The sequence below is a fragment of the Pelophylax lessonae genome (genome assembly GCF_965119305.1).
Source record: "Pelophylax lessonae genome assembly, chromosome: 4".
Classification (NCBI taxonomy): domain Eukaryota; kingdom Metazoa; phylum Chordata; class Amphibia; order Anura; family Ranidae; genus Pelophylax; species Pelophylax lessonae.
The window spans coordinates 300905305-300977393 of NC_138771.1; positions in this window are offsets into that span (position 1 = coordinate 300905305).

Sequence of the window (72089 nt, forward strand, 5' to 3'; positions counted from 1 at the left end):
TTTAGTAGATTGAGCAGCCACCAGCATCTGCACCTGAGCAGCAAGGCCAGCCACAATAGTGGCTAAATCCCCCCATGGGGGGGAAACAGCGGTCCCCTGGCTTTCCACCAAGGCGGTAGGAAATTTGCCCTCCTGAGAATCCATTGCCCCTATTACAAATGCCGGATAATAAAGGGTTAACTGCCCCTTTAACAAGCGCGGCGAGCGCAGCCCACCGCACCACACACAAGCACAATGAGACCCCCACAGGGACAATAAAACTGACACAGGCAATGGATAAGAAGGATATAACCTGAGGAGACCCTCGCTGCTGCTGCTGCCTCGATCGGTGTTCCTGGAGAAGAGGAAGTGATGCTGCCAGGGCGCTCTATGAAAGCCTATGGGAGGCTACAAGAAAATGGCCGCCATGCATGTAAAACATGCGGCCGGAGCGAGTGTAGGCAAAATGGCGCCGTTTGGCGCCGAAACCGCCGCTCCACAGTACAGTAATGCACACATGCCATCCATGTATAAAAAAACATGTCAGATCGCCGCAGCGATCGCTGTATAGTGCCCAAACATGCCCCACAGCACACAGCTTCTCACACTGACAAGGCTGACACACACAGTGTCACACAGCTCCCCCCCCCCCCTTGCAGCCCACAGCATGCAGCCGAGTGATAGGGAGACAAACAGTGTGAACAGAGGCAGGTTACACAGTCCCAGACTGACACCCCCCCAGACAGACAGGTCCCCACATAGATACACTTACCTCACAATGGTGTGGGGGACCCGCACAGGCGAACAAGCCGCTGCACATGAGGCAGGGAGAGTCGCATACAAGACGCACAGAATGGGGGTTAAGAAACCGCACAGCGTCCAGTGAGGTAGCCACCTCACCAATCATCCCTGCACCGAACAGGGATGGGTCGTTGACCGTGCCAGGAGCGTTACCTGGCTGAACGCTCGATGGCAGGCTGGGAAGCCACTGACCCACGACCTGCGACCAGGGGGATCAGCCCGAGACCCAGCCCGCATGATCCTCTTCATCAGAAGAACTAACTAATGCTGACAAAAAGAACAGCTAAGTAAAGGTAGAGAGAAAACTCAAACAAAAAAATCAAAAAAGAAGAAAGAGTCTGGGGCACAAAGCCCCAGCACAGAGAGAGCCAGCCACTCCTGACAAGCTAGACATTGAAACTGAGATATGGTTGCAGGAAGTAGGAGGGTATTGACTGAGGGGACCACCCCTTGAGGGTGGGATATGTTAAAAGCTTTAATGTTAACATATTCTGTTGCCTAGCTACTCCTTCGGAGCAAAGTCTAATACCCCATATGTGACGAATATGAAGAGGCGGTAACTGTCGGAGGACATAAGAGAAATATTGTTTTTTTTTTTTCAAAATTCTCGCTCCTTTTTTGTTTATAGCGCAAAAAAAAAAAAAAAAAAATCGCACAGGTGATCAAATACCAGGACCGCGCAATTGTCCATTAAAGTAACGCAGTGCCGAATCACAAAATAGGGCCTGGTCATTAAGGGGGCAATTCCTTCCGGTCTTTAAGTGGTTAAAAAAAAAAAACACTAAAGTTATCCCAATATTTTGTATGATGGGAAAGATGAAGTCACACTGAGTAAATAGATACCTAACATGTCACACTTTACAATTCTGTCTGCCTGTGGAATGGCGGAAAACTACGGTGCTTAAAATTCTCCATAGGCGACACTTAAATTCCCTGACAGGTTACCAGTGTGGAGTTACACAGGAGGTACTGGGAAATGGGGGCACATGGGGGCGGGGGAGGGGATCAGAAGCAGGCAGAACAGGGAGGGGGATCAGTGCTGGAGAAGTAATTACCGGAACGATGCCCTATGTCTGTCTCTCTTTTCCCGCAGCAGCTGAAAGTTGGCAGGAGGGGGAGAAACTGGCTTTCAGCTGCTGCAGAGAGCTGCACAGGGTTTCCTTCTGTCATTTCCCCGGCCCGACCGCACCGATTCCCCGTGCTATTGGGGTCACCCCGGTCAGATTATTTTCTGCCATCTGTGTCCCAGATTTCCCTTCACTTCCTGTCCCCATAGCCAAAACAGGAAGAGGAAATCCCTGCAAATAAGAGGATTCCTTAGGGACCCCCCAGGTGAACAGAACTAGTGTCCCCATTGGACGATTTCTCCTCTATGACTTTTCTGGGGACACTTTGGATGATAATGGTAAACAGGATAAATAGAGAGGATGAATCCCCCTCACGGGGACACAGACAGCCATAAAAACCTGACAGGGGCTCCAATCCCTCTCTACTCCGTCCAAAGATAAAAAAGCCGGTTCACACAACATGCGGTCCAGTGCGCTTCTTTTTCTGCATCAAAAACGCATGTAAAGTAGATTCTATGGTTTTCAATGGCATGGATCTCACCAGCGCATTCCAGTTCCAGAAAATAAAGTAGAACATGCGGCATTTTGTCTGCACTAAACTGGAAAGCAGTAAAACGCATCAAAAACGCACCGGAATACACAATGTCCTTATTTAAGGTGAAGAAAAAAAATGCACCAAAATGCATCAAAAACGCGCATGCAAAAAAGCATCCGGAACGCATCCAGACTGCATTTCTATGGTGTGAACCGGCCCTGAGTTATCATTTTATTCTTCAGGCCCCGGTCACACCCGGCTGTCTGCGATCCGGGGAAGAATCACCGCAATTCTGCCGCCATTCCAAACACGCTCTGCAAAGCTGACAATCCTTTGTCAAACATGGGAGCGGTTCTGCCGCCATTGTTGTGTGATAAATCGTGCGAAGCGCGTTACTGAGAAAGGGGCGGGGCTTCTTCTGGGTGTCAAACCTTGCATGATGCGGTTTTGCAGAATGTTTTGGGATGGCGGGAAGAACTGCGGCGATTCTGCCTGCGATTGCAAACGCTCGGATGTGACCTCACTGATTGTATGACACGGATCACAATCTGAGCAATCGGGGGATGGGGGGGTGGGGTCATTATTGTATATACAGGAGGGGGGGTTGGCAGATGAGAGAACACTAGGGGGGGTAATAGGGGGTCCAGATACGTCTGTAGCCCCCCACTTTCTCCAGACATCACCTCTCTATCTATCAGGCCTTTCTATGCCCCCCCCCCCGTCTCTCCATAAAGCCCCCGACCTCCATCACCCTTCTCCTTCCCTCTCCTCCTCACCTGCTCAGCTCTGCTCCCCCCGGCCGCCATTTTCTCCCCCCTCACAATCTTTCATCCGACCTCCTCACATCCACATGTCTGATAGAAATAACACATTGTTTTCTATTCTCTCTGATTTCTATTCAGGTAATCAGGAAGGGTGACCTCTATGGCGAGGATCGGTATTACATTGTAGAATGACATCGCCATCTTCTGGCCGATTTGAAAAATAACCATTCAAATAACCCATTACTGTATAATTCAATGTAAAATCTATAAAATGATATAAAATTTATATGGTTACTGTGTTGTATGACCGACATATCGCCAATCAAAATATAGGCCTGAAATGTAGGCCTGAAAAGTGACAGTTGGTGTGAGGCTCTGTTGTTTACCTGCAGCCTGAGGTGGCTCAGGTCACTTCTCCATAGCGAGTTGCCGAGGTGACATCGTCAGGGCCTAGCTCCAGCGATTCACTGCTATTTACTGCTATTTACTGCTACTTACTGCGAATATTATAACTTTTATTTATATTTACAGCTCTTACCATCGTATTATTATAGTTTGTATTGTATATTAGTATTAATATTCAGTTTTTTTAGCCGTTTTCAGGTACACAGGCATCCAATACCACCAGGATGCCTCGTCCTTCACGTCCCCGATTCCGGCAAAGACGCTCCCGTCAGGAAGGCGAAGAGTCACCAATCGCCCACCGGACGAGGTCCAGAGTGCAACATCGGCGGAGACAGGAGGACGAGCCAATCAACAGGAGCCGTTCACCAAGAGACCGCAACAGGGCTGCTGAACACCACCCAGCACCACCACCGCCCATGGAGCCACGCGGCGAGGAGGAGGTAAACTGTCCCATTTGTCTTTCAGGATATGAAGATGGTGAAGACACCAGGATTGTGACCTGCGCTCACCGATTCCACACCGGCTGCATCCAACAATGGCTTCAGCAGAGCGCAACGTGTCCACTGTGCCGGGCTGCTGTTCCCAACTCACAACCGCAGATCATCAGACGGAGACAAGTCAGGATGGAGGAAATCACCAATCAAGACCTCATCGACAACTTCTATTCCGTATGGGTTGGTGAGAATGGTGTTCGGTATGTGCTATTAACCTCGATACTGTAACATCTTTTTTCTTTTTATACAGGATGTTTATAATTGTGTTTTAATAGCTAATGATTTAAAAAAAATGTATAGTATAACATATTTTTTCTTTTTATACAGGATGTGTATACTAGTTGTAGTTGAGGTTTCCCAAAAAACAAAAAAAAACAAAAAACAAAAAAAAAAGCCCCCCCCCCCCCTCATAAAATGTATAACTATATAAGTGTAAATGTATAGTTTAATCAATCTTTTCTTTTTATACAGGATATGTATACTAGTTGTAGTTGATGTTTCCCAAAAAACAAACAAAAAAAAAAGCCCCCCCCCTCATAAAATGTATAACTATATAAGTGTAAATGTATAGTTTAATCAATCTTTTCTTTTTATACAGGATATGTATACTAGTTGTAGATGATGTTTCCCTTAAAAAGAAAGAAAGCCCCCCCCCCCCTTAAGCACTTACCGACCGCCCTCCGTCATTATACGCCGGTCCTTTAACGCTAAATACCAGGTATTTTTTTTTAAACGGCGGCTGATCTGCTTTCAGAAAACAGTGGTCCCAGCGGGGGATTCTCCGTGGGATCACCCTTACCGTGTGCCCCCCCTCCCCTCCCGCCGCGTCCTGGCCGTTTTCCCAGGTTACCAGATCCGCCGGCAGCGAGGAAAATGATCGTGTCCCCGCTCCTCACAGACAGGAAGTCGAGTGAGGGCAAGATGGCCCCCACTCGACTCTATGGTCTTGGAGGACTGGAGTGACGTCAAACATCGTTGCCTAGCAACCAGATTTTTTTTCAGCAATTTTTTTTAGTCTTTTTGACCCCAGATCTCACAATAAAGAGGTCCTGTCATGCTTATTTCTATTACAAGGGATGTTTACATTGCTTGTAATAGGAATAAAAATGATCAACATTTTTTTTTTTTACAACTGTGTAAAAATAAAAAATAATAAATAAAATAAATAGGAAAAAAAAAAATGTAAGCGCCCTGTCCCCGTTAGCTCGAGCACAGAAGCGAACGCATACACAAGTCCCGCCCACATATGTAAACGGTGTCCAAACCACACACGTGAGGTATCGCCGTGATCGTTAGAGCGAGAGAAATATTTTGAGCCCTAGACCTCCTCTGTAACTCTAAGCTGGTAACCTGTAGAAATTTTTAAAATGTCGCTTACGGGGATTTTTAAGTACCAATGTTTGTCGCCATTCCACAACCCCAGAAGTGGAGGCCCCCCAATGTAGCCGATGTTCACATGCACAGTAGGATACAGGAACATGTTTCCAGGCTTCTTCCTCAGCCTGTCTACATTAAAAATGATGACTAGCATCAAGTAGGGTAGCTTAGTGTAGTTAGTGTAGGTCCTGCCCTAGAAGAGTCTACCTTGTCGTGGTGGGCAGGCTTGGAATCTCTTGGTCAAAGCGTGCCAGTGAATGGGAGTGATCACTACTCTCTAGAGAGCTTCACTTTTGGCCAATTGATTTCACCAAAGGACTCTTGGTTTAATCAGAGTACATGAAAATAGTTCCCCGGCAGCACCCGCAATGCTGTTCCAGGTTTCCCAATGGGTGCAGGGCTTGGAAATCAGGTGGAAGATGACACAAGCCTACCAGCGGGGGACACAAGAAGAGGAGGTTCAGGGGCACTCTGTAAATCGTTGTTTCTTCTTTTCTCTTTTTTTTTTCTCATTTCTCCTTCCCTTTTGTCCCATTTCGGTCTCTGCATCTTTTTTTTTTTGGAATGCATGTGTTCTTCGATATATATGCATGTTGTTCCATTCGGCTTGCCTCCATGGCTATATATTTATGCAATGTGTGGCTGATTCCTTTATGGATATTGATTGTGCTATATGCACGGTGGTTCACACATGTGCATACTATACTCTGTGTTCAGTATGATCTAAGTCGACATGTACACGTAAGCATATATATATATATATATATATATATATATTTTTTTTTGTTAGATCGATGTGGGATATGCCTGAGACGTTACCAATGTCTTGGGTATATATCCATTTAAATGTCCCTATTTTTATATCTTTATAGGGGATAATAATACCATTATGCTGATAAAGACACACAGGACTTCTATGTTTATGCATTTATGTATTTATTATTATTTTTATAGTAATGTTTAGTGTTCTTACATATCTCATTGGTTATTTTTATATTCTTTCGATTGGGTGGATTGCCCTATGTATGTGAACACAGTTGCAGATATACCACTCAATGGATGGGGTTATACGTTTTTGGGGGTTATGCTCATACCTATTACATATGTGTACAATCCCCCCCCCCCCCCATTTATCTATTTGTTTCATATGCTATATGGACTTGATGTATGTGTTTGTGGTTACACATTTATTATTTTTATGTGTACCACTTATATATTTACACATATATTCTCTTCATGACTATATTATACACCATTTCTTTTTATACCATAGTTCCATCTGGGTATGAACACATCTATATGCTTCCGTTTTACTGTTTTCTTTTTCTTTGTCTTTCTTTTTTCTTTTTCTTGTTTTTTTTTCTTTTTTCCCCCTTTTTTTTTTCCCTTCGTTTTTTTCCTTTCGTTTTTCTTTTCTCCCTTTACTTTGTTTTTGTTTGTTTTTTGGCTTCTACCAGCTGTCTTTTTATATTATCACTACTGTTTTTTCCTTATTTTTATTGAAAGCTTTTTCGCATATGCATTTATAGAACTTTTTTGCTATGCGTTTTTGGACAAAAGGTGAAGCAAAAACAAACATACAATTTCTGCTGGGCTGTTTGTGTGCCCTTAATTGGGATTTAGTATCTGCAGCTGTGTGGGCTCAATCAAGCACATTCTGGGAGGTACATGTTATTTGAAATGCCTTTTCCTCTATATATAGCAGTGTCTTGTATTGTACAGCATGGTTACGACTAAGCGGGAGACTCCGTGAAACGTGTCAACCGCCGTGCTCCCCTTTCCCCCCCCCATGTCTCCGACTGTTTTGGTTTCATCTTGGATGATTTTATCTTTTTGCCTGCAAAATAAATTTGGATTTTAACTTTTTGCATCTTCAACCGGTTGTGTGGCTTTTTGTGCTCTTCCATTTGCTGCTATCAGGACTGCGGATCCGTGCCTGCACCTGGGTTGGATGTGTTTGGAACTATCCCCTCACTTGAGCGGTTCTTTTCCCTCTTGACCGTTTGTTGCACTCTGTACAATGCCAATGCAGAGAGAAGGGAAGTATAACGTGTTTGTTATTTTGATTAGAAAAAAAAAAAATTCCAACTGTCAAACAAGAAAAGGAGAGAAGAAAACGGAATTTTTGTAAAATCTTACCTGTAAAATTCCTTTCTCTGAGTCCTCCGACAGTCGCCGCCTCTTCATATTCGTCACATATGGGGGTATTAGACTTTGCTCCGAAGGAGTAGCTAGGCAACAGAATATGTTAACAATAAAGCTTTAACATATCCCACCCTCAAGGGGTGGTCCCCTCAGTCAATACCCTCCTACTTCCTGCAACCATATCTCAGTTTTAGTGGAATAGCAGTAGAGTATACATTCAAACCCCAAAAGAGGGGCGGGGGCGGCGACTGTCGGAGGACTCAGAGAAAGGAATTTTACAGGTAAGATTTTACAAAAATTCCGTTTTCTCTTACGTCCTCCGACAGTCGCCGCCTCTTCATATTCGTCACATATGGGGACGTCCCAAAGCAGTGCAAACATGAGGGGTGGGAAACGCATCCGCGCCGAAAGGCAACGCAGTCTCCACATCAAAGAAAGGAACCTTACCAAAGGAAGGAAACCAGCTGGGCAACAGCAAAAATAAGTGCTCAACAGGAGCAACAACCCAGGAAAAGACAAAAAAACCAGGGGATACAAAAAAACTATCCCAACAGCCAGGAGTCCCCAACAAGGGACCCTATGGAACAGCCGCACTAAGAACCTTGCGGCCGAAGGAAGCATCCGCCGATGCCTGAACATCTACTTTGTAGAATTTTGTGAAAGTGTGTACGGTCGACCAAGTCGCCGCCTTACACACCTGGGCTACAGAAGCCCCATGACGGCAGGCCCAAGACGTACTCAGTGATCTAGTAGAGTGCGCCTTCACAGGCACAGGGGGAACCTTCCCCTGCAAGGCATAGGCCTGTTCAATGGTCTGCCTGATCCATTTGGCGATGGTAGAGGCCGAAGCCGCCATGCCCTTCCGAGGACCCTCTGGAAGAACAAACAAGGAGTCCGTCCTACGAAAAGACTCAGTCGATTTAAGGTAAACCTTTATCGCCCGAACAACATCCAGAGAGTGCAATCTCACCTCCTTCGGATGTTTAGGCTTCGTGCACAACGAAGGCAAAACAATATCCTCGTTAAGATGGAATTCCGAAACTCGTTTCGGTAGAAAAGAAGGATTAGGTCGCAAGACCACCTTATCCAAATGAACAACCAGGTACGGAGACTTGCAGGACAAAGCCGCCAGTTCCGACACTCTGCGAGCCGAAGTGATCGCCACCAAAAAGGCGACCTTTTTGGACAACATAGACAACGAGATCTCCCTGATCTGTTCAAAAGGAGCACATTGTAACACAGATAGAACGAGATTCAAGTCCCAAGGAGGCAAAGGATCCCTCCTAGGAGGAACCAGATGCCGCACACCCTGAATAAAAGTGCCAACCAAGGAGTTGGAAGCCACGGGACGTTGAAACAGAACGGCCAGCGCAGACACCTGACCCTTTATCGTAGCCAGCGCCAAACGCTGATCGACACCCGTCTGAAGGAAAGACAGCACACGGGAAACCGAGTACGTGCGGGGTGAAAACCCCCTGGACTCACACCAGGCAAAATAGGCCTTCCAAGTACGGTAATAAACCTTCCCCGAGGAAGACTTCCTCGCGTTGATCAAAGTATGAACGACCTCTGGAGAGAGACCCTTCTCCTTCAGGACCTCGGTCTCAACAGCCAGGCCGTCAAAGCCAGCGACTGTAAAGCAGGATGGTAAATCGGTCCTTGAGACAGTAGATTGTCTCGAAGAGGCAGACGCCAAGGGGCGTCGACCGCCAGATTCACGAGGTCTGCGTACCAGGACCGGCGAGGCCAGTCCGGTGCCACAAGAATCACCGTGCTGCGTTCCGAGTGTAACCTGCGAAGGAACCTGGACAGCAACTGAATCGGTGGAAACGCGTACATCAGCCTGTACTGATGCCACGGGGCCACTAACGCGTCCGACGCGTCTGCCCGAGGGTCGCGCGTCCTTGCCACGAACCTCTTCACCTTGTAGTTGAGGCGAGACGCGAATAGGTCCACATCTGGAAGACCCCACTTCGCGCACAACATCTGGAAGACAGCCGGGTGGAGAGACCATTCCCCCTGATCCAGGGTCTGGCGACTCAGATAGTCCGCCTGCCAGTTCTCCACTCCCGGAATGTGAACCGCCGTTATCGCCGGGACATGAGTCTCGGCCCAAGACAGAATGTCGGCCACTTCTCGAGCCGCTCGGGCACTCCTGGTGCCCCCTTGGTGGTTGATGTAGGCCACCGCCGTGGCATTGTCCGTCTGCACCCGAACCGGGCAGCCCTGCAGCCGGTCCGTCCAGCGATGAAGACAGAGATTTATCGCACGCAATTCCAGAATGTTGATCGGGAGGGAAGACTCCCCCTCCGACCAGGTCCCCTGGGCGGACAGAACGCCCAGAACACCACCCCAGCCCGACAGGCTGGCATCCGTGGTGATTATCGTCCACGAGATCGGACGAAACGACTTGCCCCCGGACACCAACGGGGACTGGAGCCACCACAGAAGGTTTTCCCTGGTGCGATGACTCAACGAGATCTGAAGATCCAGAGATTGAGGTCGCCCGTCCCACTTGGACAGGATCTCCGCTTGGAGACCCCGCGTGTGAAACTGCGCGAAAGGAATCGCCTCGAAGGCCGAGACCATCAATCCCAGACATCTCATACACGTCCGCAGAGACGAGTGTGGAACGTCCCTGAGGGACCTGACTTCCTCCTGGAGAGTCCTGAGTTTGTCTTCCGGCAGGAAGACCTTCGCCTGCACCGAGTCCAGTATCATTCCCAGATAGGGGAGACGAACCGACGGACTCAGTGTCGACTTTGGAACATTTATCGTCCAACCAAACTCCTGCAGAGTTTGCATTGTGACAGACAGGTCCTTCTCCAGACCCTGTCTGGTCGCAGACCGAACCAGAATGTCGTCCAGATACCCCAGGACAGAAATGCCCCGGGCCCTCAATAATGCCAGAACCGGTGCAAGCACCTTGGTGAAGACCCGCGGAGCCGAGGCGAGCCCAAAGGGCAACGCCACAAACTGGTAGTGATCCTCCGCAATGGCAAATCGAAGGTATCTCTGATGACCCTCGAATATGGGGATGTGAAGGTACGCATCCTTCAAATCGATGGAGGCCATGAATTCCCCCGGAACCAGGGCAGCCACCACCGAGCGCAGGGATTCCATGCGGAACTTGCGAACCCGCACAGAGCGGTTCAGAGCTTTCAAGTCCAGAATCGGACGAACCTTGCCCTCCTTCCTGGGCACGGTGAACAGATTGGAATAAAACCCCCGAAATCTGTCCCGATGAGGCACCGGAACCACCACTCCCTGAGCCCTCAGGTCCCGCACCGCCAGGTGCAGATCCCGCAGGCGCTCTGGAGACAGTTGTAGATTTGAGGGAAAAAATCTGCTCTCCGGCCGAGAGAGAAACTCGATCTTGTAACCAGATCGAACGATTTCCAGAACCCATCTGTCCCGCACACGGGCCAACCAGGGCTGAAGAAAACCGAGCAAGCGTCCCCCCACCCCAAAACTGGGTGAGGGCGCCCCTTCAGGCCGAACTGTTATGGGCCGCAGGTCCGGATTGGCCGGACTTCTGTTTCCCAGACCAGGGCTTCTTCTGAGAGCCTTGGCCCTTGAACGGTTTGCCCTTGTAGTGCGGCCGAAAGGCACGAAAGGACCCCTGAGGGGGCCGAAAATTCGCATGCTTCTTCCCAGAAGCCCCCTTAGCCTTGGGGAAATGGGGCAAGAGAGTGCTCTTACCCCCGGTAATCCCCTTAATCAACACATCCAGGGACTCCCCAAAAAGGCGAGACCCATCATAAGGCAGATTGGCTAAGGTTTTACGCGAAGATTGGTCCACCGACCAACATTTCAACCAAACCAAGCGGCGAGACAACACCGCCACGCTGTGCACACGTGCAGCCAACGGAATCAGGTCCAAGTCCGCATCACACAGATACATGACACCCTGGTGGATTTGATCCACCATATCCAGGGTCGCCGCCGAGGCCGAATCGGCCACTAGGACGCGCCTAAGCACCTGCGTCCAACTTGCGATCGCCTGGGCCGCCATGAGAGAAGCAAACAGAGCCTTAAGCATAGAACCCGTAACAGAATAAGTATGACGGGCAAGAGACTCCAGTCTCCTATCCGTGGCATCACGGAAAACAGGGGATCCCTCTGCAGGGATCGCAGTGGCTTTGTTCAAAACCGCAATTGCATGATCCACTGGTGGAGGCACACACCACCGTTCATCAGTGGCAGGCGAGAAAGGATAACGCAGCTTAAATTTACTTGGAACCGCAAAAGGCTTGCGCAGATCGCGCCATTGGTCCTTAACAGCGCGCTGAAAATCAGCATTGCAGGGAAAAACCTGCGGCGTCCTGCGTTTTCTCTGCGTCCCATACGCCGCCAAGGCAGCTGGGGGACACACCTCGTCCTGCAAACGCAGCGTCTGCTTAATGGAAGCAATCAACTCATCCATGATTGCAAGCTCTTCAGGCGAGCCAGGGGGAGAATTATCAACCCCCTCAACTTCAGCCTCTACCTCAGACCCCACTAGATCAAGAGAGGAGCGGGACCCCGATAGGGGGGTCCCTGCCAGAACAGCCCCATCACCTTCACCCTCAGAATCAGAGGACAGAGCAACTCTGGGCCGTTTAGTAGATTGAGCAGCCACTAGCATTTGCACCTGGGCAGCAAGGCCAGCCACAATAGTGGCTAAATCCCCCCCTGGGGGGGAAACAGCGGTCCCCTGGCTTTCCACCAATACTGTGGGAAACTTGCCCTCCTGAGAATCCATTGCCCCTGTATGCCAGACAACCAAGGGTTAACTGCCCCCTTTCAGCAAGCGCGGCAAGCGCAGCCCACCGCACCACACTCAGGCACAATGAGACCCCCACAGGGAATATACAGACTGAATACAGGCAATGGAACACAGGAATAGAAGGATAAAACCTGAGGAGACTCCGCTGCTGCTGCTGCCTCGATCGGTGCTTCCAGGAAAGAGGAAGTGATGCTGCCAGGGCGCTCTATGTAAGCCTATGGAGGCTACAAGAAAATGGCCGCCGTGCATGTAAACCATGCGGCCGGAGCGGGCGCCGGTAAAATGGCGTCGTTTGGCGCCGAAATCGCCGCTCCACAGTGCATAAAAACACACACAATTTCATCCCATTATATGGATACATGTTAGATCGCCGCAGCGATCGCTGTATATGCCCCAACATGCCATTAAAAACATGCCCCACAGCACACAGCTCCTCACACAGCCCAGTCTGACACACTCAGTGTCATACAGCTCCCCCCCCCCCTTGCAGCCCACAGCATGCAGCCGAGAGATAGGGAGACAAGCAGTGTGATTCAAAGGCAGGTTACACAGTCCCAGACTGAGACCCCCCCCAGACAGACAGGTCCCCACATAGATACACTTACCTCACATGGCGTGGGGAACCCGCACAGGCGAACAAGCCACTGCACATGAGGCAGGGAGAGTCGCAATTCAAGACGCACACAATGGCGGTTAAGAAACCGCACAGCGTCCGGTGAGGTAGCCACCTCACCAATCATCCCTGCACCGAACAGGGATGGGTCGTTCACTGTGCCAGGAGCGTTACCTGGCTGAACGCTCGATGGCAGACTGGGAAGCCACTGACCCACGACCTGCGACCAGGGGGATCAGCCCGAGACCCAGTCTGCATGATCCTCTTCGTCCGAAGAACTAACTAATGCTGACAAAAATAACAGCTAAGTAAAGGTAGAGAGAAAACTCAAACAAAATATTAAAAAGAAGAAAGAGTCTGGGACAAAAAGTCCCAGCACAGAGAGAGCCAGCCACTCCTGACAAGCTAGACATTAAAACTGAGATATGGTTGCAGGAAGTAGGAGGGTATTGACTGAGGGGACCACCCCTTGAGGGTGGGATATGTTAAAGCTTTATTGTTAACATATTCTGTTGCCTAGCTACTCCTTCGGAGCAAAGTCTAATACCCCCATATGTGACGAATATGAAGAGGCGGCGACTGTCGGAGGACGTAAGAGAAATAGACATTTGCTGATCCTCTTCCCCTCCCCCCAGTGGAAACCTTCATGCAGGATCTAGGTTCACCGATGAGAACACGAAGCCCAGAAACCAATTGTGACAGAGCATTTGGAAGGGGGACCGGCATTTTCCAGGGTATGTTGTAGTAATACAGCGGAAGAGCTAGGGTGTGTACCCACCGGACACTTTATTAGATACTCCTTGCTAGTACCGGGTTGGACCCCCTTTTGCCTTCAGAACTGCCCTAATTCTTTGTGGCATAGATACAACAAGGTGTTGGAAACATTCCTCAGAGATTTTGGTCCATATTGAAATTATAGCATCATGCAGTTGCTGCAGATTTCTCGGCTGCACATCCATGATGCGAATCTCCCATTCCACCACATCCCAAAGATGCTCTATTGGATTGAGGTCTGGTGACTGTGGAGGCCATTGGAGTACAGTGACCTCATTGTGATGTTCAAGAAACCAGTGGTGCGATGATTTGAGCGTTGTGACATGGTGCATTATCCTGCTGGAAGGAGCCATCAGAAGATGGGTACACTGTAGTCATAAAGGGATGGACATGGTCAGCAACAATACTCAGGTTGGCCATGATGTTTAAACGATGCTCAATTGGTACTAAGGGGACCAAAGTGTGCCAAGAGAATATCCCCCACACCATTACACCACCACCAGCCTGAACCGTTGACAAAAGACAGGATGGATCCAGGCTTTCATGTTGTTTACTCCAAATTCTAACCCTATCACCTGAATGTCACAGCTGAAATCGAGACCCATCAGACCAGGCAAAGTTTTTCCAATATTCTATCGTCCAATTCTGGTGAGCCTGTGAAAAGTTTAGCCTCAGTTTCCTATTCTTAGCTGACAGGAGGGGCACCCAGTATTGTCTTCTGCTGCTGTAGCCCATTTGCTTCAAGGCTCGGTGTGTTGTGCATTCAGAGATGGTATTCTGCATACCTTGGTTGTGACGAGTGGTTATTTGAGTTACTGTTGCCTTTCTTGAATCAGTCTGCCCATTCTCCTCTGACCTCTGACATCAACAAGGCATTTTCATCCACACAACTGCCACTCACTGGATATTTTCTCTTTTTTGGACCATTCTCTGCAAACCCGCGAGATGGGTTTGTGTGAAAATACCAGTAGATCAGCAGTTTTTGAAATACTCAGACCAGCTTGTCTGGCACCAACTACCACGCTACGTTCAGTCACTTAAAACCCCTTTCTTCCCCATTCTGTTGTTCGGTTTGAACTTCAGCAAGCTGTCTTCACCACGTCTAGATGCCTAAATGCATTGAGTTTCTGTCATGTGATTGGCTGATTAGTATTTTTTGTTACCAAGCAATTGAAAAAATGTACCTAATAAAGTGTCCGGTGAGTGTATATACAGCCTATGGGCTCAGAGTCATTCCACAACAAAATAAACACTGGGGTTCATTGCCATGTCCACCAGAGCCTTGGTTTTCCAGAGACTCGCACTCCTGATTGGCTTTTGGCAGCCGCTGGAGCCATCGGCTGTCACTGCTGTCAATCACTGCCAGTGAGCGAGACAGGAGATGGAGGAGGTGGGACCAAGCTATGACTCTGTGTGTGAATGGACACACAGAGCTGCGGTTCGGGAGTGCGCCAGTTTGGGTGCCCCCACAGCACGCTGCTTGCTGTAGGGGCACCCGATAGGAGGGAGGGGCCAGGAGTGCTGGCGTGGGACCTGAGAAGAGGATGATCCGGGCTTCTCTGTGCAAAACCACTGCACAGAGCAGGTAAGTATGACATGTTTGTTATTTAAAAAACAAAACTTTAATATCGCTTTAATATACATTACAATAAAAGGAGCACAATTACTCCCTAACTACAGAGGATCCGGCCTACTACCAAGTCAATTGGATTCAAGCCCAGGTTATCCATCCAAGGAGTCCAGAGGTTTCTTTCCCATTTTATTGGGCCAGCCCCTATGTTTGTAAATGTATTTTTCCATTCTAAGTGTGTTGCCCATGCATAGTAGTGATTTTTTATATGTGTGCGGGGTTCTCTGATCTTCAAGTGCCTCAGAATAACTCTGCATGCCTGAAAAATTGCCCTTGTTATAGCCCCTAATGGTTAGGTTTAGTGTGAGTGTGTTAGTTCACCTTTACAGATGTAGCACTGCCCCCTAGGGAGCTGCTGAGTGTGGATTCCCCTGGGTTACCCATAGCAACAGTCTGTAGAACTGATTACTTTAAGACTTGGCTCAGACAATGAACAATCCAGGGGATTTGTTTTTTTTTGTGTTTTATTTTAGAACTTGGATGGGAGAAAGGATGAGTGGGATACTGCAACTAGAAATATGCACAATTTCTGAGGACAACTGACTGTAGTGTGTGTGTGGCAAGGCCGCTGCTTCACCTTGCCACTGAAGTGAAGTAGAAGATATAGTTACATAGTTTGTGAGGTTGAAAAAAGACATCAGTCCATCCAGTTCAACCTATGATGTGTGTGAGAGTTTGCTGTTAACCGTACATTGTATACCCCTGTATGTTGTGGTCTTTAAGGTGCCCATCTAATAGTTTTTTGAAACTATTGATGCTCCCTGCTGATACCACTGCTTGTGGAAGAGAATTCCACATCCTTACTGCTCTGACAGTGAAGAACCCCCTACGTATTTTAAGGTTAAACCGCCTTTCCTCTAGTTTTAGTGAGTGGCCACGTGTCTTATTGTATTCCCTTTCTCTGAATAGTTTGTTCCTTATGCTAGGGTCACCAGTACAGTATTTGTACATTGATATCATATCCCCCCCAAGCGTCTCTTCTCCAGAGAGAATAAGTTCAGTGCTTGTAGTCTTTCCTCATAGCCGATATCCTTCCCCTAATTATTTTTGTTGCCCTTCTCTGGACTCTCTCCAGTTCCAGCACATCCTTTCTAAGGACCGGTACCCAGAACTGGACAGCATATTCCAGATGTGGCCGGACCAGAGTCTTGTAGAGTGGGAGAATAATTCCTTTATTTCTGGAGTGAATCCCCTTTTTTATACATGCCAGTATTTTGTTGGCTTTGCTTGCAGCGGCTTGGCATTGCATGCCACTGCCAAGCCTGTTGTCCACTAGGACCCCCAGGTCCTTTTCCATCTTAGATTCACCCAGAGGTTCCCCCCCTAGTGAGAAGCTTTTTCCTGAATGAATTCCTCTTCAGGGTCCTAACCTGGTACCCCCTTTCTCACTTGCTGTGTGTGCTAGCCCTTGTTCACTGACTCTCCACTGGTGTGGTCCCCTTCCTGGTCAGACCCCTGGCAAGCTTCCAGTACTCACGGACACTGTTTTTCCCTGGGTTGCTCTGCCTTCAGCTCCACTCGTCAGTATCCTGGACCTCCTGACTCAGCATCACACACTTTGTCCACTAGACCGACTGCCTGTGACCACCTTCCTTGCTGACAGGAGGAGAGACAGCTGTCACCCTCCTCCTTGGACCTGGCTTCCTGCCCAAAGACGCCCTGTCACATGTGCCCCAGGCTTTTATGACCTATCCCAGAATGCACCACTGTTGTGCCAACCCACTGTGCAGTCGCACATCTCTCCCAGTTAGGAGTAAGTGTCTCCAAGGGTTTGAGAAGTTATGGATTCATCCTTTTTTATATGGATAGTGTAGGACCCACTGATAATGGGGTACTTTGACGTAGTGGTGGGTTTGAGCACGATATGGCCATATGGTGGGACTAAATCCCCATTTTTATTTATTCATTGATTGCCTTTATATTTGATAGTCATTTCTTTTGCATGTGTGCGCTTTTTTGTAAATATGCATGTATCTTGGTCTATAGCTGCACCAGCTTTAGAAATGCATGTTCAGGGTGTGCTCCCCCAACCTCTTTTTTGTTTGTAAGTGCCAACCCACTGGGGCAGCCACAAAAGCCTGTGTGTCACTAGCTGGGTTTCTTCCACTGTCCAACAGACTCTCCCATTGGATAAAGTGGGGACACTCTCTCAGCCCAGATGAATCACACCCTGGACACATGCAACAGGCAGAACAATCAGGTTCCCCTGGAGCTCTTCGAGGTCACGGCCGTTCCAGCCGGTGCTCCCCCCGGATTCAGGTCAAACCCAGTTAACATGAACACAGGAGTTGGTGCCCTATTCACCAGTAAGGGTCCCTCTGACACACAGCAAAACATCACTATACAAGCTACCTAGGTATCCGGGGTGTTTACGCTTTACCATATACTTTGAGAAAATTTGAATTCCTTTTTCTGGGACTTGTTTGTGACTGCACCTATGCAAAACAGCATCCAGTTATATATTTCGTGACCTTATCTACACTGCCTTACTTGATTGGATCAAGGACCGTGTTCCTAAATATCCCCCCACCTCCTTTATACATACCCCTTTCCATTGTGTCTGGGGTGTGGTCTGAGGCAATTTTCGGACAGCTGCTCCTCTTTGTCTGCTCTGCAGGCACAGGCATTTGAACCTTTTTAATAGAAAACAGTGCCTTTTGTGCACTATGCTACCAAGTTTGTTATATTGAATTGTTCAGCTAATACTTAAACTCCTGAAGAAGCGCTAACTGCGCGAAACATGTAGAGTTTCTTTTCTGACCGAATTCAATACCCAAACACCAAGCCTCTCTACCTCTACCGTCGATGAACTTGCTCACAAGCTTCATACTACTATATCAGAAATAGCCCTAGAGCTCTTCCACAACTTCCAGTTTGTATAGCTCCATCACGGTATATTTGGTCTATGTAGAGGGTTTTAGAGGCTATGGTTATTGAGGTTATATATGCCTTTTAAATGTGTGTTCTCTGAATTGAATGTGTATGTCTTTTGATTTATTTTTCATGTCTTGCACCTGTGGTGGTACACATACGTATATATGTCTTTTAATGATTTTTCAATAAAATATTTTTATTTTTACGAAGTAATTGTCTGGTTGTCAGTGCCAATAAAGTCCATTGTCCCTACTCCCTCTATAAACATTTGATTAGGACGTGGCACGTATTAATTCAAGTGTCAACAGTGTCATCCTGTGTTGACACCATTTCCCTTTCGATGTCCCCTGATAAGCAGATAGAGCTGCTAAGCTTTTACCAACCTAGCACCTACCTAGGAGGGTGCTACACAGAATAAATGTAAAGGTGAACTAACATTGTACGATCCCTCCCTCATTCCCTGCTGTATACACCCTCTGTCGATTCTGAGCTGTCAGGGCTCCTGTAGCCGATCCAGCGATCTGGGGATTTGAAATTCCAGCTCTTCTCCTCCTTCTCCCTGCAGGAATTCAGGGACAAGAGCAATTATGATTGATCACCGCCATCACAGTGAATTGATCTGGTCTGTCCTGGAAGTGCTATACATAGAAGAGTGAGGATTTCGAATCTCTGGATCACTGGACCTGCTCAGGATTGCCGGAGATAGGCAGAGTAAGGACTGGAGGGTTGGGAAGGGTGTAAGGTGTTAGTTCATAGTTACATCATTTTTTGGATTAAAAAAGACAAGTCCATCCAGTTCAACCAAGGGACTTTTTTTTCTGTAGAGGTGAATTTACCCTTTAAAAGGAAAAGTATAGCCAAAGCTTGTTTGGTTCTACATCTCCTGTAGATCATTGTAGTGCAGTTCATTCTGCACTCATGTGACCAATTTTCAGCTGAAGCCCGCTGTTTCTTGAGGTCACTTAGCCAGCTGGAGCCAGGCCAGAGCCTGAACCATCCGTTCCTACCCCCTCCACAGCCCGGCGCTCCAGGGAGAACTGGAGGGGCGGAGCAGAGAGCCAGTGACTGACAGCCACCAACTCTCTGTTAACAAAACAGTGAGAACTGAGTGACCAGCGGTGTTTGATCGCTCATTTCTCAGTCTTACAGCCAGGCAGGGGACAGGTGCAGCATACTTCTCTTTTAAATAGAAAAAGAAAAAAACATAATGACTTACCACATGGGGTGACTGCAACCTCATCAGATTTAAGGCACAACCCTCTGTGATCGCAGGTGGAGATAACTTCTGTCTTCACACAGGATGAGCTCCCTCCCAATTCTCTGGGGGTCCCAATTCTGTGTTCTCTGGAGGGCTGTCAATCAGGTGGGGAAAGACAAAAAGCCCGTCAGTATTCTGATCGACAAAGGCCTCTGTTGGAGTGTGTAGTAAAATTTGACATTTGTGTAATGAAAATTTGACATGAGGGCAGAAGCGAGTGCACGGATCTGAATGCAGGCACTGTGCGTTCAGATCTGTGCACCCCAAATGTTGACATGTGAATCTCTCCATGCAGCCGCTGAGTCTGCATCCACTTCTATACAGACTGCCTGCACGCAGCTTCGAGGTGGATGCACACACAGAAAAAAGCAAGTTAGCACAGAGGACAGGTCTCAGCACACCTCTAAGTGAGCCCTTAGCCTATCTTAAGCATTTATTTGCAAATGTGTGCAAACTAAACTGTTGGACAGGGTAATTGGTTTTTTTGCAGGCTGGCTGGTAAGTGAGGGGGGAATAGGAATTTGTGCTGTCCTTTGGACATAGCTGTAGAGAGAGAGAGAGTACTCTGTTCCAGTCCCCACAGGAATTGGAAGAGGGGGTATAAATGGGCCTCCTGTAGGGGCCCGGGTCCCATCAATTTAAGAGAGGGGCCCAGAAAGCAGCTTTAACTTTCATGAAGCCTCATGTAAATGCAGCTGCAGGATGGTAGCCACAGATTTCTCTCTGAAGACAAGTGATGGTGTCATCAGAAGGGGCGGGCTGTAAGAGTGTGCATGGGCTTCTAGAAGTAGCCTGTACTTTCTCCTGAAGATCAGGGCCAGGCAGCCTGATTACTCAGACAGGAAGGTGAGGGGATGACAAGCTCCAGCACTGGCTCTGTTACATGTCATCAGTGTGCTGGCATCCCAACCTGCAAAAACTAATTTCAGGGAGTGGCACTCCGCGTCGCTGGTGGGTACTGCTGGCACTGCTGGCGGGTAATGCTGGTCATGTGGGTACTGCTGGAGGAAGCAGCGGCTGCAGTGTATTAAACCAAATAATAACTCTGCGCTATGGATATATGTATAACCTCAATCCAATTATACCCTCAATCCAAAAATGCTGCTGTTCAAAGATACTAGTATTCAAAGTGATGTGAAAATATTACACAGCGCAAAAATGGGGTATGCTAAATAAAGTCATAGATGCTTAAATAGATAATTGAAAAAACATGCAATGTGCAAACCTAATTATTAGCCATCTACACCCGATCATAGATAATTAGGTGAAGTGCTTCAATAGTGCAAATCAGATGAAAATAGTATGAAATGCAAAAAAAAGGTAATTAATTGTGCGTAAATCAATGAATCAGAAAATGTGCACATCTAAATACATTAAATATAATTATTGAATGAATAGATAAATAATTAAAGTCCCAAAATGTTTATATATTTTAGTTCTCCAAGTAGGTATCCAGTGAAAGTGCAGTGTGCTTTAAGTGCTCCTTAAAATATAAATCAGTGACCATCCGTGCCAAAGAATAAGGTGCAATGATGTGAGGGTCCACTCCCTATGGACACTTCCACTTACCAGACTGCCAGGACCCCTTAGCAATACTGCATGTGGGTCAATCTCACTTAGTCCGCAATGGAATGGGATCTTTTGGACTCCAGTAGTCGATCTCTCACCAGTGGGCCAATGGATATAGGACCATAAGGAAGGAAGACTCAAAATAGTGTAATCCCGTTTTAAAAGTTTATTGAATAGAGCATAAAATATAACTCACATTTCGGAGTAATGGGAAAAGCCTTGAAAGTATAAGATCTCCTATACCAGAGTAGACTTCCGGATTTGCGGCGTCTGCACGGGCTGCGCTGGTCCCGGCTTGCGTTCCACCGCGACCGGAAGTGACGTGTACGTCAAGCGTAAACCGGAAATTGCGTCAAATTGCGAGGCCATCAGAGGCCATCAGTACAGCCCCATCAGTGGCCACCAGTGCATCATATCAGTGCTGCCTTATTAGTGTAGCTTCTTAGTGCCATCTCATCAGAGGCCGTTAGCGCAGCCTCATCAGTGTGCCCATCAGTGAAACAGATCAGTGCCCATCAGGGTAGCATATCAGTGCAGCCCCATCAGTGAAACTTCTCAATGCCGCCTCATGCCCATCAGTACAGCATATCAGTGCTGCCTCATTAGTGCCCACCAGTGCAGTTTATCCCTCAGTACGCACCACTGCTGCCTCACCACTGGCCATCAGAGCAGCATATTAGCGCACATCAGTGCAGCATGTCAGTGCCACCTCATCAGTGGCCATCAGTGCAGCCTTATCAGTGCCCATTAGTACAGCCTCATGTCATGGGATTAGTAGGATTACTCCATTCTTTTAAGAAAATTTGGACTTGTGTTTGCTGCCACTGATTGTAATCATAGGATTATTTCACTTAATTGTATAATGACTAGGAAGTCCACAGTCATTATGTAAATAATTAAAATAATCAGTGGCTGCAACCACAAGTCCAAATGTCCTAAAAGAAAGGAGTAAACTTACTAATCCAGTGACAAATTGCAATAGCACATATGGAGGTGAGCAGGTCCAAATTATTATTGTCATCATATAAAATTAAAAGTCTTAATTGTATATGATGCAATTCAGTATGCTCCCTCAAGGACAAGGATGTTTAAAGAAATTAAATAATATTATTGAGATAATGCCTGCCTTACCTGGGGGCGGAGGAGGGAAGGTGGAGCATTAGGCTGCAGTGCCACACTTATTAGCATTGGCTGCCGTTGGGCCAGTTGTATTAGGCGTGGTCGGCAGCCTGCGGTCTGTCCGAATGTCCTCACCAGCCGGTATTATCATACTGGCAGGTAGCAGTGTGACCGCTTTATAGGGCTGCCAGACTGACTTGCCTCCTGGACCCTGCCCTTCCGGCCCAATTCGCCCCATAAGACTGGAACTATACTAAAGGTTTAGAGCAAGCCGGCGGGGACCCTTTTTTGTGCGGGGGCCAGGGAGAGGCTGTTTTTATTTTTGTGCGGGTTGCAGCTTTTTTGCTGCCCCCTGCAAAAAAGTTGTAACCCGCATGTTGGCCTAGGCCAAGATACAGCACTGGGTCTAACATACATTTTATTTTCTAAACGTTTTCTTTTTTCCATCACATGGGTTCAACAGGTCCTCTAATGTGATGTATTTTTGGTGACCGGTTCTCTTTAATGAGACATTAGGGGTCTTTTAGACCCCCTAAAGTCTCACCTGCCCTTCAATGAAACTAAGAGTGTAGATCGAACTCCATTAGACACCAGGACCCAGAAGTCACATTTAAATGTCACTTACAGGGAATTAACAGGAAGAGGAGATCAGCAATTGGACTTTCACTGATCTCCCTCCCATCTACCTGGTGACACCCACCATGCTGGTCCCAGGTTTTCCAATGGGCACGGAGCCTGGAAATCTGGTGGAAGAGGAGCCAAGATCGCTGGCAGGGACTCCACTGCACAGAGAGGGTAGTATAACATGTTTATTATTTTTTTTAAATCAGGTAAATGTTTATTAAAATGATCATATAACAAATCACAAAACAGTAGTGTCTCATAAAGCAATTGCATCTATATATGTTACATTGTCTCGCAAGTTCTATGGAATTTTATATTCATACCGGCATATAGTGTTATTAATATTCATGTGCTCTTTTAACTGGCGCCAGCCCAGCAGGTAGTTTCCTATCAATATACCCCCATCACCAGGACATATTCAAAAGCAATGTAAGTCATACTCCTTCCGAGTTAGCATAGAATTATACTCCGATCGGGTTGCCTAAGACTCTCTGGTATACCAATTCCCGAGGGCTAAGGCCAGGGGCATCTAACCATAGCTTCCATATCTTTTCAAATTTACCGGGCTGCCTCGGCGTTTGTAGATGTGGTTTTCCATAAGTAAGGCCTGACCCACCACAGCCATGCAAGACGTATGTGTAGGGGGGGCGATTTCCACTGTACTAGCTACAGCCTTCGAGCCTGGAACAAGGCTCTTCCTAACGCTATCCTAGGATGTTCATCTGTGATTATGTCTTCCAGAACATTTAAAAGGCAGCATTTGGGATCTAAAGGAACTCTAACCCCAAATACCATGTTTAGTGTATCAACTACACTTTTCCAGTAAATGTGCAGTCTGGGACAGCGCCACAGCATATGGATTAACTCGCCGTGGTCCCTTTTACATCTATGGCAGTGTGGTTTCTTGCCATGACCCATCTTGAAGAGCCTCAGGGGAGTGTAGTGTGAACGCTGAAGGATAGATATATAATTGGGACAGTTTTTCCGCTGTGTTTAGGGAGCATGTAACAACTGCATTGTAAGCCTCCTCCCACTGCTCACCCGTCATTGGGCCCAGGTCCCTCTCCCATAGCGATGGTGCCTTGTTAGGGGTGTTCTTATGGAAGTCTGACAGTAACATGTTGTAACACTGTGAGATAAAGCCTTTGGAGCTGTCCGCTATTTGGATTAGGTTGAAAATAGGCGTGGGTGACAAGTGCCACCCATTTCCAACCCCTTGTGCTTTAACAGCATGTCTTAATTGTAAATAGTAGACGTGCATATATAGCGGTAATGTGTATATGGTATGAAGTGACTCAGATGGCAATAGGGCTCCATCCCTAATAATTTGGGCCATGTTGTTGATTCCATATGTTTTCCAGCGGGCGCCATGTTCTAATTTAGCAAGCTCCGGGTAGTTGTCATTGCACCATATCGGGCTATATTTTGTGTAACCGTTGACCTGTAATAAATATTTGGTTTTGTTCCATATTTTTTGTATAAGATTGTAGGTTGGTAGGAGCCTATTCAATTTGGCAAAGCTCAAGGCTTCGAGACCCTCTGAAAAAGAGTCTCTCTGAATGTGGGCTAGCATAACACGGGTGGCAGCGGGGACAGGTATATCAGCATCCTGCGCCTGTACGGAGCCAGGGCCAAGAAGCTGTTGTAGTTGTGCTGCGATGTAATAGAGCCAGGTATTAGGAAGGGCTAAGCCCCCCGCATCTTTGGGCCTTTGTAATTGTTCCAGCTTAATTCTCGGTGGACGCTGACCCCACAGCAAATTTCTGAAGATGGAGTTTATTATTCTAAATGTTTTTAGTGGAATGACAATAGGTGAATTATGTAGTGGGTAAAGCAGCTGGGGCATTAATATCATTTTTATAAGGTTTGCCTTACCCACAACCGACAGTGGTAGCCTGTTCCAGATTTTTATTTTATCCCTGAATCTATTCAGTAGGGGGGTAATATTCAGCACACTATAATCTAGAGGGGAGGAGCTAATATATATCCCCAGGTATTTGAATTTGTCTGTGATAGGTATGGGGCAGTTGGGAGTAATTGGTAGCTTTGAGTCACCATCCAGTAGAAGCAGTGCTGATTTAGACCAGTTAATAGTTAGTCCAGAATATTTACCGAATTCAAGTATCGTCGACATGACTGTTCGTAGTGATAAGTTTGTGTCGCCAAGCATTAATAGCATGTCGTCCGTGTATAACATGATTTTTTCATGGATTGTGCCATAGCGGAAGCCCATGATCAGGTGGTTGTCTCGTATGAGAGCAGCCAGCGGCTCTATGGCGAGCACAAAGAGCAGTGGGGATAGGGGGCATCCCTGCCTGGTGCCCCTTTCTAATGCAAATGCTGGAGATACCCTATCTAGTACTCTTATGGATGCTACAGGGGCGATATAAGAGCCATACCCAGGATATAAAGCCCATTCCAAAACCAAATTTTGTTAGCACCAGCCATAGATAATCCCACTCAACACTATCAAAGGCCTTGTGGGCATCTAGGGATAGTAAGGCCCTGCCACCCTTGTTATCCGCGGGGGTCTGTACAATAAGAAAAAGTCTCCGCAAGTTGACCGAGGTTGACTTTCGGGGCATAAATCCCGCCTGATCCTGATGCACAATTGCCAAGACTTTGGCTAGAAGCTTGACATCGCTCTGGAGTACGGATATTGGTCTGTAGGAGCCGGGGTCAAGGGGGTCCTTTCCAGGCTTCACCAATAGAATCACCAAGGTTTGTGTCATGGATTCTGGGAGGCTACCCTCCTTTAGTGAGGCATTAAACACTGTTAGTAAATGTGGTAGCATAGTTTCTCCATATCTGACATAAACTTCCATTGGAATACCATCATCTCCTGGGGCTTTACCATTGGGAAAAGAGCTGGCCGCCCTCTGCAGTTCAGGTAGGGTGATGGGGGCATCCAGCCGTTCTCTTTGGGTATCTGTTAGGGAAGGAAGAGGGATATCCTGAACATATTGTGTAAGGTCCTCTAAGGACCCCGTTCTATGTGTCTGGTAAAGGGCTGTATAATATTCTGTTAGTTCTCTTGCAATTAAGTCAGGCAAAGTAATGATTTTGTCGGAACTATTCCGGAGAGCACTTATATTTGGGGATACCTGCTGAGCCTGAGAGATCTTCTCCCCCTCTTCAAAGAATGCCACCTTATTGAAGAACTGTTTACGTTCTGCCCTGGGGGCCCTCAGCCGGTCCAGAGAGTCCTGTGCCGACATCCAGGCCTCCCAAGCGGAATCAGAGGGTTGTACTATGTATGCCAGTTCAGACCATTTAACTTGTTCCTCCATAATGGAGAAAAGTTCAGAGGATCTATTTTTAACTGTCTAAATTTCTGAGATAACTATCCCCCTTAACACTGTTTTTTTTTTTTTCAAAACAGTGAGGTTTATTGAAACTTTTGGTACAATACAAAAATAAACCGTGCATTGAAACTTCGATCATATTCATAATACACAGGGGTACAAAAATACAAATATTCACAGTGATTAACACTTAGAAACAGAACAGACATAGTAAAAAAAGAAAAAAAATAAGGCAGTAGTCAGTTACTTTCTTTCGGCCCAACACTCAAGCAAACAATATTGGTTTAACAGGGACGGTCAGCATAAAGCAGTTACCTACTTCACTACTGAGCCGTATCAGGGCACTGCACCCATTTGTCCCAAATCTTGTTGAACTTCTGAGGGCACCCCCTATGTTTATATAAAAGTTTATGAAATGGGATGACACTATTAATTTCCTTAATCCACAATCCTAAAGTAGGAGGAGTAGGTCTCATCCACCGTCTGGCTATCAATTTACGTGCTATAAACAAGGTTTCCTGAAGAAATATGACAGTGGATTTGGGCATCTCTCCATCCGGATAGACCCCCAGGAGACACTCCTTAGGAGAGAGTTGTAGAGGAGACCCCATTTTGTCATGCAGAAATGTGACTACCTGTTGCCATAGAGTCTGTAATTGGGGACAGCTCCACAGTAGATGAAAGAAGGAAGCATCAGGGTCTCCGCACATAGGACAAGAGGGGACCAAGTCAGGGTGATATTTGGACAGTCTAAGTGGGGTGAGATAATCCTGGTGTAATATAAAGGTCTGGGTTAGGCGATCCGACAGCTTTGGCGACACTCTGCGGCACGTCTCCAGGGCATCCTCCCATTCCTCATCCTCCATGGCCCCCACACTGCGCTCCCAGCGGGTCTTAAGTGCAAAAGCTAAAGTGGTCGAAGAAGGTGTGTGGAGCTCAGAGTAGAACATGGAAATGAGGTGACTGGGTTCTGTACTTTTAACAATCTCTAGGGTGGTAATCGATTCCATCTCAGGAGGGCCGTCAGGGAATTGAGATCTATAGGCATGGGAGAGCTGTAAGTATCTGTAGTGCATGGGGCCCTGGAGCGCAAACTGGTCTCTCAGGGTCTCGTAAGACCGTAGACCAGTGGTCGTGGAGATATGACTAAGGAGAAGAATACCCCTCCCACTCCATACCGACAGGTCAGGGATGGAGAGGAACTCAAGCAATGTACTATTATGCCACAGAGGGGTAAATGTGTGTAATGGAGGGCACCGAAGCCTGGACGCTACCACCTCCCAGATCCGACAATAATGATATAGAAGAGATCTGGGGCACAGGGGCTCCGGCGAGCCCCTGACGCCCCTAAGGATAACTAGAAGGGGGTCCCCGAGGGGATGAGCCCACCCAGGGCAGAGCAGGGTCAAGAAGCGCTCTCTATCCGTTTTATCTATGTGAAAGAACTGGGACAACTGAGCTGCCAGATAGTACAAATTAAAATCCGGCAGGGCCAACCCCCCTAGATTTGTAGGATTCTTGAGCTTGTGCCAGGAGATCTTGTGCCGGTTAGCACCCCAAACAAAGGTCTTGAGGAGTGATTCCATCTGCTTAAACAGCCTGAGTGGCAGATAAATAGGAGAATGCCATACAGCATAGAGAATTTTGGGAAGGAGAACCATTTTAATTAAATTGACTCTACCCATCACTCCCAGAGGTAATTTGGACCATACTTGAATTTTAGCCTTAAGCAGAGGGAACAAGGGTTGAACGTTATCCGGGACATAATCTGCTGAGCTAGCTGTCACTTGAATCCCTAAGTATTTAATGCGGGATACACATTGTAGGGCCGGGTTTGCGGGGGCAATCGCCTGCGGGCTCTCGTCAAGTGGAAGAATTTGTGACTTATCCCAGTTTATCTGAAAACCGGAGAATCGTCCGTACCGTTCAATTAAAGAAAGGGCTGTGAGCAGGGATTCTCGAGAGTCTTCCAAATACAACAAAGTGTCATCAGCATACATGCTGATTTTCTCCTCTAGCGGTCCCCTACGTAGGCCACGAATCCCGGGGTGTGCTCTAATGGCCATCGCCAGGGGTTCCGCGGCCAGGGCATACAGCAGGGGGGAGAGGGGGCACCCCTGTCGAGTGCCACGGGATAAAGGGAAGGCGGTCGACTGCCAGCCGTTGGCCAGGACCCTAGCTACCGGGGCGCTATATAGAAGTTTGACCCACTTAATAAAATTAGGTCCAAAGCCGTATCGGTCCAGGCAGGTCCATAGAAATGGCCACTCTACCGAGTCGAATGCTTTAGCCGTGTCCAAGGAGACCACCACCCTGCCACCCATTCCGTCATGTTGTGCCTGGAGATTAATGAATAACCGGCGAAGGTTAAATGAGGTGTTCCTCCCAGGCATGAACCCGGCCTGGTCCGAGTGTATGAGCGAAAGGATCACCTTGTTAAGACGGAGGGATAAAATTTTCGCAAGGATTTTAGTGTCTACTGGGAGCAAAGAGATGGGACGGTAAGATTCTGGGGCGTGTAAGTCTTTGCCCGGCTTGGGGATGAGCACAATCAATGCCTCCCGCATAGAAGGGGGCAGGGCTGCATCTCTGAACAGGGATTGAAACAAAGCCAATAATTTAGGAGAAAGGAGTTCCGAATATTGGGAGAAGAACTCAATCGGGAGGCCGTCTAGGCCGGGGGCCTTAGATCTAGGGAACTTGGACACGGCTGCTGCAATCTCCTCCACAGAAATGGGTGCCTCGAGGGTCGCCAACTGGTCGGATGTCAAAGTGGGAAAGTCAATAGAGTCCAGGAAGTCATGCATGTCAGTGCAGTCAGCAGGGGCCCTAGAGGTGTAAAGTGTACTAAAAAATGATCGGAAACACTGTGTCACCGCAGCAGGGTCAGTGATCTCATTACCCAGGTCATCCTTTAAAGTAATAACTACCGGGGGCCTATCCTCACAATGGACTAAATATGCGAGGAGTTTCCCCGCCCGCTCTCCATGTGCAAACAGATTCTGCTTCTGAAAAAACATCTTAGATTTCGCCTTCTCATATTCAAGTTGGGAAAGGACTTTAGAGGTCAATTTATACTGGGATTCATGTGTCGGAGTCGGGTCCGCCATAAAGGCCCGTTCAGCTTCAATTAGATTTGTCGTTTCCCTGGAGATCTCCCCGGCAGCCCGCGCTCTAACAGCTTTGATTTTGGAAATCATAGTGGATCTGGCGAACAGTTTAAATGCCTCCCACACCGCAGCCGGGGAGGCAGTGCCCTCATTATCAGAGAAGAATTGTGTCCAGGTCCCCTCAATGTCGTTCCCATCAGACACCAAGGGGAGCCAGGCGGGATTCAGGCGCCAGGCCGGGGGAGGTCTATTGCAGGGCAAGGACAACAGTATCCAAAAAGGGCAGTGATCAGACAGAGTCCGTGGGGCGAAGCCCGCCGCCAGTAACCTGGGGAGCAGGGTTCGAGACAACAATATCAGATCAATGCGTGACATAGAATGGTGTGCAGCCGAGAAGCAGGAGTACGCACGCTGAGCTGGGTATTTGCTGCGCCAGGAGTCGGCCAAACCAAAGCTCTCCAACAATCGGGAGAACCTGGTCGGGGACGACTCCGGCGGCGCCTGGGAGGCGCCACCGGATCTATCCAGACCCGAGTCCATCACATTGTTTAAGTCGCCCAGCCAAATCACCGGGGCCCCTGGGCATTGTGCCATAAACGCCAATCCCTCCATTATTACCACAGTAGAGTAAGGGGGGGGGCACATAGAAAGCCATCAGCAGCATCAATTCCCCATAGACTGACGTTTTGAGAAAGACATATCTACCCATTGGGTCAACCTGAGATCCTAGGAGCTGGAAATGTACCGATTTGGCCACCAGAAGCGCCACACCCCTGGAGTGCGAGCTATATGCTGAGTGCTGCACCCAGCCAACCCAGGGCCGTTTGAGAGACTGCTGTACGCGGCCCTCCAAATGTGTCTCCACCAGTACTATAATGTCAGCCCGGACACGGCGTAAAACATTAAAGACAGCCGTCCGTTTAATCTTATCGCGCATACCCCTGACATTCCACGTCAACAATTTCAATGCGGCCATGGCAGGGGTAATACGGAGCGTGGAGCGGAGGCTCCCAGGATCTCAGGCAATAAGGCCACAGAACTAACAATTCCACGGTCATACACTAGCATTAATAAACGGCAGCAAAAGAGCAGGCAGTTATTACTTGAGGTCAATGTGCATAGAACAGAAACAGTATAGAGATTGTACCAAATATAAACTGTAAACAATGGTAATACCCCAATCCCCCCTCCCTGCCCTGCACCAACCCCAACTTGTGCGGGCATGTTCCCAAACAAGTGCCTCAACCAGAACAGGCCCACATGCGACTGGTAAAGAGCAAAATCAGGAGGCCAGGGACCCCCAGGACAGTCAGCAAAAATACAGCAAAATACAACTAGGATAAGCAAGGGGGCCCGGGGGCCCAGGTCCAACAGAAGTCGCAAGGGGCAACAGGGGAGTTGGGCACAAACACGCGCCTGAGCGGGTGTAGGGGGCGAAAACCAACAGGTGTATCGCTGGGTAGCAAAGCCTATGGGCAGGTGGAAATCCATAGGAAGAGAACAGAAAAGTCAGTTCCATCTGTGGAGCTAGGACGCTCCGCCGGTCAAACACAGGAGCAGCAGTTCAGGGAAATGAGGGGGGAGGGGGGGGAAGGGGGATGCAAAGTCTTGAGTTCCACAGGATCTACAAAACCCCCTCCACCTCTGCAGCAGTGAAAGGCATAGGCAATCAGGGAGAAAGTATCATGAAGTCGCCAGGGCAAGGTGGTCAGGCTCTAGCTTCCAGTCCTTCTAACCAGGAGATGGCGGCTTCCGGATCCTCAAAGAAGTGGGCTCGGTCCTCACCCTCCACTCTAAGACGGGCCGGGTACAACATAGAGTATTTGATATTCTTGATACGCAGCCTGCGTTTGACCTCCAAAAAGCTCTTGCGGCGCCTCTGGACCTCAGCAGAGAAGTCGGGGAAAATCGCTACTTTGTGATTTCCAAATGGAATGTTCCCCTTAACTCTGGCCAGGCGTAATATGGCATCCCTGTCCCGATAGTTCAGGAATTTAGCGATGAATGTGCGGGGGGGTGCACCCTGAGGGGGGGGACGCCCTGAGAGGCGATGTGCACGTTCCACAACAAAAGTGGGTGAGAAGGATTCTCTGCCATATGCCTGAGTGAGCAATTGTTCCAAATAGGATGAGGGGTCTGCACCTTCAGAGCCCTCCGGGAGGCCAATGAACCGCAGGTTACAGCGGCGCAGCCTATTCTCCATGTCATCTTGTTTTTGAAGGATAAGGTGTACTTGTTGCTGCAGCCTGTCTGAGGAGCTTTGCAATGGGGGGAGGGAGTCTTCCACCTCGCTAATTCTGTGTTCAGCCTCACCAACTCTGTCCCTTAGCTTCTGCATATCCTGACGCATCAATGATATATCTACCTTCACCTCCTCGATTTTAGTTGTCAGCATGGTCTGGCAAGTGGCAATCGCTTCCAATACCTTGGATGTAGCAGGGCTCTCAGGCTCCTCCACCACAAGCGACGGGCCGGCGCCATCTTGGATCGGGGCCTCCTTCTCCAGCCTCCGGAATGCAGCTAGTTTTGCCGCAGCTTCAGAGCCTTTCTTCGGCGGAGACATGCGGAGGTCGGTGCCGCGGGTGTGTGGGAGGTGAAGGGAGGATTATCGTGCCCGGAGGGCTGCAGGATTAGCGGTAAAGGATATCGGTCCGGCGGAGCTCCTCTCACACACGTCCTCTTACATGCTGCGCCAGGCCACGCCCCCCCTTAACACTGTTTTAAATGCCTCCCATTTTCGAAGAGGGTCCACAAAGGATTCATGGTCACAGAAAAATTCAGCAATACGGCGCTCTATACTGTCATGTGTGGTGAACAGTTGACACCAGTATGCATTTAATTTCCAGGGTGATCTAGGATGGATGATTGAGGGGCATGCTGCAAGTTCTACAAATAGCGGGGAGTGGTCTGAGACCCCTCTTGTATGGTATGTGATATTCGGGATCCTCCCCAGTATATGCGTGTTGCCCACGCATAGGTATATCCTGGACAATGACCCATGAGTCTTGGAAAAGCAGGAGAATGTCTTAGTAGTTGGGAATTTAACCTCCTGCCATCCGCGCTACAGCCTATATACAGCTGCAGCGCGGACTCGAATTTTCGGGAGGCCGTTTTTAAACGGCCTCCCAATGACACGCCCCCCGCGCGCTCCCGCGAGCGCGCAGCGGGGAGAATCTGTGTCGGCCGTGTCCCTTGGACACGGCCGATCACAGATCGTGGTGAATGGCCAATCACAGCGGCCATTCACCACGTGATCAAGCCGTCCAATGAGAGATGATCTCATATGTAAACATATGAGATCATCTCTCATCGCCGGCGCTCCTTCCTCACACAGAGCCTGCGTGTGAGGAAGGAGGAAGAGCTGCACAGCGCCGGGGACACAGAAAAAAGTAATCAGGGCACCGATCACCAGTGTCCTGATTACTAGAGGTACACCAAACACACCTTCAATGCCCACAGTGCCCACCATCAGTGCCCCCCATCAGTGCCCACAATCAGTGCCCATAGTGCTGCCAGTCAGTGCCTGCTCATCTAGGCACTGATGAGCACTGACTGGCAGCACTATGGGCACTGAGTGTGGGCACTGATGGTGCTGCCCATCAGTGCTCATCAGTGCCGCCCATCAGTCCTCATCAGTGCCACCTGCCAGTGCCCATCAGTGCCACCCACCAGTTCCCATCAGTGCCGCCCGCCAGTGCCCATCAGTGCCGCCCGCCAGTGCCCATCAGTGCCGCCCGCCAGTGCCACCTCTCAGTGCCCGTCAGTGCCACCTCAGTGCCCAGCAGTGCCACCTCTCAGTGCCCAGCAGTGCCGCCTATCAGTGCTCATCAGTGCCGCCTATCAGTGCTCATCAGTGCGGCATATTAGTACCTCCTCATCAGTGCCACCTCATCAGTGCCCATAAGTGCCACCGCAGCAGTGCCCATAAGTGCCACCTCATCAGTGCCCATCAGTGCAGCCTATCAGTGCCCATCAGTGCCGCCTCATCAGCACACATCAGTGAAGGAGAAAAATTTATTTATTTTCAAAATTTACTCGCAAAAAATAAGAAAAACTTTTTTTTTTCAAAATTTTCTGTCTTTTTTCTTTTTTTTTGTAAAAAATATAAAACCCAGAGATGATTAAATGCCACCAAAAGAAAGCTCTATTTGTGTGAAAAAAATTATAAAAATTAGGGATGCACCGAATATTCGGCGGCCGAACATTATTCGGCCGAAAATAGAAAGAATAGCACTTTCGGTGTTCGGCCGAATAAGTCAAAAGGCCGAATAATTTTGTGCCGAACAATAGGGCTGAACGATAGTCGATATGATATCGACTATCGCTCTGTGGCCGTAGGCGATATTCATATCGCCGAGGTCACGATATTTACAGGGGGGAAGGGACTCGGAGGAGGACAGGAGGACTCACAGACTTCCGTGGAGCCGGGACACTTCAGCGGTGAGCATACATACATTACTCACTCGTGCACTGCAGCCCGCCCTACACATTCAGTGAGTCTTACTCTCCTCCCTAGTTTTTTCAATGGCACATTCAGGAAGCCAATCACGCCGTGATTAGCTGCACAGCGAACCAATCACGCGTGCCTGCACACCTGATTGGTTCCGCTGTGCCGCTATTAACGGCGTGATTGGCTTCCTGAATGTGCCATTGAAAAAACTAGGGAGGAGAGTAAGACTCACTGAATGTGTAGGGCGGGCTGCAGTGCACGAGTGAGTAATGTATGTATGCGGCTGTGCTCCTTTCCAGGCTCCTACTAGTCCACCTCCAGCCTCCTACCACCACTATGAGAGACTGTCACTATAATCTGATCGAGTCCACACTGACACTGACTGACTGTCACTGAGTAATTGATGTTACCACATTAACCCTGACCTGCCCAGTGCCCTGTATCTGCAATTAAAATTTACAAGGCTGCCTGCATGCTTCCTGATTTCCATTTCCAGCATCCTTCCCAATCCCTACAGTGTCACTAACATTAACCCTATGGTACAAGGCTGCAGTGTGCACTGAATCCCATTCCCTACAGTAACATTTAGGGAGAGAGAGAGACATGAGAGGACAAGAGAGAGAGAGGACAAGAGAGAGAGAGAGAGAGAGAGAGAGAGAGGACAAGAGAGAGAGAGAGAGAGAGACATGAGAGGACAAGAGAGAGAGAGAGGACAAGAGAGAGAGAGAGAGAGAGAGAGAGACATGAGAGGACAAGAGAGAGAGAGTGAGAGGACAAGAGAGAGAGAGTGAGAGGACAAGAGAGAGAGAGAGAGAGAGAGAGAGAGAGAGAGAGAGACACACGAGAGGACAAGAGAGAGGACAAAAAATTGGCAAAATAAATGGAAAAAATGCGAAACACCGCGTTCGGTATTCGGCCTTCGGCCAAATATTTCATTATTATTCGGCTTTGGCTTCGGCCAAGAATTTCATTTCGGTGCATCCCTAATAAAAATTTTATATGGGTACAGTGTAGCATGACCGCGCAATTGTCATTCAAAGTGTGACAGCGCTGAAAGCTGAAAATTGGCCTGGATGGGAAGGGTGTTTAAGTGCACAGAAGGCAAGTAGTTAACACGCCATATGTCCAGTAGACCAACTTCTGGTAGTAATCTGCCCAGAACTGTAGTTCCCGATCCTCCTCTGCCGGTCAATGGGGGATGGCGGTCCAGAGTGAGGTTGAGATAGCAATTGAAGTCTCCCAATTAGTAGTGGGAGGTCTGGTTTATCAGCTAGGTATGACATGAGGATGTGCAGGACCTCTCTCAAAAATGGGGGCGGAATATATACAAATGCTAAAATTAAAGTTAACTCAAACAGTTTGCAGTGCAAGAATACAAAACGACCCTCCGTATCAACCCGAGAGTCCAATTCCTGGAAAATAAAGGATTTATGTATCATCACACTGACACCCCTAGAATATGAGGATATGAGGTGTGGGTGGAGTGATACACCTTGCACGCCCAGGAATACTGTAGGCATCTAGTTGTTTCATGAGTCAAATGGGTCTCTTGCAGGCCTATTATAGCAGGGTGAAATTTTCTAAGGTAAATGGAGAACATAGTGCGCTTCAGAGGATTGTTCACTCCTCTAACGTTCCATGAAACAATAGGTATAGCCATTGGGTATCAACATGCGGTTAACAAAAGTGAAAAACCGTGTCAAAGTGCTAAGCCTGGCAGCATACCAGGGGTCAACCATGCGGTCTGTGGTGCCCGTGTCCCAGGACGTGGGCATCGGTGAAAGTAAAGGATACGGTGTTCACAGGACCATGCAAAGGACCACTGAGACATATGCAGTGTAACTATGTGGTGCAGATGTAGTTTGCAGCTTTACATTTTTACCTTTGAGAGCAACTGCGCTAATGAGGCTGAGCTCCGATCCTGGATAAACACACATGTTCCGTGTAGGTCGTGGGTGTTGCACTAGTCTACTCCTCTCATTTGTCGGTGCTACATATATTGGCTCCCCAACCTAATTGGATAGTGGTGGAAGCAAATGTGTGTGCGCCCACTCACCCGTTGAAGAACAATGGTAATGGGATCTTGAGGTGGTTAATCCACGTTTTCACGGTCTCTTCACTGGCGTAAGCTGTTCTCATTGTGATCCAGCCAGGCTGTCCCATCCGAGGCTGTGTCGAAGAAATGTGACTGGCCGTCAGCTGTGACCCTAAGTTTTGCTGGGTACATCATGGCATATGTGAGCTGTAAACGGCGGAGGCGTACCTTAACTTCCGTGAATTTAGAGCGTTTGCGCTGGACTTCCGCAGAGAAGTCTGGGTACAGGGATATTTTGGCACCTTTGTCAGCCTTTTCCCTGGCCAGTCTCAGGATTATCTCTCTGTCTTTATAGTTAAGCAGGCGTGCCAGTATGGGTCTCGGAGGGGCACCTTGTGGTAGAGGACGAGGTGGCGTATGGTGGGCTCTTTCCACTGCGAATAGTCGAGTAAACGCCTCTTTCCCAAAGATGTCTAATAGCCAACGTTCCATGAAGTCTGTGGTGTCCCTGCCCTCTGATTTTTCGGCCCTATATCCACTATTCGCACATTGTTCCGGCGCAGTCTATTCTCTTATGCCTTCTGTCTTATTATGGGATGCAGCCACCTGTTGTGCCGCCATTTTCGTATCCCTGATCAGGGGGGGTAGTTGGTCTTCTATTTCGCTGATGCGGCTTTCTGCTGCGGTGGTGCGTTCTCTGATCTTTTGAAGATCTTGTCTTACCAGTGACACTTCCTCCCTCAAACCCCCAAAGTGCTCTTTAAGATCATCTACAGAGGCAGTGAATATCTTGATCCTTTCACTCCTGCTGCCATCCGTATTCCTACTAACACTCGTTACTGACCTGGGCTTATATACCGACTACACATCTGTTTGATCTTGAACTGAAACCTGGTGGGGCGAACCTGAAGGTCGAAACCTGGCACTAGCATGCAGCAAATCCCATCTCTGCCCACAGTAGCTCTGGTAAGAAATGGTTAGTGCTTAGACCCCGAGCCTTGGGTGAGCCCACGTCATCCACCAGGATGACTTGCTTGTGTACTTATCCTGCTGGTCTATGGGAACCTCTCTACTGCTAAATCTTGTGGTATCTGAGCCTGACACCAGACCGTAAACCATTCGCTGATCTTCTTCCCCTCTACCCGGTGGCATCTATCATGCCGCTCTTGGGTTTGCCAATTGGCTCATATACAATACATATACATATAAAATTGGTGTGTGAAACCAAAACATTTTAAAATAGTAACACTCAAATGTTGAAATACCACTCAATGAAAAATGGCAGTGCAAAAATCTTCCATAAATAATACCATAAAAAATATATGACAAGAAAAAGTCCTGTATTGTGAATAAACCAAAGAAAGGGTAAAAAAAAGTGTGCTCAAAATGAAATGAGAAAAATTGCAAAAAAGTCCCAATAGAATCCAATGAAACGATCCTTGTGTATCACCCGTGGATAATTATATAGTGAACTGCTTACCAGACCCTTAAGGTCTTCAGGCATATAGGCAACCACAGACAGGCAGATACCATAGGCAAAAGATTAATCAGGAACACACTTCTCATGTATAGGGCACCAGGCTCCAATGATGGTGAGGTGGGAAGTTCTCATAAGAGTATAGCCCATATATGGGCCAAGGAGAAAAGAAAGGGGCACATAGCGTAATACCGTTTAAAAAGTATGACACTGTTTATTTAAAAGTTGCAGCCACGCCCCTAACATTCGGTCCAAGTCTCCATTGTACCTGCGGGACGCCGCAGCCCTGTCTCTGCCTATGTTGCATCTATGGGAATGTTTGACCATTCTTCCAGAAGGGCATTTGTGAGGTCCGGTACTGATGTTGGACGAGAAGGGTTGGCATGCAGTTTCTGCTCTAATTCCTCCCAAAGGTGTTCTACAATTGAGGTCAGGTCCCTGTGCAGGCCAGTACAGTTCCTCAACCCCAAATTAGGTCATCCATGTCTTTATGGACCTTGCTTTGTGCATTGGTGAGCAGTCATGTTGGAACAGGAAGGGGCCGTCCCCAAACTGTTCCCACAAAGTTGGGAGCATGAAATTGTCCAAAATGTCTTGGTATGATTGATGACGCCTTAAGAGTTCCCTTTACTGGAACTTGGGAGCACAGAAGCATATTTGTGAGGTCAGCAACCAATGTGGAATAGAAGGCCTGGCTCGTAGTCTGCGCTCTAGTTCATCCCGAAGGTGTTCTATTGGGTTGAGGTCAGGACTCTGTGCAGACCAGTCAAGTTCCTCCACCCCAAACTCGCTCATCCAAGTCTTTATGGACCTTGCTTTGTGCACTGGTCCAAATCATTTGGTGTGTGTGTGTGTGTGTGTGTGTGTGTGTGTGTGTGTGGGGGGGGGGGTTGATTTTCAGGGGTTGGGCTTGGCCCCTTAGTTCCAGTGAAGGGAACTCTTAAGGCTTCAGCATACCAAGACATTTTGGACAATTTCATGCTCCCAACTTTGTGGGAACAGTTTGGGGATGGCCCCTTCCTGTTCCAACATGACTGCGCCCCAGTGCACAAAGCAAGGTCCATAAAGACATGGATTAATGAGTTTGGGGTGGAGGAACTTGACTGGCCTGCACAGAGTCCTGACCTCAACCCCATAGGGGGATGAATTAAAGCAGAGACTGCGAGCCAGGTCTTCTCGTCCAATATCAGTGCCTGACCTCACAAATGCACTTCTGAAAGAATTGTCAAACATTGCCATAGACACACTCCTAAACCTTGTGGACAGCCTTCCCAGAAGAGTTAAAGCTGTTATAGCTGCAAAGGGTGGGGCAACTCAATATTGGATAAAAAGTGTAATGCTGGTGGGATCAGCAGGTGAAAAGAAGAAAAAGGCCGGCACTTCCGCCGAGCAGCACGAGGGTTGTCGGTTCAAATCCCAACCACAGTGCTACCTGCCTGGAGTTTGCATGTTCTCCCTGTGCCTGCATGCGTTTCCTCCGGGTACTCCGGTTTCCTCCCACTCTCCAAAGACTTGCTGCTAGGTTGATTGGTTCATGTCTTAGTTGGCCCTAATATGTGTTTGTATGAATGGGAATTAGATTGTAAGCTCTTTGAGTGCAGGGACTGATGTGAATGTAGAATATGTAAAGCGCTGTGTAAAGTGACGGCGATATATAAGCACCTGCAGTAAATAACCACTTCAGCTCCGGAAGGTTTTACCCCCTTAATGACCAGGCCAGTTTTTGCGATTTGGCACTGTGTTACTTAGAAAATTGTGCGGTCGTGCGACGCTGTACCTAAATACAATTGATATCCTTTTTTCCCACAAACAGAGCTTTCTTTTGGTGGTATTTGATCACCTCTGCGGTTTTTAGATTTTGCGCTATAAACAAAAAAAGAGCGACAATTTTGGAAAAAAAAAAAAGTCATATTTTTTACTTTCTGCTATGAAACATTTTAAAATTACATTTTTTTAATCAGTTTAGGCCAATTTGTATTCTGCTACATATTTTTGATTTAAAAAAAATCCCAAAAAGCGTATTTTAATTGGTTTGCACAAAAGTTATAGCGTTTACAAACTGCGGGATAGATTTTTGGACGTTTTATTTATTTATTTTATTAGTAATGACAGTGATCAGTGATTTTTATCGGGACTGCGACATCGCAGCGGACAGATCAGACCCCTAACTGACATTTTTGACACTTTTTGGGGACCAGTGACACTAATACAGTGATCAGTGCTAAATATTATGCACTGTTACTGTATAAATGACACTGGCAGGGAAGGGGTTAATACTGGGGGTGATTGAAGGGGTTAAATGTATGCCTAAAGTGCTTGCTCACTGTGGGGGGGGGGAGACAGGCACAGATAGATTAGGGTTTCAGCTTAGCTCTCCCTGCCTGTCTGACAGAAGATCCGCCTGCTTTGTTTATATAAGCAGACGGGTCTTCTCTCAGTTTCTCTGACGATCGCAGGAGGGCAGCGGCAATCGCCGCCACTCCTCCCGCGGCCCGCCTTCCGCTGTGTCTAAACACAGCAGGAGCGAGGCCCCGGCGGCACGTGCGCGCCACCGAAACCACGTGCACAAAGTCACATAGTACTATGTGACTGAGCGCAGCTGAGCCGCTCTGCCGCAGTAATATTACGGCGGTGGTCAGCAAGTGGTTAAATAAAAAAGCCCAACATGAAATGTAATGCAGCCACCAGATGTAAGGATTGGCGATAATCTAAAGGTTGGGATTGCCATTGACTATTAGGGCCAGATCATCAGACTTATCCAGCAAGTGGCACATGAGAGTCAGGAAAGGAGAGCAATGCATACAATCATTACCCCAGCAGAGCGTTCCTCCGCTCTTCATAAACTCCTCTGTGTAATACATTCAATCACCTTAAAAATATAAAAGAAATCAACAATAATGACCAAACAGTTTCAAAGTTCTGCAGAATAATCCAATTCGCGTCAAAGTGCTCCAACTTGTATCAGCCCCGGTTCACACTGATGAGGTGCAATTTCTATGCGTCTTCATCTGCGATTTCAGGAGCACTCGCCGTGCGATTCTGTAGCAATTCTGACGCAAATTTAAACAGCTGCGATTTCTGTTCTAGCCAATTATGTGACATTACAAATCGGTGCATCTCGCACTGAGACCGCATTGCAACTGAATACCTAAGAATTTTCATTGCTGTTTCCATTCATGTCTAAAAATCGCACCGCATCGCAGAGCACCCATTTGGAAATCGCATTGCGTTTGGAGTGCATAGCTGTGAACGACCTCCATAGAAAGCCATGTTATCTCCCTTGACAGGCAAATCAGTGCGTTCTGGAACGCATCAGAACCGCATCAGTGTGAAAAAGGGGTTAACGTGCTCCAATATTCAGACTTGTTCCAGAAGAGCTTCAATCCATAAACAAAGTGCTCCACAACACTCTTCCCTTGTCCTGTACCCCCCCTGTGCTCACCAGCCTGGAGCCGGCGTCTGTACACCGAGTGCCGCTTCCCACCACCCCCGCAGCTCTGCGTTCCTGTGCGGCTCTGTGCCAGCCATTCCAAACCCATTCACTTTGATTGGCTACAACTGCACTACGCCAAAAGTACTGCATGCACTACATTCTAAAATGCACTGCAACCAAATCGCATGGTACAAAAGTATCATGCGATCTGGTGTGGGCAGGTATGGGAAAACGCACTGCGTTTCTGACCTGTGTTTGGGGTGTCGTTTAATTCTTATGACACTCGCTGCAGATCACAAATCTGTGTATTTTGCATGCTGGATGAATCGCAGAGGAACGCATGGCGCATTCCTGTGCGATTCAGATGCGGGCATGGTGTGAGCGGCCCTAAAGGCACCGACTAATGTGCGGGAAATTGCTTTAAGCTCCATAAAAAGGTTTCCCGCTATGACCCCCCTCTGTTTTCTGGGTAGGAGAGCCTAAAGGAGGCGGTTGTTGTAGTGGCGGGGAGGAACGGAGGTCATCACTGCAGGGACATTAGTTAGGGGTGTCACACCCACATGAAATAAAGGCCTTTAATATCTGGGGGGTTCCTCTGCATTGGGGAGAGGTTCCTTCACCAACACGTGTGAGGTACAGGACAAGGGAAGAGTTGTTTATGGATGAAACCCTTCTGGAAGAAGTGTGAAAATTGGAGCGCTGCCATACAAGCTGAGACACTTTCACACCAACTGGGAAACTATCCGGACATTTCTGTTATCTTCTTCCTATCCGGGCCGATTCTGACACTTCGCTCCAACATGGAAAAATCAACTTCTGCTACAACCCCCAAACATTATATATATATATATATATATATATATATATATATATATATATATATATATATTTTTAGCAGAGGCCCTCTAGAATAAAATGGTGGGTGTTGGAATTTTTTATTCTGTCCCAAGGTATTTGCACCGCGGTTTTTCAAACGCAATTTTTTGAGGAAAAAAACTGAATTTTTGTAAAATCTTACCTGTAAAATTCCTTTCTCTGAGTCCTCCGACAGTCGCCGCCTCTTCATATTCGTCACATATGGGGTATTAGACTTTGCTCCGAAGGAGTAGCTAGGCAACAGAATATGTTAACATTAAAGCTTTTAACATATCCCACCCTCAAGGGGTGGTCCCCTCAGTCAATACCCTCCTACTTCCTGCAACCATATCTCAGTTTTAGTGGAATAGCAGTAGAGTATACAACCAAACCCCAAAAGAGGGGCGGGGGCGGCGACTGTCGGAGGACTCAGAGAAAGGAATTTTACAGGTAAGATTTTACAAAAATTCCGTTTTCTCTTACGTCCTCCGACAGTCGCCGCCTCTTCATATTCGTCACATATGGGGACGTCCCAAAGCAGTGCAAACATGAGGGGTGGGAAACGCATCCGCGCCGAAAGGCAACGCAGTCTCCGCATCAAAGAAAGGAACCTTACCAAAGGAAGGAACCCAGCTGGGCAACAGGAAAAAACAGGTGCTCAACAGGAGCAACAACCCAGGAAAAGACAAATAACCAGGGGATAAAAAACTTATCCCAACAGCCAGTGGTCCCTACAAGGGACCCTAGGGAATCGCCGCACTAAGAACCTTGCGGCCAAAGGAAGCATCCGCCGATGCCTGAACATCTACTTTGTAGAATTTTGTGAAAGTGTGCACGGTCGACCAAGTCGCCGCCTTACACACCTGGGCTACAGAAGCCCCATGACGACAGGCCCAAGACGTACTCAGAGATCTAGTAGAGTGCGCCTTCACAGGCACAGGGGGAACCTTCCCCTGCAAAGCATAGGCCTGTTCAATGGTCTGCCTGATCCATTTGGCGATGGTAGAGGCCGACACCGCCATGCCCTTCCGAGGACCCTCTGGAAGAACAAACAATGAATCCGTCTTTCGAAAAGACTCAGTCGATTTAAGGTAAACCCTTATCGCCCGAACAACATCCAAAGAATGTAATCTCACCTCCTTTGGATGAGTAGGCTTCGCGCACAGCGAAGGCAAGACAATATCCTCATTAAGATGGAATTCCGAAACTCGTTTCGGAAGAAAAGAAGGATTAGGTCGCAAGACCACCTTATCCAAATGAACAACCAGATAAGGAGACTTGCAGGACAAAGCTGCCAGCTCCGACACTCTGCGAGCCGAAGTGATCGCAACCAAAAAGACGACCTTTTTGGACAACATAGACAACGAGATCTCCCTGATCTGTTCAAAAGGAGCACGTTGTAACACAGATAGAACGAGATTCAAGTCCCAAGGGGGCAGAGGATCCCTCCTAGGGGGAACCAGATGCCGCACACCCTGAACAAAAGTGCCAACCAAGGAGTTGGAGGCCACGGGACGTTGAAACAGAACGGCCAGCGCAGATACCTGACCCTTTATCGTAGCCAGCGCCAAACGCTGATCGACACCCGTTTGAAGGAAGGACAGCACTCGGGAAACCGAGTACGTGCGGGGAGAAAATCCCCTGGACTCACACCAAGCAAAATAGGCCTTCCAAGTACGGTAATAAACCTTCCCCGAGGAAGACTTCCTCGCGTTGATCAAGGTATGAACGACCTCTGGGGAGAGACCCTTCTCCCTCAGGACCTCGGTCTCAACAGCCAGGCCGTCAAAGCCAGCGACTGTAAAGCAGGATGGTATATTGGACCTTGAGACAGAAGATCGTCTCGAAGAGGCAGACGCCACGGGGCGTCGACCGCCAGATTCACGAGGTCTGCGTACCAGGACCGGCGAGGCCAGTCCGGTGCCACAAGAATCACCGTGCTGTGTTCCGAGTGTAACCTGCGAAGGAACCTGGACAGCAACTGAATTGGTGGAAACGCGTACATCAGCCTGTACTGATGCCACGGGGCCACTAACGCGTCCGACGCGTCTGCCCGAGGGTCGCGCGTCCTTGCCACGAACCTTCTCACCTTGTTGTTGAGACGAGACGCGAACAGGTCCACATCTGGAAGACCCCACTTCGCGCACAACATCTGGAAGACAGTCGGGTGGAGAGACCATTCCCCCTGATCCAGGGTCTGGCGACTCAGATAGTCCGCCTGCCAGTTCTCCACCCCCGGAATGTGAACCGCCGTTATCGCCGGGACATGAGCCTCGGGCCAAGACAGAATGTCGGCCACTTCTCGAGCCGCTCGGGCACTCCTGGTGCCCCCTTGGTGGTTGATGTAGGCCACCGCCGTGGCATTGTCCGTCTGCACCCGAACCGGGCAGCCCTGCAGCCGGTCCGTCCAGCGATGAAGACAGAGATTTATCGCACGCAATTCCAGAATGTTGATCGGAAGGGAAGACTCCCCCTCCGACCAAGTCCCCTGGGCGGACAGAACGCCCAGAACACCACCCCAGCCTGACAGGCTGGCATCTGTGGTGATTACCGTCCACGAGATAGGACGAAACGACTTGCCCCCGGACACCATCGGGGACTGGAGCCACCACAGAAGGTCTCTTCTGGTGCGATGACTCAACGAGATTTGAAGATCCAGAGATTGAGGTCGCCCGTCCCACATGGACAGGATCTCCGCTTGGAGACCCCGCGTGTGAAACTGGGCGAAGGGAATCGCCTCGAAGGCCGAGACCATCAATCCCAGACATCTCATGCACGTCCGCAGAGACGAGTGCGGAACGTCCCTGAGGGACCTGACTTCCTCCTGAAGAGTTCTGAGTTTGTCTTCCGGCAGGAAGACCTTCGCCTGCACCGAGTCCAGAATCATTCCCAGGTAGGGAAGACGAACCGACGGACTCAGCGTCGACTTTGGAAAATGTATCGTCCAACCAAACTCCTGCAGAGTTTGCATCGTGACAGACAGGTCCTCCTCCAGACCCTGGCTGGTCGCAGACCGAACCAGAATGTCGTCCAGATACCCCAGGACAGAAATGCCCTGGGCCCTCAACAATGCCAGAACCGGTGCAAGCACCTTGGTGAAGACCCGCGGAGCCGAGGCGAGACCAAAAGGCAACGCCACGAACTGGTAGTGATCCTCCGCAATGGCAAATCGAAGGTACCTCTGGTGACCCTCGAAAATGGGGATGTGAAGATACGCATCCTTCAAATCGATGGAGGCCATGAATTCCCCCGGAACCAGGGCAGCCACCACCGATCGCAGGGATTCCATGCGGAACTTGCGAACCCGCACAGAGCGGTTCAGAGCCTTCAAGTCCAGAATTGGACGAACCTTGCCCTCCTTTCTGGGCACGGTGAACAGATTGGAATAAAACCCCCGAAATCTGTCCCGATGAGGCACCGGAACTACCACTCCCTGAGCCCTCAGGTCCCGCACCGCCAGGTGCAGGCCCCGTAAACGCTCTGGAGACAGTTGAAGATTTGAGGGAAAAAATCTGCTCTCCGGCCGAGAGAGAAACTCGATCTTGTAACCAGATCGAACGATCTCCTGAACCCATCTGTCCCGCACACGGGCCAACCAGGGCTGAAGAAAACCGAGCAAGTGTCCCCCCACCCCAAAACTGGGTGAGGGCGCCCCTTCAGGCCGCACTGTTATGGGCTGCGGATCCGGTTTGCCCTTGTAGTGCGACCGAAAGGCACGAAAGGACCCCTGAGGAGGCCGAAAATTAGCATGCTTCTTCCCAGAAGCCCCCTTAGCCTTGGGGAAATGGGGCAAGAGAGTGCTCTTACCTCCGGTGATCCCCTTAATCAACACATCCAAGGACTCCCCAAAAAGGCGAGACCCATCATAAGGCAGATTGGCTAGGGTCTTACGTGAAGACTGGTCCACCGACCAACATTTCAACCAAACCAGGCGGCGAGACAACACCGCCACGCTGTGCACACGTGCAGCCAACGGAACTAGGTCCAGGTCCGCATCACACAGATACATGACACCCTGGTGGATTAGATCCACCATATCCAGGGTCGCCGGCGAGGCCGAATCGGCCACTAGGACGCGCCTAAGCATCTGCGTCCAACTTGCGATCGCCTGGGCCGCCATGAGAGAAGCAAACAGAGCCTTAAGCATAGAACCCGTAACAGAATAAGTATGACGGGCAAGAGACTCCAATCTCCTATCCGTGGCATCACGGAACACAGGGGAATCCTCTGCAGGAATCGCAGTGGATTTGTTTAAAACCGCAATAGCGTGATCCACTGGGGGAGGCACACACCACCTTTCATCAGTGGAAGGCGAGAAAGGATAACGCAGCTTGAACCTACTTGGTACAGCAAAAGGTTTGCGCAGATTGCGCCATTGTTCCTTAACAGCGCGCTGAAAATCATCATTGCAGGGAAAAACCTGCGGCGTCCTGCGTTTTCTCTGCGTCCCATAAGCCGCCAAGGCAGCGGGGGGACACACTTCATCCTGCAAACGCAGCGTTTGCTTTATGGAAGCAATCAATTCATCCATGATTGCAAGCTCTTCAGGCGAGCCAGGGGGAGAATTATCAACCCCTTCAACTTCAGCCTCCACCTCGGACCCCACTAGATTCAGGGAGGAGCGGGACCCCGATAAGGAGGCCCCCGCCATAACAGCCCCATCACCTTCACCCTCAGAATCAGAGGAAAGAGCAACTCTGGGTCTTTTAGTAGATTGAGCAGCCACCAGCATCTGCACCTGAGCAGCATGGCCAGCCACAATAGTGGCTAAATCCCCCCCTGGGGGGGAAACAGCGGTCCCCTGGCTTTCCACCAAGGCGGTAGGAAATTTGCCCTCCTGAGAATCCATTGCCCCTATAACAAATGCCGGATAATAAAGGGTTAACTGCCCCTTTAATCAAGCGCGGCGAGCGCAGCCCACCGCACCACACACAAGCACAATGAGACCCCCACAGGGAATAATAAACTTAACACAGGCAATGGATAGCAAGAACAGAAGGATAAAACCTGAGGAGACCCTCGCCGCTGCTGCTGCCTCGATCGGTGTTCCTGGAGAAGAGGAAGTGATGCTGCCAGGGCGCTCTATGAAAGCCTATGGGAGGCTACAAGAAAATGGCCGCCATGCATGTAGAAAATGCGGCCGGAGCGAGTGTAGGCAAAATGGCGCCGTTTGGCGCCGAAACCGCCGCTCCACAGTACAGTAATGCACACATGTCATCCATGTATAAAAAAAAAAAAAACATGTCAGATCGCTGCAGCGATCGCTGTATAATGCCCAAACATGCCACAAAACATGCCCCACAGCACACAGCTTCTCACACTGACAAGGCTGACACACACAGTGTCACACAGCTCCCCCCCCCCTTGCAGCCCACAGCATGCAGCCGAGAGATAGGGAGACAAACAGTGTGAATAGAGGCAGGTTACACAGTCCCAGACTGACACCCCCCCAGACAGACAGGTCCCCACATAAAAACACTTACCTCACAGTGGCGTGGGGGACCCGCACAGGCGAACAAGCCGCTGCACATGAGGCAGGGAGAGTCGCATACAAGACGCACAGAATGGGGGTTAAGAAACCGCACAGCGTCCAGTGAGGTAGCCACCTCACCAATCATCCCTGCACCGAACAGGGATGGGTCGTTCACTGTGCCAGGAGCGTTACCTGGCTGAACGCTTGATGGCAGGCTGGGAAGCCACTGACCCACGACCTGCGACCAGGGGGATCAGCCCGAGACCCAGCCCGCATGATCCTCTTCATCCAAAGAACTAACTAACGCTGACAAAAAGAACAGCTAAGTAAAGGTAGAGAGAAAACTCAAACAAAAAATCAAAAAAGAAGAAAGAGTCTGGGGCAGAAAGCCCCAGCACAGAGAGAGCCAGCCACTCCTGACAAGCTAGACATTGAAACTGAGATATGGTTGCAGGAAGTAGGAGGGTATTGACTGAGGGGACCACCCCTTGAGGGTGGGATATGTTAAAAGCTTTAATGTTAACATATTCTGTTGCCTAGCTACTCCTTCGGAGCAAAGTCTAATACCCCATATGTGACGAATATGAAGAGGCGGCGACTGTCGGAGGACGTAAGAGAAAACTGAATTTTTGTAAAATCTTACCTGTAAAATTCCTTTCTCTGAGTCCTCCGACAGTCGCCGCCTCTTCATATTCGTCACATATGGGGTATCAGACTTTGCTCCGAAGGAGTAGCTAGGCAACAGAATATGTTAACAATAAAGCTTTTAACATATCCCACCCTCAAGGGGTGGTCCCCTCAGTCAATACCCTCCTACTTCCTGCAACCATATCTCAGTTTTAGTGGAATAGCAGTAGAGTATACAACCAAACCCCAAAAGAGGGGCGGGGACTGTCGGAGGACTCAGAGAAAGGAATTTTACAGGTAAGATTTTACAAAAATTCCGTTTTCTCTTACGTCCTCCGACAGTCGCCGCCTCTTCATATTCGTCACATATGGGGACGTCCCAAAGCAGTGCAAACATGAGGGGTGGGAAACGCATCCGCGCCGAAAGGCAACGCAGTCTCCGCATCAAAGAAAGGAACCTTACCAAAGGAAGGAAACCAGCTGGGCAACAGCAAAAAACAAGTGCTCAACAGGAGCAACAACCCAGGAAAAGACAAAAAACCAGGGGATACAAAACTTATCCCAACAGCCAGGAGTCCCCAACAAGGGACCCTAGGGAACAGCCGCACTAAGAACCTTGCGGCCAAAGGAAGCATCCGCCGATGCCTGAACATCTACTTTGTAGAATTTTGTGAAAGTGTGCACGGTCGACCAAGTCGCCGCCTTACACACCTGGGCTACAGAAGCCCCATGACGACAGGCCCAAGACGTACTCAAAGATCTAGTAGAGTGCGCCTTCACAGGAACAGGAGGAACCTTTCCCTGCAAAGCATAGGCCTGTTCAATGGTCTGCCTGATCCATTTGGAGATGGTAGAGGCCGAAGCCGCCATGCCCTTCCGAGGACCCTCTGGAAGAACAAACAAGGAGTCCGTCTTTCGAAAAGACTCAGTCGATTTAAGGTAAACCCTTATCGCCCGAACAACATCCAGAGAATGCAATCTCACCTCCTTTGGATGTTTAGGCTTCGCGCACAGCGAAGGCAAGACAATATCCTCATTAAGATGGAATTCCGAAACTCGTTTCAGAAGAAAAGAAGGATTAGGTCGCAAGACCACCTTATCCAAATGAATAACCAGGCACGGAGACTTGCAGGACAAAGCCGCCAGCTCCGACACTCTGCGAGCCGAAGTGATCGCCACCAAAAAGGCGACCTTTTTGGACAACATAGACAACGAGATCTCCCTGATCTGTTCAAAAGGAGCACGTTGTAACACAGATAGAACGAGATTCAAGTCCCAAGGGGGCAGAGGATCCCTCCTAGGGGGAACCAGATGCCGCACTCCCTGAACAAACGTGCCAACCAAGGAGTTGGAAGCCACGGGACGTTGAAACAGAACGGCCAGCGCAGACACCTGACCCTTTATCGTAGCCAGCGCCAAACGCTGATCGACACCCGTTTGAAGGAAGGACAGCACTCGGGAAACCGAGTATGTGCGGGGTGAAAACCCCCTGGACTCACACCAGGCAAAATAGGCCTTCCAAGTACGGTAATAAACCTTCCCCGAGGAAGACTTCCTCGCGTTGATCAAGGTATGAACGACCTCTGGGGAGAGACCCTTCTCCTTCAGGACCTCGGTCTCAACAGCCAGGCCGTCAAAGCCAGCGACTGTAAAGCAGGATGGAATATCGGTCCTTGAGACAGGAGATCGTCTCGAAGAGGCAGACGCCACGGGGCGTCGACCGCCAGATTCACGAGGTCTGCGTACCAGGACCGGCGAGGCCAGTCCGGTGCCACAAGAATCACCGTGCTGCGTTCCGAGTGTAACCTGCGAAGGAACCTGGACAGCAACTGAATTGGTGGAAACGCGTACATCAGCCCGTACTGATGCCACGGGGCCACTAACGCGTCCGATGCGTCTGCCCGAGGGTCGCGCGTCCTTGCCACGAACCTTCTCACCTTGTTGTTGAGACGAGACGCGAACAGGTCCACATCTGGAAGACCCCACTTCGCGCACAACACCTGGAAGACAGCCGGGTGGAGAGACCATTCCCCCTGATCCAGGGTCTGGCGACTCAGATAGTCCGCCTGCCAGTTCTCCACCCCCGGAATGTGAACCGCCGTTATCGCCGGGACATGAGTCTCGGCCCAAGACAGAATGTCGGCCACTTCTCGAGCCGCTCGGGCACTCCTGGTGCCCCCTTGGTGGTTGGTGTAGGCCACCGCCGTGGCATTGTCCGTCTGCACCCGAACCGGGCAGCCCTGCAGCCGGTCCGTCCAGCGATGAAGACAGAGACTTATCGCATGCAATTCCAGAATGTTGATCGGAAGGGAAGACTCCCCCTCCGACCAAGTCCCCTGGGAGGACAGAACGCCCAGAACTCCACCCCAGCCCGACAGGCTGGCGTCCGTGGTGATCACCGTCCACGAGACAGGACGAAACGACTTGCCCCCGGACACCATCGGGGACTGGAGCCACCACAGAAGGTTTCCTCTGGTGCGATGACTCAACGAGATTTGAAGATCCAGAGATTGAGGTCGCCCGTCCCACCTGGACAGGATCTCCGCCTGGAGACCCCGCGTGTGAAACTGGGCGAAGGGAATCGCCTCGAAGGCCGAGACCATCAATCCCAGACATCTCATACACGTCCGCAGAGACGAGTGCGGAACGTCCCTGAGGGACCTGACTTCCTCCTGGAGAGTCCTGAGTTTGTCTTCCGGCAGGAAGACCTTCGCCTGCACCGAGTCCAGAATCATTCCCAGGTAGGGAAGACGAACCGACGGACTCAGTGTCGACTTTGGAAAATTTATCGTCCAACCAAACTCCTGCAGAGTTTGCATCGTGACAGACAGGTCCTTCTCCAGACCCTGGCTGGTCGCAGACCGAACCAGAATGTCGTCCAGATACCCCAGGACAGAAACGCCCTGGGCCCTCAATAATGCCAGAACTGGTGCAAGCACCTTGGTGAAGACCCGCGGAGCCGAGGCGAGACCAAAAGGCAACGCCACAAACTGGTAGTGATCCTCCGCAATGGCAAATCGAAGGTACCTCTGGTGACCCTCGAAAATGGGGATGTGAAGATACGCATCAGAGCGGTTCAGAGCCTTCAAGTCCAGAATTGGACGACCTTGCCCTCCTTCCTGGGCACGGTGAACAGATTGGAATAAAACCCCCGAAATCTGTCCCCATGAGGCACCGGAACCACCACTCCCTGAGCCCTCAGGTCCCGCACCGCCAGGTGCAGGTCCCGCAAACGCTCTGGAGACAGTTGAAGATTTGAGGGAAAAAATCTGCTCTCCGGCCGAGAGAGAAACTCGATCTTGTAACCAGATCGAACGATTTCCTGAACCCATCTGTCCCGCACACGGGCCAACCAGGGATGAAGAAAACCGAGCAAGCGTCCCCCCACCCCAAAACTGGGTGAGGGCGCCCCTTCAGGCCGAACTGTTATGGGCTGCAGATCCGGATTGGCCGGACTTCTGTTTACCAGACCAGGGCTTCTTCTGAGAGCCTTGACCTTTGAACGGCTTGCCCTTGTAGTGCGGCCGAAAGGCACGAAAGGACCCCTGAGGGGGCCGAAAATTAGCATGCTTCTTCCCAGAAGCTCCCTTAGCCTTGGGGAAATGGGGCAAGAGAGTGCTCTTACCCCCGGTGATCCCCTTAATCAACACATCCAGGGACTCCCCAAAAAGGCGAGACCCATCATAAGGTAGATTGGCTAAGGTCGTACGTGAAGACTGGTCCACCGACCAACATTTTAACCAAACCAGGCGGCGAGACAACACCGCCACGCTGTGCACACGTGCAGCCAACGGAACCAGGTCCAGGTCCGCATCACACAGATACATGACACCCTGGTGGATTTGATCCACCATATCCAGGGTCGCCGGCGAGGCCGAGTCGGCCACTAGGACGCGCCTAAGCATCTGCGTCCAACTTGCGATCGCCTGGGCCGCCATGAGAGAAGCAAACAGAGCCTTAAGCATAGAACCCGTAACAGAATAAGTATGACGGGCAAGAGACTCCAGTCTCCTATCCGTGGCATCACGGAACACAGGGGAATCCTCTGCAGGAATCGCAGTGGCTTTGTTCAAAACCGCAATTGCGTGATCCACTGGGGGAGGCACACACCACCTTTCATCAGTGGAAGGCGAAAAAGGATAACGCAGCTTGAATCTACTTGGTACCGCAAAAGGTTTGCGCAGATTGCGCCATTGTTCCTTAACAGCGCGCTGAAAATCATCATTGCAGGGAAAAACCTGCGGCGTCCTGCGTTTTCTCTGCGTCCCATAAGCCGCCAAGGCGGCGGGGGGACACACTTCATCCTGCAAACGCAGCGTTTGCTTTATGGAAGCAATCAACTCATCCATGATTGCAAGCTCTTCAGGCGAGCCAGGGGGAGAATTATCAACCCCCTCAACTTCAGCCTCCACCTCGGACCCCACTAGATCAAGAGAGGAGCGGGACCCCGATAAGGAGGCCCCCGCCATAACAGCCCCATCACCTTCACCCTCAGAATCAGAGGAAAGAGCAACTCTGGGCCTTTTAGTAGATTGAGCAGCCACCAGCATCTGCACCTGAGCAGCAAGGCCAGCCACAATAGTGGCTAAATCCCCCCCTGGGGGGGAAACAGCGGTCCCCTGGCTTTCCACCAAGGCTGTAGGAAATTTGCCCTCCTGAGAATCCATTGCCCCTGTAATGCCAGACAACAAAGGGTTAACTGCCCCTTTTAAGCAAGCGCGGCAAGCGCAGCCCACCGCACCACACTTAAGCACAATAAGACCCCCACAGGGAATATGCAAACTGAACACAGGCAATGGATAGCAAGAACAGAAGGATAAAACCTGAGGAGACCCTCGCCGCTGCTGCTGCCTCGATCGGTGTTCCTGGAAAGAGGAAGTGATGCTGCCAGGGCGCTCTATGTAAGCCTATGGAGGCTACAAGAAAATGGCCGCCATGCATGTAAAACATGCGGCCGGAGCGAGTGTAGGCAAAATGGCGTCGTTTGGCGCCGAAACCGCCGCTCCACAGTGCATTAAAACACACATTACATTCCAGTATCAGAATACATGTCAGATCGCCGCAGCGATCGCTGTATATGCCCAAACATGCCAAAAAAACATGCCCCACAGCACACAGCTTCACACACTGACCAGTCTGACACACACAGTGTCACACAGCTCCCCCGCTCCCCCCCCCCTTGCAGCCCACAGCATGCAGCCGAGAGATAGGGAGACAAGCAGTGTGAATAGAGGCAGGTTACACAGTCCCAGACTGACACCCCCCCAGACAGACAGGTCCCCACATAAATACACTTACCTCACATGGCGTGGGGGACCCGCACAGGCGAACAAGCCGCTGCACATGAGGCAGGGAGAGTCGCATTCAAGACGCACAAAATGGGGGTTAAGAAACCGCACAGCGTCCAGTGAGGTAGCCACCTCACCAATCATCCCTGCACCGAACAGGGATGGGTCGTTCACTGTGCCAGGAGCGTTACCTGGCTGAACGCTCGATGGCAGACTGGGAAGCCACTGACCCACGACCTGCGACCAGGGGGATCAGCCCGAGACCCAGTCCGCATGATCCTCTTCATCAGAAGAACTAACTAACGCTGACAAAAATAACAGCTAAGTAAAGGTAGAGAGAAAACTCAAACAAAATTTCAAAAAGAAGAAAGAGTCTGGGGCACAAAGCCCCAGCACAGAGAGAGCCAGCCACTCCTGACAAGCTAGACATTAAAACTGAGATATGGTTGCAGGAAGTAGGAGGGTATTGACTGAGGGGACCACCCCTTGAGGGTGGGATATGTTAAAAGCTTTATTGTTAACATATTCTGTTGCCTAGCTACTCCTTCGGAGCAAAGTCTAATACCCATATGTGACGAATATGAAGAGGCGGCGACTGTCGGAGGACGTAAGAGAAATAGAATTTTCATGAATTAACCAGTTGCTGACCAGCTCCTGTATATTTACTGCGGCAGGCTGGCTCATACAGGCAAAACAGCGTACATCTACGTCACTCGCCTGGGAGGAGCTAGGGGACGCGCTCCCACCCCCGATCGTCAGTGGGTGAGCCGACACATGTGTCAGGCAGCTCTGATTGCCGTCTGACCCCCGCGATCGCTCCCCGCAGAGAGAGAAGGACGGTCGGCTGTTGTAAACACAGCTGACCGTCCTCCCTGAAATGATCACAGAGCCCATGTGATCCTTCTATATAGGAACATGTCTATATGGTCATCTCAGAAGCCACGCCCCCTCCCCCCCACACAGTTAGGGTCACATTTAACCCCTTGATTACCATACTGTTAACCCCTCCCCCCCCACACTTAGAATCACTCCCCTTGGGTCACATTTAACCCCTTGATTAGCTATACTGTTAACCCCTTCCCTGCCAGTGTCATTATTACAGTAACAGTGCATATTTTTAGCACTGATTACTGTAGTAATTTCACTGGTCCCCCCAAAAGTATCAAAATGTCAGTTAGGGGTCCGATCTGTCAGCCGCAATATTGCAGTCCTGCAAAAAAAAGAAAAAAAAACGCAGATCGCCGCCATTACTAGTTAAAAAAAAAAAAAAAAAAACACATTAAAAATGATATAAATCTTTCCAATAATAAGTAGACGCGATAACTTTTGCGCAAAACAATCAAAGAACGCTTATTGTGATTTTTTTTACAAAAAATATGTAGCAGAAAACAAATTGGCCTAAAATGTTAAAATAAAATTCTTTATTTGATAATGTCATATAGCAGAATGTGAAAAATATTGTTTTTTTTTTTTTCAAAATTCTCGCTCCTTTTTGTTTATAGCGCAAAAAAAAAAAAAAAAAAAAAAAAAAAAAAAAAAAAATCGCACAGGTGATCAAATACCAGGACCGCGCAATTGTCCATTAAAGTAACGCAGTGCCGAATCGCAAAATAGGGCCTGGTCATTAAGGGGGCAAATCCTTCCGGTCTTTAAGTGGTTAAAAAAAAAACCCACTAAAGTTATCCCAATATTTTGTATGATGGGAAAGATGAAGTCACACTGAGTAAATAGATACCTAACATGTCACACTTTACAATTCTGTCTGCCTGTGGAATGGCGGAAAACTACGGTGCTTAAAATTCTCCATAGGCGACACTTAAATGCCCTGACAGGTTACCAGTGTGGAGTTACACAGGAGGTACTGGGAAATGGGGGCACATGGGGAGGGGGGGGAGGGGATCAGAAGCAGGCAGAACAGGGAGGGGGATCAGTGCTGGAGAAGTAATTACCGGAACGATGCCCTATGTCTGTCTCTCTTTTCCCACAGCAGCTGAAAGTTGGCAGGAGGGGGAGAAACTGGCTTTCAGCTGCTGCAGAGAGCTGCACAGGGTTTCCTTCTGTCATTTCCCCGGCCCGACTGCACTGATTCCCCGTGCTATTGGGGTCACCCCGGTCAGATTATTTTCTGCCATCTGTGTCCCAGATTTCCCTTCACTTCCTGTCCCCATAGCCAAAACAGGAAGAGGAAATCCCTGCAAATAAGGGGATTCCTTAGGGACCCCCCAAGTGACCAGAACTAGTGTCCCCATTGGACGATTTCTCCTCTATGACTTTTCTGGGGACACTTTGGATGATAATGGTAAACAGGATAAATAGAGAGGATGAATCCCCCTCACGGGGACACAGACAGCCATAAAAACCTGACAGGGGCTCCAATCCCTCTCTACTCCGTCCAAAGATAAAAAAGCCGGTTCACACAACATGCGGTCCAGTGCGCTTCTTTTTCTGCATCAAAAACGCATGTAAAGTAGATTCTATGGTTTTCAATGGCATGGATCTCACCAGCGCATTCCAGTTCCAGAAAATAAAGTAGAACATGCGGCATTTTGTCTGCACTAAACTGGAAAGCAGTAAAACGCATCAAAAAACGCACCGGAATACACAATGTCCTTATTTAAGGTGAAGGAAAAAATTGCACCAAAATGCATCAAAAACGCGCATGCAAAAAAGCATCCGGAACGCATCCAGACTGCATTTCTATGGTGTGAACCGGCCCTGAGTTATCATTTTATTCTTCAGGCCCCGGTCACACCCGGCTGTCTGCGATCCGGGGAAGAATCACCGCAATTCTGCCGCCATTCCAAACACGCTCTGCAAAGCTGACAATCCTTTGTCAAACATGGGAGCGGTTCTGCCGCCATTGTTGTGTGATAAATCGTGCGAAGCGCGTTACTGAGAAAGGGGCGGGGCTTCTTCTGGGTGTCAAACCTTGCATGATGCGGTTTTGCAGAATGTTTTGGGATGGCGGGAAGAACTGCGGTGATTCTGCCTGCGATTGCAAACGCCCGGATGTGACCTCACTGATTGTATGACACGGATCACAATCTGAGCAATCGGGGGATGGGGGGGTGGGGTCATTATTGTATATACAGGAGGGGGGGTTGGCAGATGAGAGAACACTGGGGGGGGTAATAGGGGGTCCAGATACGTCTGTAGCCCCCCACTTTCTCCAGACATCACCTCTCTATCTATCAGGCCTTTCTATACCCCCCCCCCCCGTCTCTCCATAAAGCCCCCGACCTCCATCACCCTTCTCCTTCCCTCTCCTCCTCACCTGCTCAGCTCTGCTCCCCCCGGCCGCCATTTTCTCCCCCCTCACAATCTTTCATCCGACCTCCTCACATCCACATGTCTGATAGAAATAACACATCGTTCTCTATTCTCTCTGATTTCTATTCAGGTAATCAGGAAGGGTGACCTCTATGGCGAGGATCGGTATTACATTGTAGAATGACATCGCCATCTTCTGGCCGATTTGAAAAATAACCATTCAAATAACCCATTACTGTATAATTCAATGTAAATCTATAAAATGATATAAAATTTATATGGTTACTGTGTTGTATGACCGACATATCGCCAATCAAAATATAGGCCTGAAATGTAGGCCTGAAAAGTGACAGTTGGTGTGAGGCTCTGTTGTTTACCTGCAGCCTGAGGTGGCTCAGGTCACTTCTCCATAGCGAGTTGCCGAGGTGACATCGTCAGGGCCTAGCTCCAGCGATTCACTGCTATTCACTGCTATTTACTGCTACTTACTGCGAATATTATAACTTTTATTTATATTTACAGCTCTTACCATCGTATTATTATAGTTTGTATTGTATATTAGTATTAATATTCAGTTTTTTTAGCCGTTTTCAGGTACACAGGCATCCAATACCACCAGGATGCCTCGTCCTTCACGTCCCCGATTCCGGCAAAGACGCTCCCGTCAGGAAGGCGAAGAGTCACCAATCGCCCACCGGACGAGGTCCAGAGTGCAACAACGGCGGAGACAGGAGGACGAGCCAATCAACAGGAGCCGTTCACCAAGAGACCGCAACAGGGCTGCTGAACACCACCCAGCACCACCACCGCCCATGGAGCCACGCGGCGAGGAGGAGGTAAACTGTCCCATTTGTCTTTCAGGATATGAAGATGGTGAAGACACCAGGATTGTGACCTGCGCTCACCGATTCCACACCGGCTGCATCCAACAATGGCTTCAGCAGAGCGCAACGTGTCCACTGTGCCGGGCTGCTGTTCCCAACTCACAACCGCAGATCATCAGACGGAGACAAGTCAGGATGGAGGAAATCACCAATCAAGACCTCATCGACAACTTCTATTCCGTATGGGTTGGTGAGAATGGTGTTCGGTATGTGCTATTAACCTCGATACTGTAACATCTTTTTTCTTTTTATACAGGATGTTTATAATTGTGTTTTAATAGCTAATGATTTAAAAAAAATGTATAGTATAACATATTTTTTCTTTTTATACAGGATGTTTATACTAGTTGTAGTTGATGTTTCCCAAAAAACAAAAAAAAACAAAAAAAAAAAGCCCCCCCCCCCCCTCATAAAATGTATAACTATATAAGTGTAAATGTATAGTTTAATCAATCTTTTCTTTTTATACAGGATGTGTATACTAGTTGTAGATGATGTTTCCCAAAAAACAAAAAAAAAAGCCCCCCCCCTCATAAAATGTATAACTATATAAGTGTAAATGTATAGTTTAATCAATCTTTTCTTTTTATACAGGATGTGTATACTAGTTGTAGTTGATGTTTCCCAAAAAACAAAAAAAAAACAAAAAAAAAGCCCCCCCTCATAAAATGTATAACTATATAAGTGTAAATGTATAGTTTAATCAATCTTTTCTTTTTATACAGGATATGTATACTAGTTGTAGATGATGTTTCCCTTAAAAAGAAAGAAAGCCCCCCCCCCCCCCTTAAGCACTTACCGACCGCCCTCCGTCATTATACGCCGGTCCTTTAACGCTAAATACCCGGTATTTTTTTTTTAAACGCCGGCTGATCTGCTTTCAGATAACAGTGGTCCCAGCGGGGGATTCTCCGTGGGATCACCCTTACCGTGCGCCCCTCCCCTCCCGCCGCGTCCTGGCCGTTTTCCCAGGTTACCAGATCCGCCGGCAGCGAGGAAAATGATCGTGTCCCCGCTCCTCACAGACAGGAAGTCGAGAGAGGGCAAGATGGCCCCCACTCGACTCTATGGTCTTGGAGGACCGGAGTGACGTCAAACATCGTTGCCTAGCAACCAGATTTTTTTTCAGCAATTTTTTTTAGTCTTTTTGACCCCAGATCTCACAATAAAGAGGTCCTGTCATGCTTATTTCTATTACAAGGGATGTTTACATTGCTTGTAATAGGAATAAAAATGATCAACATTTTTTTTTTTTACAACTGTGTAAAAATAAAAAATAATAAATAAAATAAATAGGAAAAAAAAAAATGTAAGCGCCCTGTCCCCGTTAGCTCGAGCACAGAAACGAACGCATACACAAGTCCCGCCCACATATATAAACGGTGTCCAAACCACACACGTGAGGTATCGCCGTGATCGTTAGAGCGAGAGAAATATTTTGAGCCCTAGACCTCCTCTGTAACTCTAAGCTGGTAACCTGTAGACATTTTTAAAATGTCGCTTACGGGGATTTTTAAGTACCAATATTTGTCGTCATTCCACAACCCCAGAAGTGGAGGCCCCCCAATGTAGCCGATGTTCACATGCACAGTAGGATACAGGAACATGTTTCCAGGCTTCTTCCTCAGCCTGTCTACATTAAAAAATGATGACTAGCATCAAGTAGGGTAGCTTAGTGTAGTTAGTGTAGGTCCTGCCCTAGAAGAGTCTACCTTGTCGTGGTGGGCAGGCTTGGAATCTCTTGGTCAAAGCGTGCCAGTGAATGGGAGTGATCACTACTCTCTAGAGAGCTTCACTTTTGGCCAATTGATTTCACCAAAGGACTCTTGGTTTAATCAGAGTACATGAAAATAGTTCCCCGGCAGCACCCGCAATGCTGTTCCAGGTTTCCCAATGGGTGCAGGGCTTGGAAATCAGGTGGAAGATGACACAAGCCTACCAGCGGGGGACACAAGAAGAGGAGGTTCAGGGGCACTCTGTAAATCGTTGTTTCTTCTTTTCTCTTTTTTTTTTCTCATTTCTCCTTCCCTTTTGTCCCATTTCGGTCTCTGCATCTTTTTTTTTTTTTGGAATGCATGTGTTCTTCGATATATATGCATGTTGTTCCATTCGGCTTGCCTCCATGGCTGATTCCTTTATGGATATTGATTGTGCTATATGCACGGTGGTTCACACATGTGCATACTATACTCTGTGTTCAGTATGATCTAAGTCGACATGTACACGTAAGCATATATATATATATATATATATATATATATATATTTTTTTTTGTTTTTGTTAGATCGATGTGGGATATGCCTGAGACGTTACCAATGTCTTGGGTATATATCCATTTAAATGTCCCTATTTTTATATCTTTATAGGGGATAATAATACCATTATGCTGATAAAGACACACAGGACTTCTATGTTTATGCATTTATGTATTTATTATTATTTTTATGGTAATGTTTAGTGTTCTTACATATCTCATTGGTTATTTTTATATTCTTTCGATTGGGTGGATTGCCCTATGTATGTGAACACAGTTGCAGATATACCACTCAATGGATGGGGTTATACGTTTTTGGGGGTTATGCTCATACCTATTACATATGTGTACAATTTCCCCCCCCCCCCCATTTATCTATTTGTTTCATATTCTATATGGAAGTGATGTATGTGTTTGTGGTTACACATTTATTATTTTTATGTGTACCACTTATATATTTACACATATATGCTCTTCATGACTATATTATACACCATTTCTTTTTATACCATAGTTCCATCTGGGTATGAACACATCTATATGCTTCCGTTTTACTGTTTTCTTTTTCTTTGTCTTTCTTTTTTCTTTTTCTTGTTTTTTTTTCTTTTTTCCCCCTTTTTTTTTTCCCTTCGTTTTTTTCCTTTCGTTTTTCTTTTTTCTTTTCTCCCTTTACTTTGTTTTTGTTTGTTTTTTGGCTTCTACCAGCTGTCTTTTTATATTATCACTACTGTTTTTTCCTTATTTTTATTGAAAGCTTTTTCGCATATGCATTTATAGAACTTTTTTGCTATGCGTTTTTGGACAAAAGGTGAAGCAAAAACAAACATACAATTCCTGCTGGGCTGTTTGTGTGCCCTTAATTGGGATTTAGTATCTGCAGCTGTGTGGGCTCAATCAAGCACATTCTGGGAGGTACATGTTATTTGAAATGCCTTTTCCTCTATATATAGCAGTGTCTTGTATTGTACAGCATGGTTACGACTAAGCGGGAGACTCCGTGAAACGCGTCAACCGCCGTGCTCCCCTTTTCCCCCCCCATGTCTCCGACTGTTTTGGTTTCATCTTGGATGATTTTATCTTTTTGCCTGCAAAATAAATTTGGATTTTAACTTTTTGCATCTTCAACCGGTTGTGTGGCTTTTTGTGCTCTTCCATTTGCTGCTATCAGGACTGCGGATCCGTGCCTGCACCTGGGTTGGATGTGTTTGGAACTATCCCCTCACTTGAGCGGTTCTTTTCCCTCTTGACCGTTTGTTGCACTCTGTACAATGCCAATGCAGAGAGAAGGGAAGTATAACGTGTTTGTTATTTTGATTAGAAAAAAAAAAAATTCCAACTGTCAAACAAGAAAAGGAGAGAAGAAATAGACATTTGCTGATCCTCTTCCCCTCCCCCCAGTGGAAACCTTCATGCAGGATCTAGGTTCACCGATGAGAACACGAAGCCCAGAAACAAATTGTGACAGAGCATTTGGAAGGGGGACCGGCATTTTCCAGGGTATGTTGTAGTAATACAGCGGATGAGCTAGGGTGTATACCCACCAGACACTTTATTAGGTACTCCTTGCTTGTACCGGGTTGGACCCCCCTTTTGCCTTCAGAACTGCCCTAATTCTTTGTGGCATAGATACAACAAGGTGTTGGAAACATTCCTCAGAGATTTTGATCCATATTGAAATTATAGCATCATGCAGTTGCTGCAGATTTCTCGGCTGCACATCCATGATGCGAATCTCCCATTCCACCACATCCCAAAGGTGCTCTATTGGATTGAGGTCTGGTGACTGTGGAGGCCATTGGAGTACAGTGACCTCATTGTGATGTTCAAGAAACCAGTGGTGCGATGATTTGAGCGTTGTGACATGGTGCATTATCCTGCTGGAAGGAGCCATCAGAAGATGGGTACACTGTAGTCATAAAGGGATGGACATGGTCAGCAACAATACTCAGGTTGGCCATGATGTTTAAACGATGCTCAATTGGTACTAAGGGGACCAAAGTGTGCCAAGAAAATATCCCCCACACCATTACACCACCAGCCTGAACCGTTGACAAAAGACAGGATGGATCCAGGCTTTCATGTTGTTTACTCCAAATTCTAACCCTATCATCTGAATGTCACAGCTGAAATCGAGACCCATCAGACCAGGCAAAGTTTTTCCAATATTCTATCGTCCAATTCTGGTGAGCCTGTGAAAAGTTTAGCCTCAGTTTCCTGTTCTTAGCTGACAGGAGGGGCACCCAGTATTGTCTTCTGCTGCTGTAGCCCATTTGCTTCAAGGCTCGGTGTGTTGTGCATTCAGAGATGGTATTCTGCATACCTTGGTTGTGACGAGTGGTTATTTGAGTTACTGTTGCCTTTCTTGAATCAGTCTGCCCATTCTCCTCTGACCTCTGACATCAACAAGGCATTTTCATCCACACAACTGCCACTCACTGGATATTTTCTCTTTTTTGGACCATTCTCTGCAAACCCGCGAGATGGGTTTGTGTGAAAATACCAGCAGATCAGCAGTTTTTGAAATACTCAGACCAGCTTGTCTGGCACCAACTACCACGCTACGTTCAGTCACTTAAAACCCCTTTCTTCCCCATTCTGTTGTTCGGTTTGAACTTCAGCAAGCTGTCTTCACCACGTCTAGATGCCTAAATGCATTGAGTTTCTGTCATGTGATTGGCTGATTAGTATTTTTTGTTACCAAGCAATTGAAAAAATGTACCTAATAAAGTGTCCGGTGAGTGTATATACAGCCTATGGGCTCAGAGTCATTCCACAACAAAATAAACACTGGGGTTCTATGCCATGTCCACCAGAGCCTTGGTTTTCCAGAGACTCGCACTCCTGATTGGCTTTTGGCAGCCGCTGGAGCCATCGGCTGTCACTGCTGTCAATCACTGCCAGTGAGCGAGACAGGAGATGGAGGAGGTGGGACCAAGCTATGACTCTGTGTGTGAATGGACACACAGAGCTGCGGTTCGGGAGTGCGCCAGTTTGGGTGCCCCCACAGCACGCTGCTTGCTGTAGGGGCACCCGATAGGAGGGAGGGGCCAGGAGTGCTGGCGTGGGACCTGAGAAAAGGATGATCGGGGCTTCTCTGTGCAAAACCACTGCACAGAGCAGGTAAGTATGACATGTTTGTTATTTAAAAAACAAAACTTTAATATCGCTTTAATATACATTACAATAAAAGGAGCACAATTACTCCCTAACTACAGAGGATCCGGCCTACTACCAAGTCAATTGGATTCAAGCCCAGGTTATCCATCCAAGGAGTCCAGAGGTTTCTTTCCCATTTTATTGGGCCAGCCCCTATGTTTGTAAATGTATTTTTCCATTCTAAGTGTGTTGCCCATGCATAGTAGTGATTTTTTATATGTGTGCGGGGTTCTCTGATCTTCAAGTGCCTCAGAATAACTCTGCATGCCTGAAAAATTGCCCTTGTTATAGCCCCTAATGGTTAGGTTTAGTGTGAGTGTGTTAGTTCACCTTTACAGATGTAGCACTGCCCCCTAGGGAGCTGCTGAGTGTGGATTCCCCTGGGTTACCCATAGCAACAGTCTGTAGAACCGATCACTTTAAGACTTGGCTCAGACAATGAACAATCCAGGGGATTTGTTTTTTTTTTGTGTTTTATTTTAGAACTTGGATGGGAGAAGGGATGAGTGGGATACTGCAACTAGAAATATGCACAATTTCTGAGGACAACTGACTGTAGTGTGTGTGGCAAGGCCGCTGCTTCACCTTGCCACTGAAGTGAAGTAGAAGATATAGTTACATGGTTTGTGAGGTTGAAAAAAGACATCAGTTCATCCGGTTCAACCTATGATGTGTGTGAGAGTTTGCTGTTAACCGTACATTGTATACCCCTGTATGTTGTGGTCTTTAAGGTGCCCATCTAATAGTTTTTTGAAACTATTGATGCTCCCTGCTGATACCACTGCTTGTGGAAGAGAATTCCACATCCTTACTGCTCTGACAGTGAAGAACCCCCTACGTATTTTAAGGTTAAACCGCCTTTCCTCTAGTTTTAGTGAGTGGCCACGTGTCTTATTGTATTCCCTTTCTCTGAATAGTTTGTTCCTTATGCTAGGGTCACCAGTACAGTATTTGTACATTGATATCATATCCCCCCCAAGCGTCTCTTCTCCAGAGAGAATAAGTTCAGTGCTTGTAGTCTTTCCTCATAGCCGATGTCCTTCCCCTAATTATTTTTGTTGCCCTTCTCTGGACTCTCTCCAGTTCCAGCACATCCTTTCTAAGGACCGGTACCCAGAACTGGACAGCATATTCCAGATGTGGCCGGACCAGAGTCTTGTAGAGTGGGAGAATAATTCCTTTATTTCTGGAGTGAATCCCCTTTTTTATACATGCCAGTATTTTGTTGGCTTTGCTTGCAGCGGCTTGGCATTGCATGCCACTGCCAAGCCTGTTGTCCACTAGGACCCCCAGGTTCTTTTCCATCTTAGATTCACCCAGAGGTTCCCCCCCTAGTGAGAAGCTTTTTCCTGAATGAATTCCTCTTCAGGGTCCTAACCTGGTACCCCCTTTCTCACTTGCTGTGTGTGCTAGCCCTTGTTCACTGACTCTCCACTGGTGTGGTCCCCTTCCTGGTCAGACCCCTGGCAAGCTTCCAGTACTCACGGACACTGTTTTTCCCTGGGTTGCTCTGCCTTCAGCTCCACTCGTCAGTATCCTGGACCTCCTGACTCAGCATCACACACTTTGTCCACTAGACCGACTGCCTGTGACCACCTTCCTTGCTGACCGGAGGAGAGACAGCTGTCACCCTCCTCCTTGGACCTGGCTTCCTGCCCAAAGACGCCCTGTCACATGTGCCCCAGGCTTTTATGACCTATCCCAGAATGCACCACTGTTGTGCCAACCCACTGTGCAGTCGCACATCTCTCCCAGTTAGGAGTAAGTGTCTCCAAGGGTTTGAGAAGTTATGGATTCATCCTTTTTTATATGGATAGTGTAGGACCCACTGATAATGGGGTACTTTGACGTAGTGGTGGGTTTGAGCACGATATGGCCATATGGTGGGACTAAATCCCCATTTTTATTTATTCATTGATTGCCTTTATATTTGATAGTCATTTCTTTTGCATGTGTGCGCTTTTTTGTAAATATGCATGTATCTTGGTCTATAGCTGCACCAGCTTTAGAAATGCATGTTCAGGGTGTGCTCCCCCAACCTCTTTTTTGTTTGTAAGTGCCAACCCACTGGGGCAGCCACAAAAGCCTGTGTGTCACTAGCTGGGTTTCTTCCACTGTCCAACAGACTCTCCCATTGGATAAAGTGGGGACACTCTCTCAGCCCAGATGAATCACACCCTGGACACATGCAACAGGCAGAACTAACAATCAGGTTCCCCTGGAGCTCTTCAAGGTCACGGCCGTTCCAGCCGGCGCTCCCCCCGGATTCAGGTCAAACCCGGTTAACATGAACACAGGAGTTGGTGCCCTATTCACCAGTAAGGGTCCCTCTGACACACAGCAAAACATCACTATACAAGCTACCTAGGTATCCGGGGTGTTTACGCTTTACCATATACTTTGAGAAAATTTGAATTACTTTTTCTGGGACTTGTTTGTGACTGCACCTATGCAAAACAGCATCCAGTTATATATTTCGTGACCTTATCTACACTGCCTTACTTTATTGGATCAAGGACCGTGTTCCTAAATATCCCCCCACCTCCTTTATACATACCCCTTTCCGTTGTGTCTGGGGTGTGGTCTGAGGCAATTTTCGGACAGCTGCTCCTCTTTGTCTGCTCTGCAGGCACAGGCATTTGAACCTTTTTAATAGAAAACAGTGCCTTTTGTGCACTATGCTACCAAGTTTGTTATATTGAATTGTTCAGCTAATACTTAAACTCCTGAAGAAGCGCTAACTGCGCGAAACATGTAGAGTTTCTTTTCTGACCGAATTCAATACCCAAACACCAAGCCTCTCTACCTCTACCGTCGATGAACTTGCTCACAAGCTTCATACCACTATATCAGAAATAGCCCTAGAGCTCTTCCACAACTTCCAGTTTGTATAGCTCCATCACGGTATATTTGGTCTATGTAGAGGGTTTTAGAGGCTATGGTTATTGAGGTTATATATGCCTTTTAAATGTGTGTTCTCTGAATTGAATGTGTATGTCTTTTTTGATTTATTTTTCATGTCTTGCACCTGTGGTGGTACACATACGTATATATGTCTTTTAATGATTTTTCAATAAAATATTTTTATTTTTACGACGTAATTGTCTGGTTGTCAGTGCCAATAAAGTCCATTGTCCCTACTCCCTCTATAAACATTTGATTAGGACGTGGCACGTATTAATTCAAGTGTCCACAGTGTCATCCTGTGTTGACACCATTTCCCTTTCGATGTCCCCTGATAAGCAGATAGAGCTGCTAAGCTTTTACCAACCTAGCACCTACCTAGGAGGGTGCTACACAGAATAAATGTAAAGGGGAACTAACATTGTACGATCCCTCCCTCATTCCCTGCTGTATACACCCTCTGTCGATTCTGAGCTGTCAGGGCTCCTGTAGCCGATCCAGCGATCTGGGGATTTGAAATTCCAGCTCTTCTCCTCCTTCTCCCTGCAGGAATTCAGGGACAAGAGCAATTATGATTGATCACCGCCATCACAGTGAATTGATCTGGTCTGTCCTGGAAGTGCTATACATAGAAGAGTGAGGATTTCAAATCTCTGGATCACTGGACCTGCTCAGGATTGCCGGAGATAGGCAGAGTAGGGACTGGAGGGTTGGGAAGGGTGTACGGTGTTAGTTCATAGTTACATCATTTTTTGGATGAAAAAAGACAAGTCCATCCAGTTCAACCAAGGGACTTTTTTTTCTGTAGAGGTGAATTTACCCTTTAAAAGGAAAAGTATAGCCAAAGCTTGTTTGGTTCTACATCTCCTGTAGATCATTGTAGTGCAGTTCATTCTGCACTCATGTGACCAATTTTCAGCTGAAGCCCGCTGTTTCTTGATGTCACTTAGCCAGCTGGCTCAGCATTTTAGCAGTCTGCCGAGAGCCTGAACCATCCGTTCCTACCCCCTCCACAGCCCGGCGCTCCAGGGAGAACTGGAGGGGCGGAGCAGAGAGCCAGTGACTGACAGCCACCAACTCTCTGTTAACAAAACAGTGAGAACTGAGTGACCAGCGGTGTTTGATCGCTCATTTCTCAGTCTTACAGCCAGGCAGGGGACAGGTGCAGCATACTTCTCTTTTAAATAGAAAAAAACATAATGACTTACCACATGGGGTGACTGCAACCTCATCAGATTTAAGGCACAACCCTCTGTGATCGCAGGTGGAGATAACTTCTGTCTTCACACAGGATGAGCTCCCTCCCAATTCTCTGGGGGTCCCAATCCTGTGTTCTCTGGAGGGCTGTCAATCAGGTGGGGAAAGACAAAAAGCCTGTCAGTATTCTGATCGACAAAGGCCTCTGTTGGAGTGTGTAGTAAAATTTGACATTTGTGTAATGAAAATTTGACATGAGGGCAGAAGCGAGTGCACGGATCTGAATGCAGGCACTGTGCGTTCAGATCTGTGCACCCCAAATGTTGACATGTGAATCTCTCCATGCAGCCGCTGAGTCTGCATCCACTTCTATACAGACTGCCTGCACGCAGCTTCGAGGTGGATGCACACACAGAAAAAAGCAAGTTAGCACAGAGGACAGGTCTCAGCACACCTCTAAGTGAGCCCTTAGCCTTTCTTAAGCATTTATTTGCAAATGTGTGCAAACTAAACTGTTGGACAGGGTAATTGGTTTTTTTGCAGGCTGGCTGGTAAGTGAGGGGGGAATAGGAATTTGTGCTGTCCTTTGGACATAGCTGTAGAGAGAGAGAGTACTCTTTTCCAGTCCCCACAGGAATTGGAAGAGGGGGTATAAATGGGCCTCCTGTAGGGGCCCGGGTCCCATCAATTTAAGAGAGGGGCCCAGAAAGCAGCTTTAACTTTCATGAAGCCTCATGTAAATGCAGCTGCAGGATGGTAGCCACAGATTTCTCTCTGAAGACAAGTGATGGTGTCATCAGAAGGGGCGGGCTGTAAGAGTGTGCATGGGCTTCTAGAAGTAGCCTGTACTTTCTCCTGAAGATCAGGGCCAGGCAGCCTTCTTACTCAGACAGGAAGGTGAGGGGATGACAAGCTCCAGCACTGGCTCTGTTACATGTCATCAGTGTGCTGGCATCCCAACCTGCAAAAACTAATTTCAGGGAGTGGCACTCCGCGTCGCTGGTGGGTACTGCTGGCGGGTAATGCTGGTCATGTGGGTACTGCTGGAGGAAGCAGCGGCTGCAGTGTATTAAACCAAATAATAACTCTGCGCTATGGATATATGTATAACCTCAATCCAATTATACCCTCAATCCAAAAATGCTGCTGTTCAAAGATACTAGTATTCAAAGTGATGTGAAAATATTACACAGCGCAAAAATGGGGTATGCTAAATAAAGTCATAGATGCTTAAATAGATAATTGAAAAAACGTGCAATGTGCAAACCTAATTATTAGCCATCTACACCCGATCATAGATAATTAGGTGAAGTGCTTCAATAGTGCAAATCAGATGAAAATAGTATGAAATGCAAAAAAAAGGTAATTAATTGTGCGTAAATCAATGAATCAGAAAATGTGCACATCTAAATACATTAAATATCATTATTGAATGAATAGATGAATAATTAAAGTCCCAAAATGTTTATATATTTCAGTTCTCCAAGTAGGTATCCAGTGAAAGTGCAGTGTGCTTTAAGTGCTCCTTAAAATATAAATCAGTGACCATCCGTGCCAAAGAATAAGGTGCAATGATGTGAGGGTCCACTCCCTATGGACACTTCCACTTACCAGACTGCCAGGACCCCTTAGCAATACTGCATGTGGGTCAATCTCACTTAGTCTGGAATGGAATGGGATCTTTTGGACTCCAGTAGTCGATCTCTCACCAGTGGGCCAATGGATATAGGACCATAAGGAAGGAAGACTCAAAATAGTGTAATCCCGTTTTAAAAGTTTATTGAATAGAGCATAAAATATAACTCACATTTCGGAGTAATGGGAAAAGCCTTGAAAGTATAAGATCTCCTATACCAGAGGAGACTTCCGGATTTGCGGCGTCTGCACGGGCTGCGCTGGTCCCGGCTTGCGTTCCACCGCGACCGGAAGTGACGTGTACTTCAAGCGTAAACCGGAAATTGCGTCAAATTGCGAGGCCATCAGTACAGCCCCATCAGTGGCCACCAGTGCATCATATCAGTGCTGCCTTATTAGTGCAGCTTCTTAGTGCCATCTCATCAGAGGCCGTTAGCGCAGCCTCATAAGTGTGCACATCAGTGAAACAGATCAGTGCCCATCAGGGTAGCATATCAGTGCAGCCCCATCAGTGAAACTTCTCAATGCCGCCTCATGCCCATCAGTGCAGCCTCATCAGTACCCATCAGTACAGCATATCAGTGCTGCCTCATTAGTGCCCACTAGTGCAGTTTATCCCTCAGTACGCACCACTGCTGCCTCACCACTGGCCATCAGAGCAGCATATTAGCGCACATCAGTGCAGCATGTCAGTGCCACCTCATCAGTGGCCATCAGTGCAGCCTTATCAGTGCCCATTAGTACAGCCTCATGTCATGGGATTAGTAGGATTACTCCATTCTTTTAAGAAAATTTGGACTTGTGTTTGCTGCCACTGATTGTAATCATAGGATTATTTCACCTAATTGTATAATGACTAGGAAGTCCACAGTCATTATGTAAATAATTAAAATAATCAGTGGCTGCAACCACAAGTCCAAAATGTCGTCCTAAAAGAAAGGAGTAAACTTACTAATCCAGTGACAAATTGCAATAGCACATATGGAGGTGAGCAGGTCCAAATTATTATTGTCATCATATAAAATTAAAAGTCTTAATTGTATATGATGCAATTCAGTATGCTCGCTCAAGGACAAGGATGTTTAAAGAAATTAAATAATATTATTGAGATAATGCCTGCCTTACCTGGGGGCGGAGGAGGGAAGGTGGAGCATTAGGCTGCAGTGCCACACTTATTAGCATTGGCTGCCGTTGGGCCAGTTGTATTAGGTGTGGTCGGCAGCCTGCGGTCTGTCCGAATGTCCTCACCAGCCGGTATTATCATACTGGCAGGTAGCAGTGTGACCGCTTTATAGGGCTGCCAGACTGACTTGCCTCCTGGACCCTGCCCTTCCGGCCCAATTCGCCCCATAAGACTGGAACTATACTAAAGGTTTAGAGCAAGCCGGCGGGGACCCTTTTTTGTGCGGGGGCCAGGGAGAGGCTGTTTTTATTTTTGTGCGGGTTGCAGCTTTTTTGCTGCCCCCTGCAAAAAAGTTGTAACCCGCATGTTGGCCTAGGCCAAGATACAGCACTGGGTCTAACATACATTTTATTTTCTAAACGTTTTCTTTTTTCCATCACATGGGTTCAACAGGTCCTCTAATGTGATGCATTTTTGGTGACCGGTTCTCTTTAATGAGACATTAGGGGTCTTTTAGACCCCCTAAAGTCTCACCTGCCCTTCAATGAAACTAAGAGTGTAGATTGAACTCCATTAGACACCAGGACCCAGAAGTCACATTTAAAGAGGTTGTAAACCGATAATTTTTTTTTTCTTTTCTTTACATCCTGAAAGATAAATACATAATGAGCTAGTATGCATCGCATACTAGCTCATTATCAAATACTTACCTTAGAACGAGCCCTCGCCGCGCCGCTCTCTTACCTCTATGACGGGCGATATGTACAGTCGCCCGTCTTCCGGGATCGCGGCATCCGGCCATCTGATTGGCCGGAGCCGCGGTGACGTCACTTTCGCGCACGCGCGCGGGAGCCGACGGTCACGGCACAGGGCTCTGAAGGAACGGCACGATCTGCCGTTCCTTCAGAGCGCATGCGCCAGTGACGTCACTGGCTGCATCAAATGTAAATATCTCCTAAACGGTACATGTTTAGGAGATATTTACAGTACCTATAGGTAAGCCTTAACATAGGCTTACCTATAGGTACAACTTCCTGAGGAGGGTTTACTTCCTCTTTAAATGTCACTTACAGGGAATTAACAGGAAGAGGAGATCAGCAATTGGACTTTCACTGATCTCCCTCCCATCTACCTGGTGACACCCACCATGCTGGTCCCAGGTTTTCCAATGGGCACGGAGCCTGGAAATCTGGTGGAAGAGGAGCCAAGATCGCTGGCAGGGACTCCACTGCACAGAGAGGGTAGTATAACATGTTTATTATTTTTTTTAAATCAGGTAAATGTTTATTAAAATGATCATATAACAAATCACAAAACAGTAGTGTCTCATAAAGCAATTGCATCTATATATGTTACATTGTCTCGCAAGTTCTATGGAATTTTATATTCATACCGGCATATAGTGTTATTAATATTCATGTGCTCTTTTAACTGGCGCCAGCCCAGCAGGTAGTTTCCTATCAATATACCCCCATCACCAGGACATATTCAAAAGCAATGTAAGTCATACTCCTTCCGAGTTAGCATAGAATTATACTCCGATCGGGTTGCCTAAGACTCTCTGGTATACCAATTCCCGAGGGCTAAGGCCAGGGGCATCTAACCATAGCTTCCATATCTTTTCAAATTTACCGGGCTGCCTCGGCGTTTGTAGATGTGGTTTTCCATAAGTAAGGCCTGACCCACCACAGCCATGCAAGACGTATGTGTAGGGGGGGCGATTTCCACTGTACTAGCTACAGCCTTCGAGCCTGGAACAAGGCTCTTCCTAACGCTATCCTAGGATGTTCATCTGTGATTATGTCTTCCAGAACATTTAAAAGGCAGCATTTGGGATCTAAAGGAACTCTAACCCCAAATACCATGTTTAGTGTATCAACTACACTTTTCCAGTAAATGTGCAGTCTGGGACAGCGCCACAGCATATGGATTAACTCGCCGTGGTCCCTTTTACATCTATGGCAGTGTGGTTTCTTGCCATGACCCATCTTGAAGAGCCTCAGGGGAGTGTAGTGTGAACGCTGAAGGATAGATATATAATTGGGACAGTTTTTCTGCTGTGTTTAGGGAGCATGTAACAACTGCCTGGTAAGCCTCCTCCCACTGCTCACCCGTCATTGGGCCCAGGTCCCTCTCCCATAGCGATGGTGCCTTGTTAGGGGTGTTCTTATGGAAGTCTGACAGTAACATGTTGTAACACTGTGAGATAAAGCCTTTGGAGCTGTCCGCTATTTGGATTAGGTTGAAAATAGGCGTGGGTGACAAGTGCCACCCATTTCCAACCCCTTGTGCTTTAACAGCATGTCTTAATTGTAAATAGTAGACGTGCATATATAGCGGTAATGTGTATATGGTATGAAGTGACTCAGATGGCAATAGGGCTCCATCCCTAATAATTTGGGCCATGTTGTTGATTCCATATGTTTTCCAGCGGGCGCCATGTTCTAATTTAGCAAGCTCCGGGTAGTTGTCATTGCACCATATCGGGCTATATTTTGTGTAACCGTTGACCTGTTATAAATATTTGGTTTTGTTCCATATTTTTTGTATAAGATTGTAGGTTGGTAGGAGCCTATTCAATTTGGCAAAGCTCAAGGCTTCGAGACCCTCTGAAACAGAGTCTCTCTGAATGTGGGCTAGCATAACACGGGTGGCAGCGGGGACAGGTATATCAGCATCCTGCGCCTGTACGGAGCCAGGGCCAAGAAGCTGTTGTAGTTGTGCTGCGATGTAATAGAGCCAGGTATTAGGAAGGGCTAAGCCCCCCGCATCTTTGGGCCTTTGTAATTGTTCCAGCTTAATTCTCGGTGGACGCTG